The following is a 72,089-nucleotide window of genomic DNA, read 5'->3' as shown; positions in this document are numbered from 1 at the left end:
AAATTGTTTTGAAATTATTTTAAGATTAAAACTTAATTTTACACTTGAGTAAGGATTAAAAATGACATTTGAAAGATTTAGAGTAATATTTTGATATTCAAATAATTATATCGAATATACTTAGAAAACCTTTTTGGAAAATCTTAAAATTCATTTAACTTAATTTGTTATATCAAAATATAAAAATGTTTTCAACAATCTCCCTCTTTTTGATATAACAAAATTTTAGTAATTTTAAGATTTTGAAATCAAAAACGACGTTTTTGAAAAATTACTCCCCCTTTAAAACACTTAACACTTCTCTCCCTTTTTGTTAAATCAAAAAGACTTGTAAAAGATTTTAAACAAGGTTTTTAAATCATATAGCCAATTGAATATATATAGTTTAAGCTGCTAATATCACAATCAAGAGAAATGTTAGCCATTAGTTCCATAATCAATATTCATAATTATTGTGATATGGCAAAATTGGTCATATTGCTAAAATGATGTAAATGATGCAATAATGAATAAATTTAACCACAAAATATATAAGTTCAAACATCCAAACAAATCCAAAGTCTAACAATCCACAAATCAAATAATCCAAATATTCAAAATGTTAAACAATAATCTTTAGTTCAAAGTTCTAAAGCTAAACACAGAATTAAACATCCGGATCGGGAGGGGAAAACGAGCTCGCATAGCGGCCACTCGTGTGAGAGTGCATCAATACGTTCATTCATCGAAGCGTTGTTTGTCCGCATCTCTCGGAGGATTTCTAATTGTTGAGCTCCCATTGTGGATAGATGGGACTCTATAGAAGTAAAGCGCGAATCCATGGTAGCATATCGGAAATCGAATGTCTCCATAAAAGATTGAAAATATGGAGCCATTTGATGCGTTTGTTGTGCTGCTCCTCGGGCTGCTCCTCAGGCTGTTCAGGCTCATCTTCGGCTTCATCGATGTCTCGCATTAATTGTTGAAGCTCGGGATCGTCGTCAGCTTCTGGTTGAGCCCGTGAAGAACTAGCTCCCGGAGTATTTTCAGACGATCGAACCCATTCACCGGTTTCCTTATCCTTTATCCATCCCACTCTCGTTAAAGAAAGAAGATTAATTTGTTTCTTTAGAGGAAAGGAGGCATCTAGACCTACTCTAAGCCCGACTTTAGAAAATAGATTACTCAAAATGAAACCGTAAACTAGAGATGAAAAGAGTTTCTTGTTAGGAACAAGATTTACGGTTTCAATAATTTCAACAAAAATGATCTGAGGTAGGTTTATTTTAATACTGTTTTTGAAACAATGTAACCACCAAAGATCCAAGGCTCTAAGAGTAGAATAACGACCTCCGGATGGTCAAAACCACCAAGAAATCATTAGATGAAGAAAATGTTCATGAAGGTCTAAGATAATTGCACTATCCCTTCTTTTATAACGAGATCCTAAGATTTGTTTTTCATTTGAAATACCATCATTATCTAATCCGAATGCATTGGCTATGTAAGCCGAGTCAATATATAAGAATGTCCTAGGAGGAACGAACTCCTATGGTTTTGGTTTCTGTTCGGTTTTTAACACAAACTGCATTAGAATAGAAGATACGAACAAGTTGATGGTAGACAATGGGTTCAAGCTCAAAGAGTTTATCAAATTTCCACTCTTGTAAAAGAGGAAGATATTTAAAATTAATATCTAACATAGCTTGACGAGAAGGGATACGTTCTTCTCTAATTTTGTAAGAGTCGAAATATTGATAATACCAAAACGATGATTTTCTAGGACCAGGATGATTGAAGCACGAGTTTTGGATCGTTTATATTGGGATCAACTGATTAGGAATTGGAATTCAAGAATAGGAGGAGGATTTGGAGGTGGATTTGGTTGACGGTGGTGAGCGACTAGATGATGTCCTAGCACGTTTAGGATTGGAATGGTTTAGGAAATCGGAATAGAATGGATAACCTGCAATTTAGAAAACACATGTATGCAATTCAATCAATCCCAAAACTCAATTGAGTCCTCAATATTTCAAGGTTCTCTAATTCAATCCTAATGGGCAAAGTTTTTGAAAACTATTGAAAAGTAAGATTTTGAAAAACAATATATGTATAGTTTTCATAACAACAACATAATTCAATCAAAACACAATAATTTGAAAAACATTTTTTTTATTATTTCAAAAATTTCAAATATTTTGGAAAATTCTTGTGTTTTTGATGAAATTAGTTGTAATATCTAGTTTCTAATTACTAAACAATCAATGCCCGATCACTATTTCTACCTAGAACTAATTAAAACTAGTCCTATGTTCAAAATCAATGAAATAGAGAGTTTAGAAAATTTTACCTTGAAAGATGAGATTGAGTGGATTTTGGTGTTGTTTGCACGATTTTAATGATGCTAGCAGGTTTAGAAGATGATGTTTGAAGTGAATTCCGATTAAAATCGTTGATTTGAGGCAAAATAGAGATAAGAAGAGAGTAGAAGAGGAGAAATGACGTGAATGAGAGAAGAAGAGGGTTTGAGGTTTTAAGGGTTCTGCCCGTGTTAAAATCCAGAACCCCAGGGGGGTATCAATTCCCCTGTGGGGGGAATCGGTTCCCCTTCAAAGGGGGAATCGGTTCCCTCATGGGGGTATCGATTCCCTCTACACCCAAAATGATAAAACCCGATTTTAAACACACAAAATGCTAAACTAATTTTCTCTAGTGGTATTGGCAACTCATATATTGAAAATTAATCATGTTCAAACAATCAAATTATTCTTTAAATGATATTTGAACATAAAATTAATTTTTCATCAAGAATCATAAACTCCCCCTAACTAATAGCAATGAATGCAATAAAAAATTAACATTTTTCATTTAGTCTTAAAAGTTCTAAAATTATTTTAAACACTAAGTGAAGATAGGTTGGTCAAACCTAATTTTCTCCTAAGTGTCCAAAATCTTTCCTTGTCTAAAGGTTTTATAAAGATATCCACTAGTTGGTGCAAAGTATCAACAAATTCTAGAACTACATATTCCTTAGTGACATGGTCTCTAATGAAGTGATGTCTTATTTCAATGTGCTTAGTTCTAGAGTGTTGGATGAGATTTTTAGTGAGACAAATAACACTAGTATTGTCACACTTGATAGGAATGGTACCAACTTCAATTCCATAATAAAAAAGTTGTTGTTTCATCCATAAAACTTGTGCACAACAACTACCAGCTGAAATGTATTTGGCTTCAGTGGTAGATAATGCAACATAATTTTGTTTCTTTAAAAACCAAGAAATCATCATATTTGGCTTCAAAGGGGGAATCGGTTCCCTCATGGGGGTATCGATTCCCTCTACACCCAAAATGATAAAACCCGATTTTAAACACACAAAATGCTAAACTAATTTTCTCTAGTGGTATTGGCAACTCATATATTGAAAATTAATCATGTTCAAACAATCAAATTATTCTTTAAATGACATTTGAACATAAAATTAATTTTTCATCAAGAATCATAAACTCCCCCTAACTAATAGCAATGAATGCAATAAAAAATTAACATTTTTCATTTAGTCTTAAAAGTTCTAAAATTATTTTAAACACTAAGTGAAGATAGGTTGGTCAAACCTAATTTTCTCCTAAGTGTCCAAAATCTTTCCTTGTCTAAAGGTTTTATAAAGATATCAACTAGTTGGTGCAAAGTATCAACAAATTCTAGAACTACATATTCCTTAGTGACATGGTCTCTAATGAAGTGATGTCTTATTTCAATGTGCTTAGTTCTAGAGTGTTGGATGAGATTTTTAGTGAGACAAATAACACTAGTATTGTCACACTTGATAGGAATGGTACCAACTTCAATTCCATAATAAAAAAGTTGTTGTTTCATCCATAAAACTTGTGCACAACAACTACCAGCTGAAATGTATTTGGCTTCAGTGGTAGATAATGCAACATAATTTTGTTTCTTTAAAAACCAAGAAATCATCATATTTCCAAGGAATTGGCAAGTAACGGAGGTGCTTTTCCTATCTAATTTGCATCCACCATAATCCGCATCAGAAAAAGCATGCAAGCTAAAGCTAGAGTCTCTAGGATACCAAAGTCCTAAACTAGGAGTGTCCTTAAGGTATCTAAAGATTCTCTTAATAGCTAGTAAATATGATTCCTTAGGGCATGATTGAAATCTAGCACATAAGCAAACACTAAACATAATTTCCGGTTTACTTGCAGTTAGATAAAGTAGAGATCCAATCATTGACCTATATAATTTAACATCTACACATTTACCTCCTTCATCTAAGTTAAGCTTTGTTGAAGAGCTCATTGGAGTGTCATGAGGTTTTCCATTTTCCAGTCCAAACTTCTTAAGCATGTCTTTGACGTATTTAGCTTGATTGATGAAGATGCCATCTTTTCTTTGCTTGATTTGGAGTCCCAATTGGAGTGTCATGAGGTTTTCCATTTTCCAGTCCAAACTTCTTAAGCATGTTTGACGTATTTAGCTTGATTGATGAAGATGCCATCTTTTCTTTGCTTGATTTGGAGTCCCAAGAAAAATGAGAGCTCCCCCATCATGCTCATTTCGAATTCACTTTGCATTAGCTTAGAAAATTCTTGGCAAAGAACATCATTAGTAGAACCAAATATTATATCATCAACATAAATTTGAACTACTAATAAATCTTTACTTTGTACTTTAAAAACAATGTAGGTCAACCTTCCCTTTTGAAAAAACCTTTTTCAATTAAAAAATTTGACAATCTTTCATACCAAGCTCTAGGAGCTTGTTTAAACGATAAAGCGCTTTTGTCATTAAGAACATGATCTGAAATTTTGAATCTTCAAAACCTGGAGGTTGTTCCACATACACTTCTTCCTTTATAAAACCATTTTAAAAATGCACTTTTAACATCCATTTGATATAATTTAAATTCATGAAAACATGCAAATGCTAATAACATTCTAATTGCTTCCATCCTAGCTACGGGAGCGTATGTTTCATCATAGTCTATGCCCTCTTCTTGAGTATACCGTTGAGCAACAAGTCTAGCCTTGTTTTCTCACTATTACCACTCTCATCAAGCTTATTCCTAAATACCCATCTAGTACCTACAGTAGATTTATTACTAGCCTTTCAACTAATGTCCATACTTTACTTCTCTCAAATTGATTTAATTCTTCTTGCATAGCCATAATCCAATGTTCATCATTTAATGCTTCTTTATATTTTTAGGCTCATGCATGAAATAAATGCAACATAATACAAATTTCTAAGAGAAGATCGAGTTGTTACCCCTTTGGATGGATCACCTATAATCTCACCATCCTTGACATAGTTGTACTCTCTTGGATAAGATACTTCCCTTTCTTAAATGGTTGGATTCTAGAGGGGATCATGAGTTTCCTCATCTTTCGTTTCTTCTTTTGATGATGATTCTCCAACGACATGTCTAACGTCATTTGTATTTATAATACCTACATCATCATTAACACAAGAATCCTTCCTCAGAAGGGGATTATCATCGAAAACAACATGTATAGAATCTTCTACAACTAAAGTTATTTTATTAAATACTCGATAATTTAGAATTTAAGTAATAGCCCAGAAAAATTCCTTCATCACTTTTAGCATCAAATTTGCCAAGGTTTTCTTTACCGTTGTTCAAAACAAAACATTTACATCTAAAAGGATGAAAATAGCTACTGTTAGGCTTTTTATTTTTGAAAATTTCATATGGAGTTTTCTTTAAAATTGGCCTAATCATTACTCGATTTACAACATAACAAGCAGTTTTTGTGGCTTCCGCCCAAAAATATTTTGGCAAATTATTTTCACAAAGCATGGTTCTAGCCATTTCTTCTAAAGTTCGATTTTTCCTCTCAACAATTCCATTTTGTTGAGGGGTTCTAGGTGCTGAAAAATTGTGACTAATACCATTAGAATTACAAAACTTTGAAAATCCAAGATTTTCAAATTCAGTGCCATGATCACTCATAACACTAGTTATAGAGTAACCTTTATCGTTTTGGATTACTTTTGAAAACGTGATGAATTTTTCTAATGCTTCATCTTTAGTACTTAAGAATAGAACCCAAGTATATCTTGAATAATCATCTACCAAGACAAATGCATATTGTTTTCCACCCAAGCTAGTAGTCCTAGTTGGCCCAAAAAGATCTATATGGATCAATTGTAATACTCTACTAGTTGATACGTCATTAATGGATTTAAAAGAAACTCGCTTTTGTTTTCCTTTAGCACAAGCATCACAGATTTTATCATTATCAAATTTAAGCTTAGGCAACCCTCGAACTAAATCACCTTGAGTTAGCCATTTCAAAACACTCATACTAGCATGTCCTAGTCTCCTATGCCATAACCAACTATCACGTTCATCCTTAGCAACTAGGCACAAATTAGTCATATCAATAGAATCTAAATGTACCATGTATATGTTTCCTATTCTATGACCAACAAGCATAATCCAATTAGATGCAATGTCAATGACTTTACAACCATTAATATCAAACATGACATTGAATCCCTTATCAAAAAATTGACTAATACTCAATAGATTATGCTTTAATCCATTCACATATAAAACATTCTTAATTTGTATGGAAGAGGTATTACCAATAGTACCAATACCTTTAATGTGACCTTTTGAATCATCACCAAAAGTCACTTCTCCTCCATTTTTGGCATTAAGCTCAATGAACCGGTTTTTGTCTTCGGTCATGTATCTTGAGCATCCACTATCAAGGTACCATGAATTTGGATTTGTTTCTTGTGCCTTGTAGCAATGCTCCTTTTCCTACAAACATAGATTAATTTCTAATTTTTGGTACCCAAATTCTTTTGGGTCCATATTCTTTAGTTTCCAAAATCCTAGTCCCCTTAGGTATCCATTTGTGTAGGATATCCTTATCTTTAGTAGTAATGAGCTCTTTAGGAACCCATATACTTCTAACGATTTTTCCATCAGAGGTTCTTTGGGGACCTCTATGATTGTAGTTTTTAAAACTTTTTCTAACAAAGTTGGATTTTGAATTTTCTCCATTTTCAAAACGTTTTGTTCCAACTTTATCAAAAGAAGTTTTAAGATCATCAATTTTCTTTTGATGATCATCATTGACCTTTGAAAGTAAATTTTGCAAATCCAAATTTTTCTTTTCAAACTCTTCTAGTTTGATTTGCAAATCTTTGATTTTACTTTCAAGATCGTTGTTGGTTTTGTATATGAGTTTATTTTCATTTTTTAATTTTGAAACATAATTTTTTATATTTTAAAAACAATTTCTCATAATCCTGTAGCCAACCCATTATATTCCTCTAATAACTCATCATAGGATAAATCATCAAAATCAGATGAGTTAGAGGTTACCTTAGAATCTTCCCCGAATGCCATCAAGCAGAAGTTTACAACTTCTTGTTCCTCTTCATCGAAAGCTCCTTCATCGCTCCATATAGCCATACGAGCCTTGTGCTTATTTTTTGATTGACCCTTTCTCTTCAGTTGTGGGCAATCATATTTGACATGCCCCGGCTTTTTGCATTCATAGCAAATGATCGGGTCCTTCTCTTTTGGTTCATTTTTGAGGCCTTCATTTCGTTTGAATTTTCTTCCTCGGTAAGGTCTCATCATTTTTCTGAACCGTTTGGCAAACAATGCCATTTCCTCATCATCGTCATCGTCATCTTCATCCGAATCACTCTCATTTTTTATGGATTTGAGAGCAACTCCAATATTTTTCTTCTTCTCATTCTCCTTTGGTGTCTCTTCAATCTTATCAAGGTCCACCTCATCTTCAAGCATCATTTCATGAGTGAGGAGTGAACCGATTAGATCTTCAAGAGTTAAGGATGTTAGATCCTTAGACTCGATGATTGCCGTTCTTTGATTGCCACGATTTTGGGAGGAGTAGACTAACTTCCTCACAAGCTTTTCATTTGAAATGATCTCTCCATATGATTTGAGACCATTGACAATCGTTGAGAATCTATCCGTCATAGCTTTGATATCTTCATTTGGTTTCATCCTGAAATTTTCATAGCTATGCGTTAGAATACTAATTTTAGATTTCTTTACCTCATCGGTACCTTCATGAGTGACTTGAAGTTTTTCCCATATTTCTTTGGTGGTTGTACAAGATGAAACTCTTCCGTATTCATCTGGTCCAAGAGCACAAAATATGATATGGATGGCTTTGGAGTTGAGCTGGAACATTTTTGTCTCTCCTTCACTCCATAATCTTGGATGAGTGAGAGGCTTGAAGTATCCTTCTTCTACGACATTCCATGCTCCCATGTCACTTGCTTGAATGAAGTACATCATCCTATTTTTCCAATAGGCATAATTAGCCCCATTGAAGAAAGGAGGCTTGTTGACGGGCATCGAATCGAGACCGGAGTCAAAGTTTGAAGTAAAGGCCATTGATGACTTTGATTATCGATGTAACTCTTCTCGAATCGACTCAAGAGGCGATTAAACCTTCAAATGAGTTAGGCTCTGATGCCAATTGTTGAGTTAATCGATTGACGAAATCAGCCAAGAGGGGGGTGAATTGGCAATAAAATTTTGGTGGAAGCTTTTGCAGAAAATTGAAAGAAATTGCATAGCGATTTAGAATGGTTCGACTTTCTCAACCAAAGTCTACGTCCACTACCTTAGCTATCCACACTAAGGATTTTCCACAAATTCATAATTTGTTTCTTGTGAGGACAAGAGTAACCTTACAAACCCTCAAGAATTAAACCCCAAATTCTTAAGAACACTCTCTCCCAAAGAGAACAATACAAATTTGCAAACTTTCAAGGAAATCCTCACAATGTAGATTGTTTGCACAATTCTAGAACAAAGAAAAGAACACTCAAGAATGAATACAATTGAGCACAATAAGTGTTTTGAAAGCAAAATGAATATTGAATGAAAAATAGGCTTGAAATGCTCAAACTTGAGGTTTCATGATTTCTCTTTGATTGTCTCTTAATTCTAGTTGCTTGATGTTTCTTGTTATTGATCAATGGCTTATAAGCTTGCTTAAATACACCTTGAATCACTTCTGAATGTTGGGGATCATTAATGAAGATAATATAGCCGTTTTAGTGTGAAATCAATTAATAAAACAATTTGAAGCGTGGGGGGAATCAGTACCCCTTAAGGGGAATCGGTGCCCTAAGTGTAAAATTCAAATATTTAGACCGTTACATAGGGAGGGGGAATTGGTACCCCCTGGGGGGGAATCGGTTCCCTCTGAGCATACTGGAATTCTCGAGCCAAACCATTCAGGGGGAATCGGTACCTCCTTGGGGGGAATCGGTTCCCTCTGAGCAATCTGGAATTTTTGGCTTTGAGATGATTCGAAATATTTTGTAAAATCGTTTTGAAATTATTTTAAGATTAAAACTTAATTTTACACTTGAGTAAGGATTAAAAATGACATTGAAAGATTTGGAGTAATATTTTGATATTCGAATAATTATATCGAATATACTTAGAAAACCTTTTTGGAAAATCTTAAAATTCATTTAACTTAATTTGTTATATCGAAATATCAAAATGTTTTCAACAGTTCACCCCTACCTAACAGGACAAAGCACAATTATAAGGCTCTAAATATCAAACGATTATGACGTGTGTGAGGGGAAACTCACAATCCTTTGCCTCGATCCAAGAACAATCAAACCAAAAACGTTAGAAATCTGAAAAACGTAAATCAATCACATTAGTACGACTAAAAAATGCAATGTGATGCAAACAAAATTTAAGGATCAAAATTTAAATATCATTCATAGTTACCATTTTCAACTAACAATATGACGTATAATCGATTACGGCTTGACTTTCTAATCTCTCCCCAGCGGAGTCGCCAAGATATCAAAACGATCCTTAAACTTTTTAGGGCTATGGCAGGGATCAATCCAACTTAATCTTGGGAAAAGGTTGGGTTTTTAAATGAATGCCTAAATAAACAAATTTGGAGTCACCATCGACCTTTTGGTTAGGTAGGTCGAATACCTAAGAAACCTTTAAAATAATTTTAATAAAAAAATTTAAAAGATAAAAAATTGATATGCATTTAACCAAAAATTCATTTTGAAAAGGGTTCGGGAGTCGATTACGTGTGGGGAAGGATTATCACCCCCACAAAGCCCGAAATCGGTACCTATGCGATTATACGTCATCTAAATATTGAAATTGGCAAATTTGAATATACATTTAAATTGTGATCCATTTATAAAAATTAAAAGGGATATGATTTTGTACGAACAATCCTCGAAAATACCTTCCTAGTTAGTTAAGGGGTATTTTTATGGATACATCATACAAAATAATATTACCCTAAATTTTTAAATACAACAAATATATAAAATAGAGCAAGAAAAAAATTCATTTAAAAAAAATAAAAGGTATTATTTTATTCGAAAATTCTTAGAAAGCACACTCCTTGTCAGTTAAGGGGCATCTCCATAAATTCCTCGTATAAAATAACATTCGAAAACATTTCAATTAGCAAGAATTTTACTAACTTGTAAACGAAGGATTAAAATAATTAATATGATAACTTTAGGGATTAAACAATAAAACTAACAAGAGATTAAGGCACTATTGCAAATTAACTAAATAACAAAGCAAAAATATAAGAATCAAACACTAAAAGGCCTGACAGTGTAATAAACCCCTACGTTTGGGACCAGAATGAAATAATTCAATATTACATGCCAAAAATTAAAACAATCAAAAGTATAACATATGGTGACCAAAACGTGATATGTACTGAACATAGGGGCACAATCAGAAACTTTCATAACATAAAACCATGGATTAAAATTACAATTTTATAGATTCGAAGGCTCATTTGAATAATTTTCCTGAATAATATCAATTATACATTCAGTGACTAAAACATAAAGCAAGTAAAATAAAGAGCTTAAAACACAAAATTTAAAACTCTTAATTAGTGACCAAATCAAATTTTCTAAAACCTGAAATGACCCCCTTGTGGTTTACCTATGCGCTAAACTGATGCAACCCTAACATCCCAAAACGTCAGCATTTCATGCAGGGTATAAATACCCCAAAAACTGCCTAAATGGCCCCCAAACTATTTCTCTCTTTTCTTTTCTCTCTCTAGAATGAGAGAAAGCCTTTTCTCTGGCTTCTCTCTACTTCTCTCCTAGGGGAGAGGCCGGCAGCCCCCCGACCACCGTCCGCTATAGCTTTCCACCGCCATTTACAGCGGCTAGAGCTCGAAAAACAACACCAAATGAACCCCCTTTTCAACCTAAACCCGAATCTAAACACCCCTAGCCCTAAAAATCCCCCAATCTTCGTAGATCTAAGGTTTTACCTTCGAAAAAACAACCCTTCCCCAACGTTTGGAAGCATTGGTAGTGAGGTTAGGTTCCAAGGGTAAGCTTTCCTTCATCTTCTCATTTCTTTCTCTTTTTTTCTCTTTCTTTTTTCGAAAATAACTCTCTATTTTTTTTCTTTGTTCGGTTTTCTTTTTAGGTTTTTTATTGTTTGAAAAGCCCTCTTTTTTTGATGCTCTCTGATTATCCCCCTTTGTTGTGTTGATGTGGTGATGTATAAGCCCCAGGATTTTTGAGGGGATTGGATGTGATTGCCTAGGGATTTGGTTTTGGATTTTGTTTTAGATTTTTTCTCCTTTTTTTTATTAGGGCTTTTAACTTGATAAGTTGATTAATTTGGTTTAGGCGGCCGGCTGAAAAGGCTCTGACAGGAGCAATAGTGGCGGGAGCAGCAGGAGGTGGCGGTAATATTGACTTCTTAGGGTTAGGGTTTCAGAAACCCTAGGGTATTATTGGGTCGGGTCGGGTTGTAATCGGATCTAACGTTGGGCTTGAACCGGGTCTGACGTTGGGCTTCGGGTTATTGGGCTAGAACTCGGTGGGCCGACTTGTTTGGCTTTGTAACTGGGCCCAGTGGCGGGCTTGTTGTAATTGAACTTGTAAATAAGATTTAATTATTTAATAATAATAATAATAGCGGGACGAAAATCACTATCTACAGTTATGATTAACAAAATTTAATGATTGTTATAACAGTTAACCGATCGTTTAGACTTAACAATACAACTAACCGACCATGAACACCCCTATTATTTATCATGATAAGTCAATATGAATAACTTTTTTAAGTGTGTGTTTGTCTTTATATATGTAATTGTTGAAAGATAAAATGAGGAAAATTGATGTGTCTAATTGAAAAAGTATTAGGTAAAAGCTAAAAGAATTTTTTTGTTTTGTTTTATTATTATAGAAAAATGACATCGAGGTTGGATCCTTTTCCATAATGCTTCACCTATCAATTTGATTTGTGTGTTGATGCATGAGGGTAACGTGTGGCTTATGCGCGATATGAAATTGGAAGTCGTTGTGTTTGCATTTAAAATCTAAAAGAACTATCTTTATAAAAAAAGTGGTATATCTATATAAATTATAAGAGCCTCAAGTATATCTTCTTACAAAAGGAGTTAAACTTGGGACAACAAAGATAGTTTGCATATTATGACTATATGATTGAGTATCATCCAAGGAGAATCAACGTAATTTTTAATACATTGAGTAGGAGGAAGATGACTGAACTTAGGGCAATATTTTCTCATATGAGCTTATATGATGATGGTAGCCTTCTGGTTGAGTTATAAGTAAAACCAACTTGGTCAATAAGATCAATGCGAAACACCATCTAGATGTATCATTATTTCCTCAAGAGAAACACTTGAAGTAGAGAGTATCATCTGATTTTGCCTTTGATTAGAAGGGTATATTGTGTTTTAATGGAAGCATTTGTATACATGATGATAAGAACTTGAGGTATGTCATCATTTAAGAGATGATAATTTTTCTTATGTTATACATCTTTAACGTGACAAGATGTATAAGGATTAAAATAGTGATATTGGTGGTTTTGTCAGAAACGAGATATATTTGATTTTATGGCGAGATGTCTGATATGAAAACATGTTAAAGTTGAACATCAATTTCCTTATGGTTTATTAAAACCTATTCAATTCATACAATCGAAGTAGGAAGAGTTACGATGGACTTTATGAGTGGGTTCTCATGACGCTCATGGAAAAAGATTAGATCTAAGTGATAGTAGATAAATTTACTAATTCAACCCATTTTTTCATATAGTGGATAAATTGACTAAGTCAATTCATATAGTCGAAGTGGAAAGAGTTACAATGGACTGTATGAGTGGGTTCTCATGACGTTTATGGGGAAAATTAGATCTAAGTGATAGTGGATAAATTGACTAAATCAACCCATTTTTTTCCATTTCATATTGATTATTTTCTTTAGAGGTTGGTTAAATTGTATATTTCAAAGATAGTGAGACTAGATAGGGTTCTAGTATCTATCCTTTCTAATTGTGATCATCGATTCATATCCCTATTTGGAAGAAATTGCATGAGACCATGGTTACTAAGCTTAACTTCATTACAACTTTTCATTCTCAAATTAATGACCAGTAGGAGTGAGCAATTAAGACTTTGAAGGACATGTTGAGGAGTTAATATTCTACAATTTAGAAGTAGTTGGGAGGAGCATTTGTTGTTGGTAGAGTTTGCATATAATAACAATTAACAATCAAGTATTGAGATGGTACCTTACGAGGCTCTATTTTGCCATAAATGACAAACATTATTATTTGGAATGAGTAGATGACATTAACATTCTCAATCTTTAATTGGTATTGGAGATCGAGGATACAGTTAGGTTGATCCAAGACTAACTGAAAGCAACTTATAATAGGTGTAAATCCTATTCTAGTATAAGGAAGAAATATATCTAGTTTGATATTGCAACACCCCAAAATTCTATTAGTGACTAAATGATAAAAATGAAAAGTTGAAGTTGAAGTTTAAAGTACATTGACCAAAAAGATGAAAGTGAAAGTTTGGTGTGGTAAAGTATAAACTTGAAAACGTTTAGGTACTAAAATGAAAATGTCCCAAAATTTTTTATCTCGTAAAGGAATATTTTATATTAAATACTTGGGTTTTAGTGTTACATGGATTTTTGATACGGAATTTATGTTAAAAGATATAAAGTGTTACAGTTCGAAAAACATTTGAGTAATCGAATCGAAAATTTATGAAATTTTGCTAGATAGTAGTGCAAGGGAAAATAAGTATTTTCCTAATTTTAAGAATAAAATTAACCATTGGATATAAGATATTTCCATGTTGAATTGTGAACATTGGATTAAAATGACTTGATGGTAATTAAATTGAACTTCCAATGGCATTTTGATAATTTCACCAATAGGATATATTGATAATTAATTTTTCTTACAAGGATAAAGTTTTAATTTCTCAAGCCCAAGATATATATGGACCATGCATTGGTGATAAGGTTGAGGTATGCTGATAAGAATTCAAATAGCTAAAAGTTATAATGGTAATTACACTATTCAAGTATATTATTTTATTTGAGTATATCATACGATTAAATCATGAAAATGAAGAAAAAATTATTCATATTTTCAGCAAGGTTGGTCTGACAGGGAGAAAGAAAAGAAAAGAAAAAAAGAGAAAAAAAAAATCCTGTAAGGTAATTTCGAGCTCTGATTTTTGTTTTTTTAATGATTTTATGAACTACAAAGTTATTCATCATGAAATTGTCCATTTGGTACTATTAATTTAAGGATTTAAGTTTACATGCTCTTTGATTTTGAGGTTAAATATTTTAGGGTTTATGGATCCAAATGAAACAAAGTTGGATTTTGAAGGATTAAAGATTGTTTTATCATTTTTATACTTGAATCAAGTTGTTGTAACACATTTTTCAGGTATTCAATTCTAGAATACGAGTCAGAATGTCACAAACTGAATTACAAACATTCACAAATAACCATTTATTCAAATATCACTTATTACCGCATATTTTAATCTATATTTATTCACCGTTAAACAAGTTATCGATTTATCGTATAAAATCAATTTCTAATTATTAGACAGCCAAATTGAATCCAATTTCTTGATATCGTTGCAATACAGAATAAAATAAACACCTTTGGAATATCTGTTTGTATCCCTAAGATACATTCAACAATGATTCTGAAGATGATTAGTTCGATAAGAGTTGTCAGTATTAAAATGTGAATACCTTTGAAGTGCATCGATTTGACTGGTTTACAGGTATCACAGTGCTGGGATTTGTTCAGTTCGAGTTAACTTGATATCCTAATAAATTGACATGAATCTTAAATATCATGAATCATCATTTCACCCTTATTAGATCAAATTACTAATAATTCTCCAAGAACCAAATGTCCAAAATGCCCCTGATTTTCTGAATAATGGAATCACTCCCGTCATATTTGAAATCTTAAGTAACTCTGATGCAAAAGATTCTGAGTACCTTCCTGATTGCTTAGTGCTTCCGAAAAATATATGAATACTATATGATCTTGATAAATCACTTCTTGAATGAGTGATGACTCTGTTAGCTATCAAACCCCTTTTATTGGGATATTGATTATGAAATCCTATTAAATTACAAAAGTTTCATGGTCCCCACTTGATAATTGCTAAGTACCTCTAGAAAATATTTGGATCTTCTAGTGTGATCCCTATGCACTACATGATTGTTTTATATGTTTTGAAATGCGTTTCTCCAAAATTTATGATTTATTGATTTACTGGCTTATTAACCATGGTTACATGGTATATGTTCTCTAATTACCTTTTTCACTAGAAAATATATAATCATTCCTGATTCATGGATCATGGGATCTATTGGTTACTACTTGAAGTATTTTATTGGGACATTATCTGGTAGGCTAGAGTATGGAGCTTCATCTCTAATCAAGTTGGTAATTCCTTACGGACCTAAGGTGACCCTTGGGTAGGCTATGAGGCCCCGAGAAACTTTCTTGGGAAGGCTCTCAGGCCCCAAGGCACTCCATTGGGTAAATCATGGGACTGCAAATGGTGTACGGGTGGATGATAGTTATGTGGTTTATTTCATTGTCCCTCTTACGAGATTTTACTAGATTCACGATCCTGATATTACAGTTTACTATTAAATTTGATTTCTACTGGATACTGTATGGGTAAGATTTTGGAGTATGAAGGTTCAGCTGATCAAGCTGGTATTTTCCTTACAGGGCCTAAGGAGACCTTGGGTAGGCCCATAGGCCCCAAGGCACTCCCTTAGGGTGGTTCCTTTGCTGTGTGCTTAGGGTAAGTCCTTATGGATGCATTTTTAAGGAACTGCAAACGGTGTTTGGTTGGAGGGTATTATTGTGCTTTTAAAATATGTTTTAAACTACAAACATTTTTAAAGGATTTATATACGCTACTCTGTTTAGTTGGAACACACTAGGCATCATATTCTGATCTACTGAACTTGGTCCTCTGAACTGAAATCTTCATGTTTTTACTCGAAGAAATATCAGTGGAACCACAACTCATCCCAAAAATCCCTTAGACATATTAATCGATAAGGAAATTTTTTATGCTTGCCTATTATCTGCATGTCCTTCAGTATCACTTGGTAGTTCTGTATTACTAAGCTTCCCAAAGCTCACTCTTTTACTCATCATTTCAGGTTAAAAGAATCGAACCAGTACAGCTCTCGACATCAGTAAAGGAGTTCCACCGTCGTTGCTTGAAGAGTACAGTGCATGTGGATAGGGGGCATGTAGGTTATATTATATTTTTATATCTGAGTCTGAAACCTGTTTTATTTCTGGATTTTTTTAAATTACTTTTAATATATAAATTGTTTTACGATTTTATGCGCTTTAACATAAATTTTATTTTTTTTGGAATTTTATGGTGGGTTGCTCCCGTGGCTCTAATGTGACACCTCGGATCAGGTCACCCGCATCGGTCTGTGGGTGTTACACCTTTACCATGAGGCGACATGGTTTGTACTCTTTTGGTACTTTTGAATATGTTAAATGGGGTTGATGTTTAAATGTTAAGTACATGATGGAAATGAATGGGTAAATGTTTAAATGTCAAGTACATGATGGGTAAACGTTAAAAATATAACAAAATTATTGCACATGACATTTTTATGGGTAAATTATATCATTCATCACTTAACTATCTTCTCACTCCTATTTTGATCACTAAAGTTTAAAAGTTTCAATTTAACTACTCAACTTTTAAATTGCTCATGTTTTAATCACTCTAATTTATTTTATTAATAATTTTTGTGACATGACATTTTTATTATTATTTTATTAATATATAATTAAATTAAAAAATAAATTTGAAAGCTAGTGTGATTAGATTTGGAGTAATTTGAAAGTTTAGCAATTAAATTAAAAAAAATCAGTGACCAAATTAGGAGTGAGAAAATAGTTGAGTGATGAATGATGTAATTTACCCATAAAAAGTTCCATGTTATAATAGTTCCACTAAGTTTTTAACGACGAGGTATCAAAACAAAACAAAAAATAAATGTTAGGTATGATTTTAAAACAAATGGAAGTTTAGGTACTAAAACGAAACAAAACTAATAGCTTAGGTACTAAACATGTAGTTTACCCTTCAAAAATTAGGAATTTAGAAAGATGAAATAATTTAGGAATCAAGAATAAAAAATCTAATAAAAAAACATAAAAAATATGGTATTGGATAATCAAGTACCCAATTAATTGAAAATTTGTGACCCAGATCCGACCTAAAATCTCATAAAAAATAACGAGTTGGGTACGAGAGTCATAAATTCAAGTAATTTTATTATAAATATTGTATAATTTTAACCTGACCATTTAGTCGATATGTTAGATATTTTTAAGGCTTAATACAAAAATAAGTGCCTAAACAATATCTCGAAAAACATTTTTGTGCCTACAAAATTTTGCTAAAAATAGGTGCCTCACATTTTGTCAGTTACACTTTTAGGTGCCTACCGTTATATTTTTATTTTTTTAAAATTTTTTAATAATAAAAATATTATTTTAAAAAAATTAATTGTTTATAAAAAACCCAAACTTTTAATAAAATTATAAAAAAACTCTAAAAAATAAAATATTTCATTTCAGCCCCCATTACCAATTGTCGCTAGCCATTTCCGGTCACCATCGTCATCGAACACTTGGGTTTTGATCGGAATTGCACGGTGATTCAAATGGTGGTGGCGGTGTAGCTTATGGACGTCGGAATCGATTGAAATTGATGAAAAACAGTGACGACAACTTAAAAATTGACGAACCTTAAAATGCTTCTCTACGACAAACAGTGACACTTTACGACGAAAGACCAACAGAGGTCGATACCGGTGCCGATGAAGGTGCCGATGAAGGTGGCGGTGATGGTCACGGATGGTCGGCCGACGACCAAGGAAATGGGAAAGGGGAAGGGAAGGAAGAAAAAAGAAGGGGGAGAGGGGGAACCCGGGCTACTTGGTTTTTTTATTTATAAAAAAGTATTTTTTTTAATTTTTAACTAAATTCTTAAAATTACTAGAACACGACACATTTCACCTAATGGCCAAATTTAACGGCCGTTACAGTCCAGACACCTAAAACTCTCCGATGAAAACGTTAGACACATATTTTTAGTGAAAATTTCATTAGGCACTAAAAGGATTTTCGAGGCAAAGTTTAAGCACTTATTTGTATTAAGCCTATTTTTAAATACCCCTAACGAGCATTATGGTAGAAAATAACCAAAAAAAAATGAATGAATGGGATTAAAATCAATGCCGCAACAATGAATTAGAGGAAAAGGTAATGATAGTACTAAGGTGGAAACTAAATACTAATGTCAAGATAAAACTATCGCTACAACGAAATGATAGAACTAATGCATCTAATAAGCATTTAGGGAATCCCCTCTTCAATACGGAACTAACTAAGATAACTGGAAGCACAATATCTTTATACTAGGTCTACAAGGCTCTCGATCTATCGATGATGCGCTTAAAACTCTCGTTACAATCTTATGACTAGCCCTTACCAATGCACCCTCTTAGTATTATGGTTGCTACTTCTAATATTACTCAATACGTAGAAGCCAATTAAGATCAAGGTAATAGAGTGAAAGCTTTATAACAGAATACAAATAGAAACGGCATTAATAAAAAGATCCAATTCACAAATAATCCAAAAAACCATTCAAGAACTTAATAGAAAACATTCAACTGAGTTCATCAAACAAGGAATTAAAATGGAAACAACTCTCTCGATAGTAATTCGATCAACCCATTGTTTGGATCCTAAATCACGTCGGTCGGCCATCTCTCATCATAAGCTGTCAATTGGTTGACTCCAGCAAAGTAGATCCTAGCAAATGCAGAAGAGAAGAGAACTTATGAAGGTGGTTTAGCTCCCAAATAGTTCATCCTCTTGCAAAGTGCACGAGTTTCCTTTATACAACTTTAGCGGTTCAATCCTCTAACCAATCATGTAATTTTCTTATTTCATAGGTTTAATAAAAAAAATGTCTAAACTATGCATCGAAAAACGTTTTAGTGTATAAAGAATTTTTCGCTACAAATAGGTGTCTAGCGTTTTCATCGGAGCACTTTTAGGTCCCTGGACCGTAACGGTCATTAAATTTAACCATTATCTGACACGTGTTACATTCTGATAATTTTGAAAATTTATTTAAAAATTTAAAAATAAAAATATTTTTTATTATTAAAAAAAACAAAACAGCCTGTGCCCCTGTGCCCCCTTCTTCCTTCCTCTTTCCCTCTTCCACCTTCCATAGTCGCCTACTGGCCAACCGTGACTGTCACCACCACCTTCATCAGCACCGACATTGACCCCTGATAAAACACCCGTTGACCTTTCATCGTAAACAACCATCGTTTTCTGTGAAGAAACGTTCAAATGTTCGTCGGATTTTAAGCCATTGTAAAATCCATTGTTGTTGTTTTTCGTCGATTCTGGCCAATCTCGACGTCCATAAGCCACACCGCCACCACCATTCGAATCAATGTGCAATTCCGATCAAAATTCAAGTGTTTGACGGTGATGGTGGTTCAAGATGGCCGACAACATATGGTAATGGGGTTGAAATGAGATATTTTAGTTTTTTTAAAGTTTTTTATAATTTCATTAAAAATTTGGGTTTTTTTAATAAATAACTTAAGCTTTTTTTATTTTTTTAAATAATATTTTTATTATTAAAAAATTAAAAATTATAAGGATAGGCACCTAGAAGTTTAACTGAGAAAATATTAGACAACAATTTTTAGCAAAAATTTCTTTAGACACCAAATTATGTTTAAAGTAAATTTAAGCACTTATTTTTGTATTAAGCCTAATTTATAATTCTTTTTTAATATCTTTTTTAATCTCTAACAAACTTGTCCAGCTCAACTTATTGAAGTTGCTTTCTGTAACTAACTCTAGCTGGCCTCTGAGTCGAGATCCGGGAAGCAATTCTGAGAAGCACACTATAGCAACAATGTCGTTGTATCTTGTAATCGTGAACACGTAGGTCAGATAGCATTATCGTGACAAAAGTAAGCAAAATCGAACAAAAACACTAACGAGATGTAATGTAACACCTCCTTTCCATATTCGATAACGGACATGAGTAAGGAATGTCACATAAACTTAAAAAAAAACCAAATTCATTAAAAAAATTGTTTTTTTAAAACAAATTTAATCAATATTATACAATAAGACAATTTATCGCATAAAACACATTTCTAATTATTCGACAGTTAAATTATGTCCATTTTTAGGTGGTAATCAAGTAGTTCACACTTGCAAAGTATAACCAATATAACTGCCTGTAGACTACCTAATTGTTGGAAAATAACTGAATGAATTGATGTTTTTTATAATTAATTAATAATAAATCATGTCAGTTGGTGAATAAACTTAATTTTTAGTTTAAAATTGCATCCATTCAATCATACATATTCAACAGTTCTCTTCATGAAAGATATCATTTCATGAAAAGGTTAAACCATTTTCATCAAAAGGATAAGTCCTTAACCCTTCAATATGTTTCCTCTCACTATATATAAGCTAGCTGAGGCACACTTCTTATACACAAGTTAAAAGCTACAACACAACAAGTTACAAGACACACAATTCACAATGTTAAATTAGGAAAACACTTAGAAATTTCTTTCAAATTCGTTCTTTCCGGTGATAGAGAAAGGCAAGATTGTGTTTGACTGGTCACTACGGTTGTGTTTACTGTTGTGATCATTTGTTGTTGTATCCTGGGAGACCGACATCCAACGTTACTCAAAGCACCTAGGAGAGGATGAATCAGTCTTAAGTAAACTGTTCATACAAGCCTCAACAAAATCTCCTCTTATGTTTATCTGACTTTGTTTTCTGACTCGGTTCATCTAATTCCAAGTCTACAAATGCGTAACCAATTTTGTTTCTCTACTTTAATTCTTTATTAATTTTGCTTCGTTCGATCAATAATAATATATGTTTATTTTATTATTATTTTATCTCAAATTAACATTTTATCTAACAATCTTAAGACATATTCCTTTATTTCTTTCAATCCGAGACTAACTTGATTTTAAGTTTAATCTTAATTGTACGAACGAATCAAGAAGGATTAAAAATGGTATTCGAATGTTGTCCCTTCATGGAGATTATGTTTATGCGATGAAGTCAATATTCATCAAGAATGGATTGTGGTTTTGGAAACATATTCAAGTGAAATGGACAAGATAAAACATTGTTTATCTGTAAGGTATTTGCGGCTGTGGAAACTTTGAATTGCAATCCGTTCAGAATTGTTTGGAAACTCGATTCATTCAATGGAAAATATTACTCTAATATGCCTCCTAAATGCTGGAAATATTGTTGGATAAGTGGCAGTGGAAAAAACGACGAGCAAAAAGCCTTGTTGGATTACAAGGCTCCTTGTTGGATTAAATTTCTTCAATTCAAGTTGAGCACTAGCTTTGTCCTTTGTGGTTGTGTTTCTCTTTAACCCGAAGGTTAATTGTTAAATTTCAGTTGGCAGCATTGAAATTATTGATAAAAAATTTATGGGGTAAGAGTAAACTTTTAATATTTTAAATTTATGTACATATATTAAACTTCTGTTTCGGGATTTAATATATTAAATTTCTTTCGTTAACAAAAATTAGTTTTGTTTTGAGAATCCAATTTTTTAAATTCTCTTCGTTCAACGGAAATTGTTATGTTTCAGTTTTTAATCTCGTTCTCCGACATAAGTTAGTTTTGTTTCGAATTTTGGTTTAACCAAATCCTGACGTTTAATGGATTCAAAAAAATAGTGTTGATTGTGAATTTTTGGTTTGGGTTTTAGTTTTACTAAATTCCATGTTTAACAAAAGTTATTCATTTTTTGAATTTTAGTTTTGACAAAAATTTGTTGCGATAAATAAGGTGTCGAAATGAAATTCTGATATGTTTGTGAACAAAAATCGGGTCGATAATTCTATTTTAGGATTTTAATCCTGTTATTCAACATAATGTATTTGATTTACTATTTAATAAAATTTGGAATAGTTATTTCTATTTAGACTTTGAATAAAATTCAACGATGTCGGTGGTCGAGAGCCACAAAGAGAAGTCTGTGAAATTCTATTCATAAAATTTCTAGACATAGCAACATAAGATGTTGTTATATTTGATCATGTTGAAAATGGAAAAAATACAATCACTACAACAAAAGTGTTATGTAGCGGTGTTTCTAGGAGCGTTTTAAGGGAAAACACCACAAAATTTAAGCATGTCGCGGAGTTTACAATACAAACGCCACAAAATGATACTTTAGTGGCATTTTAAAAAAAGACCGCAATAGAGTGGTAATTTAGCGGCGTTTATAGCTAAAACGCCGCAATAAATTTGTTTATAGTGGCAATTTTCAACAAACACCACAACATATTAGAAATTTCACGGCGTTTTTATACAAACGCCGCTATTGTGTTGTTTATAGTGGCGTTTTTCAACAAACGATGCTATAGAGAAGTAATTTAGCGGCGTTTATCAAACAAACACCATAATAGAGTAGTTATTTAGCGGTGTTTTCCCACAAATACCGCAATAGAGTAGTTATTTAGCGTCGTTTGTCTCACAAATGCCGGAATATGTTGTTTACCGTGGCGTTTTTATAAAAATGTCGTAAAAACATGTACTATAGTGGCATTTGTTTAAAAAATGCCGTAAAAGGCTCAATATATGCTCTACACATTTCTCCTGCCGAATCCCTAAAATCATTTCAACACTACTTCCCTAAAAGGGATTTCTCTGGTACAACAACAGCCCTCACACGATTCCAGCCGACGTCGTCTTCTGTATGTCCCGGCGACCAAATTTGCCCTCTCAGTAGCGAACAATTGTCTCACAATTGCACGGTTTGATCCCTTCTCTCACTACTGAACTTTTTCATTTATTTTTTGTTTGTATTCTGAAAATGGGGAAAATCCATAAAGCTAACGTAATGGAGAAAAATAATAGCTTTCGAATAGGAAAAGAATATCTATACATATTGTTTTACTGGTTTACTGCTTGGGAGAAGCGTTTTTTTTGCTGTCGAATAGAAAAAAAATACTTTCTAATAGGAAAATAATAGCTTCTGAAAACGTTAATATCTATACGAAGAGTAGGTGTTGCATTCAGTAAGAGAAAATATAGTCGAAATGTCCACGTGGTGTCTTTGCTCTGACGATGGATCAAATTATCGTTGGGAGGCTATCAGTCTGAACTTGTCGTCGATAGTCGATGATGACCCGAAAGGCCCTCATATTGCAAAATACCCTTCCATGGCTGATCTCCTAAGTGAAGGTAATAATTAATCGCTGAAATTTTATGCCACTATATTTTTATTTTCTACTCTAAAATTTCATAGATCGCATGTATGTAGGATGTTCAAAGCTTATTGAGAACGATGATAGAGGAGTGGATAAATGCCCGAGGTTTAGAACCAAAATTGGTAACTCAGTGGCGTTGAAAGAATCTTCAATTGCAAAAGTAATATCTATCCTCAATGAAGACGACGTTGGCTCTACTAATACTCCAAGTAAACGTTTCTATCTTGTATTTAAATTTTTTAATGATTGATTCAGTTCCAAAGCCACCTCCAATCAAGTTTCATACTGTAGGTGGAAGGTCATTATCTATTTCAAGTGAAGGACTGAAGCGCGCAAGCAATCTTCTTGGTGAACCGGAGGTAGCTAATTTATTTGGTGAAATGGATGAAGAGTTTCTCCATATAGAGTTTTCATGGGGAAAAACTTAATGATGCGTCGTGAAACAAAGAAAACAGCTTTCTTACGTCATTTCCCCATGAAGGAGCAATGAAGACTAAATTGTAGTGAACAATATGGTGAAGACTGTTGTTGCATAACTTTGATGTTTATAAATTTTAATGTATTTTGTTGTTAAGTATTTTTATGCAAAACTTCTGTCTTAAATTAAATGTATGATTGTTGTTAATTGCATAAAACTACTACATTATAGTAAATTTAGTTTATGTAGATTAGGATTATTATGTTTTAAGGAGACTTTTTTTTATTAAACATTTGCTCTCTATTTTTATTTTATTTTAATTTTTGGATTGTATTTAAATGTTCATTTTTGTATTGTTTTTGAATATGTGGTTCTGATTAGTTTATGGATATTAGGATTATTATGTTTTTAGGATACTCTTTTTATTAAAGGAAAAAAGTAGGAAAAAAAGGCTACAAATTTTAAACATATTGCGGCATTTGCAACCCAAACTTCACAAAATGAAACTAAAAAAATGCCGCAATAGGGTTAGTTTATAGCAACATTTTTAGTAAAAACGCAGTAATAGGGTTAGTTTATAGCGACGATTTTGATTAAACGCCGCAAAAATACTCTTAATTTAGTAGCGTTTGTGAGAAAAAGCCACAATATCATTGTACTGTAGTGGCGTTTGTGACCAAACACCACAATATCCATGTATATTAGCGGCGTTTGTAAAAAAATGTCGTAATATCCATGTTTGTTAGCGGCGTTTATAGAAAAACACCATAATAGTTTTGTCATTTATTGGCATTTCATTAATAAACGCCGCAGTAGTTTTGTCCTTTAGTGGTGTTTTTGTAAAAAAACGCCGCAGAGTTTTGGTCTCTTAGTGGCGTTTTAATATAAACGCCACCATTGTCCATCATTATATCAGATATCCCCAATTCTGGCCGACCCCTAATTTATTTTATCCCTAATTTTCTATTGATGGGCAGTGCGTCTTCATCAAATCGGCACCACTCATCACCGTCGAGCCTCTATTGACCAACGTTGCGCCAACACTCATCATCGTCGCGCCGCCGGTCACCTCTCATGGCTAAAAAACCAGTAAGCTTAGACTGGTTATTGAATTTTGTTTCCAAAGAAATTGTAGCTAGTTTTTTTTATCATTCCACTACTGTGCGATCTGAAGATAGATTTCAACAGTTGAATGGACTTTGTATTTTCCATCTCAAGAAGAAACTTAATGAGTTAGCCCAAGGTTTGATGTTTGTTCGCACTTATTACACTCAATTAAAATCATATAGGATGAATTGGTTTCAGTCAAACAAGTTTTTTTTTCTTGTTTGCAATAGACATGTGGAGGTTTTCGCAAGATATTAGATGAACCAAAAAGAGCAAACGAAGTTTTTTTTGTTTGTATTTTACCAGAAAAAAACAAATGTTGATTTCATTAACTGCTTCTGTTTCTGAAGCTGTTTTTGTTCTAAAAAATTTGCCTTGTATAGAAGAGTTTATGGATTTAAAAGGAAGATAAAAAATTGAAGCAACCTGCAATTGTGTAGTGAGCATATCAACTTTCAGCTCTTTCACTGGATTTTTTGTTTTGGGATTTGCGTGCATTGAAAGACTTGAGAGTTAGAGCTTAAACAAAATTTATCTGTGAAAGAATTCTTTCATAACAGAGAAGAAGTACTTAATATTTATTACTCATGTTTGTTGCTGCATTTTGACAAGTGAAAATGGAATGATTTGTTTAATCATTTTATTAGGATTCTCATGTATAGTTTATGTTCTGGGTGAGGCATTATCACCTCATAATGGAATTCATCAAAAACTTGTAGCCTAATTAATATATGAAACTATCAATTCAATGGTATGGCTTAATGCAGCTATAGATGACGAATTGCAATGGGTTGAGTGGGTTGATGACAATTTTGCTATTTGTTTATATGGTAATTCAACTCTGGGAAGTAAGTTTCTCCTGTATATTTTATGATGACTCAATGAGCCTGCAGGATGAGACTTCTAGTGAGCCTTCTTTTTCCATCATTTATATATATTCATGTTTAGCTATGAACCATCAAGATTTGGGTCTTGGATATGACAAAATTCATAGTTGTCCGAATGATTGTATGTTGTATGGGGGATCGAAAAAAATCAGGACTCTTGTTATGTATGCAGAAAATCTCAATGGATGATTAGGGAGGCAGAAAATGTTACTGAGGATGAAGCTCAAGCACGATCAAGAAAGAAACTGGCCAAGATTCTGCGATATTTTCCTCTCATACCTAGGCTACAAAGATTGTTTATGTCCTCCAAGACTGCTGAGTCTATGAGGTGGCATCATGATGGCAGAACCGATGATGGATTATTACGGCATCCTGTAGATTCTTTAGCTTGGAAGTCATTTGACAACAAGTATCCAAGTTTTGCGAGAGATCCTCGAAATGTCAGGCTCGGTCTTGCAACTGATGGGTTTAATCCATTCAAAATCATGAGTACTTCGAATAGTACAATTTGCCTCCCTGGATTTGCATGAAACAATCATCTTTCATCTTATCCATGATAATCCCCGGCGAAAAAGGCCTCGGAAATGATATTGATATTTACATGCAGCCGTTAATTGCAGAGTTGAAACAGTTATGGGAAGGGGTCGAAACGTACGATGTTTTGACGAAGGAGAACTTTAATTTACACGCGACTTTATTATGGACAATTAATGATTTTCCTGCGTATGCAAATTTATATGGTTGGAGTACCAAAGATCGTTATGCTTGTCCTTGTTGTGCTGTACAAACATGTTCGAAGTGGTTGGTTAATGGAAAGAAGTTCTCTTATATGGGACATCGTCGGTGGTTACCTGATAATCATAGATTTAGAAGTCAAAAAAATATGTTTGATGGTGATGAAGAGTTTCGAAATGCTCCTGACCAAACAACCGGCTCTGAAATATTCAGAATGTTAAAAAAATATCAATTTTACTCATGGAAAAATGAATCAACCAAGTAGAACATGATCAAAGAAAAAGGCAAAGCAGGTGAATGAAGAGGTTGAAGTTGACGAACCAACTGATGATGAGTCTGATGAAAAGGATGATCCAAATGAGGTAGACTTGTGGAAAAAAGGAGTATGTTCTTCGAGTTGCCTTATTGGAAAAAGAAGATTTTGAGACATAATCTTGATGTAATGCATATTGAGAAGAATGTTTGTGAGAATATTATCGGGACCATTCTGAATGATGGCAGAAGATCTAAAGATAATCTTAAGAGTCGACTTGACTTAGTGGACATGGGAATTCAGCATGATCTTCATCCGTAATTACGTCTGAATGGAATAAATTTCTTGCTTCCTTCTATTTTTTCTCTTTCGAAGAAAGAAAAAGAAGTGTTTTGCACCGTGTGGAAGGATATAAAGGTCCCAGATGGGTATGCATCAAACATTTCTCGATGTGTCAGTGTTAAATATCGAAGACTTTATGGTTTAAAGTCACATGATTATCACATATTAATGCAAGATTTACTGCCAGTAGCTGTTCGCGGTTGCATGTCGAGTAAGGTGACGTCTTGTATCATTGAATTTTCTAATATAATGAAAGCCATATGTAGGAAAGTTCTAATGGTTGAAGAACTTGATAAACTACAAGATTGAGTCGCCTTGACTTTATGCAACTTGGAGAAGATATTTCCGCCTTCATTCTTCACAATTATGGTGCATCTGCTAATTCATCTTCCTCACGAAGCAAGAATTGGTGGTCCAATTTTCTATCGATGGATGTACCCTATAGAGAGGTGTTAATTGAATTACATGTTTCAAATTACTACTGATTATACCTTTTAATAAAATTTATTTACGTAGTATGTTGTTTTGTGTATAGGTTCTTGGGCAAGTTGAAGTCTTATTGTCGTAATAAGCGTTATCCGGAAGAATCAATTGCTGAAGGGTATTTGGGGTAATCAAGCTTAATTTTTAGAATCGTTACATTCTGTGTTATTTAGCGGTGTTTGTAACAAAAAATGCCGCAATATACCATACATTTAGCGGCGTTTGTATCCTAAAAACGCCGCTATTTATCAGACCTTTAGTGACGTTTAAATGAAAAATGCCGCAATAACCATACATTTAGTGGCGTTTGTATCCTAAAAACGCCGCTATATACCGGACCTCTAGCGGCGTTTGTATGAAAATGCCGAGAAATCTCAACGCTTATTGCGGCGTTTGAGATAAAAATACCGCTAAACATCAACACCTATTACGGCATTTGTGGGAAAAACACCGCTAAACATCAACACCTATTACGACTTTTATGGGAAAAAAGCCGCTAAACATCAACACCTATTGCGACATTTTCCAGACAAACACCGCTAAATATCAATACCTATTACGGCATTTTTCTGACAAACGCTATATATCGTTACCTATTACGGCTTTTTTCGTTAAAAAAATGTCGCAAACTTTAGCGGCGCTTTTTGCGGTGTTTGTCATAATGCCGTATGTGTTTTTATCGGCGCTTAAAAATGCCGCTATAGGTAAAAAAAATGCCGCAAAAAGTCAATTTTGTTGTAGTGAACGATCCTCCTATTATTAGAGAGGATGGGGTAAATATTGTTACTACATTCACTGTTGTTGAACTCTAGAGTATTCTGACTTTCTATGTTAGAACTACATCCTGAATGAATTGTTAGATACATTATATGAAGTGTATAGTTTTATAAGACAACTAAAGAATTATGAATGAATTTTAGCTATGTTCTGAGTTGTCACATACATGCGGGGGAAGCTGTTTGATTAGTAAATTACTTTTAAATAAGGTGTCCCACAAGAAAAGGACAAGACACTATATGAATTATGGAATAGTAGAAAATCTTCTTACAACTACATAAAAGTGTAGGGGTGTCTTGTATAATGTATAATGGGAAGTCAAGATTCATGCTCGTAGACTTAATACCACTAGAAAATGGATCTCAATTGGAGTTAACTTTATTTATTTTGTACGATCAAAAGATAATATTACAGATCCACTAACCAAAGGGTTGAATTGAGATCAAGTTGATAAAACATCAAAAGAAATCTGACTAAAGCCCATGAATATTTAAGGCTCTATGTGAAGGAAAACCCTACCTAGTTGACTGGAGATCCCAAGATATAGGTTCAATGGGACAACCTATTTTCATAGACCTTATGAGGTCATTGTGGGGGTTCTTATCCTAAGTCCATTCCTATGATGAACAGTGACTAAATGTGAAAAACTTTAAGCAATGATTTTAATAACCACTATGTGTTTCGGAGAACCAAACAACATAAGTCACCTATGTGAGAGTAAAGTGGAGTCACTTCAAAGAGACTATTGGGGCATAGTTCTCTAAACTATTGTAGAACCAGGAGATGTCCATGGCTATATGGACATAACCATGAGAACCAAATTCTTGTCAGTAAGATATTTGTGTGAGATATGTCGTCGCTTACACCAACGACATGATAGTTCAAGGACATCACGTCTACTAGATAGTTAGTAAGGTAAACATATTTTCACAAGGGAAGGTTCATAAGGGGAAGCCTACCAATCCTATGCAAATATCGTACGTAGAATCTACACCATATCGAGTCAGTGTTTGAACGATTAATTTCATTCATGTAGGGAATTGTTGGAAAATAATTGAATGAATTGATGCTCTTTATAACTAATTAATAATAAGTCATGACAGTTGGTGAATGAACTTAATTTTTTGGTTTAAAGTTGCATCTATTCAATCATACCTATTCAACAATTCTCTTTGTGAAAAGATTAAATCCTTTTATAGAAATGTTAAACCCTTTTCATCAAAATGATAAGTCCTTTAATTGAAAGGTTAAGTCCTTTCATTGATAGGTCTTAACCCTTCATTCTATTTTCTCTCCCTATATATAGGCTAGTTGAGGCACACTTATTAGACACAAGTTACAAGTTACAACACAACAAGTTACAAGACACAATTCATAATGTTGAATTGGGAAAACACTTAGAAATTTCCTTCCAAATTCGTTCTTTCTAGTGATAGAGAAAGGCAAGATTGTGGTCGATTGATCACTACGGTTGTGCTTACTATTGTGATCATTTGTTGTTGTATCATGGGAGACTGACGTCCAACGTTACTCAAAAGCACCTAGGAGAGTACAAATCAGTCTTAAGGAAAATGTTCATACAAGCCTCAACAAAAACTCATCTTCTGTTTATATGACTTTGTTTTCTGACTCGGTTCATCCAATTCCATGTCTAAAAATGCGTAACCAATTTCTCTACTTTAATTCTTTATTTATTTTTCTTCGTTCGATCAATAATAATATATGCTTATTTATTATTATTTCATCTCAGGTTAACATTTTATCTAACACTAATTTCAAATTTAATCAAAATACCATTAAATCTAGTTTTATCAAATTATTAACCTATAATCCATTTTAATATAAGCAAACTTATAAGTTATTACAAACTCTGTCTAAACAAAGTTCATACCAAAATATTATTAATACGTATACATGTACCAAAAAATCAAAATGCATAAGAAAGATGTCATTACTGATACTGGAGGTGTATTGCTCGATAGATAGATGCCAAAATACTCCTTACTTCGAACGATGTCATTTACCTACGTGTGAAAATCATCACACGCTAAGTATACTCTTAGTAAGACATACTCAATAATTCAAAGTAATATATAGTGATAATATAAAGCATATAATAAATATTATAAAATAAAACTAGTTTATATCAAATTCATTTTCATATCAATATAACCTAAAAGACATCAATTCAAATATCAAGCATTTCATGCCAAATCAAATATAGTCGATGAAAGATTTACTTTCAAACTGATTAATCAAACCTGCACTTTTCAATTCCTTTTCAATCATAGCCCAAAGTAAATAAATGAGAATGTAAGGTATGCGAGTCACATAATTGCACATTTAGTATTGAATCACATGTACAAATGCCATTAACACTATATCAATGAACCAAAAGTCAGGAATACTAAGCACCATCATCATTGTACCATGTAATGTATTATGAGAGTACAATAGTACCATCAACACTTTACTTAGTACTCAATGCAGCTACTAGTACTATATGGTATGCCAACCATACCAAGAACTCTCAATGTACATGCAATGGTTATTTCCATTAAAATCACATATCATTCATTTATCAAAGATATCTATCTATCTATATCTAAATATCTATATATCTATCTATATATATATACACTAAAAATATCATATAATAGTGAAGTGGGCAGTTCATACCCGAAATATTCCATTTCCATCTTATCAAAATATATTATGGAAACATCATAATATAAATCAAAATAATTGTAAATCAAAATAATCAAGGTAAACAATACAAACAATGAACATGCAATTCTAAGAACCAAAACGTAATCAATACAAAAGTCACATATGAATAGCGAACATGTAATTGACACTTCCATTATGTAATGCAATATATTAAAAGGTGACAAAACAAGTTTCATCAAATTCCAATTTAAGACCAAGTAATATTTAACAATACATTTATGGGACCATTCTGAACTCACATAAACATTATGAGGTCAAACTAAGACTTAGGAACACTTAAAACCTTTAATAAATTAAATTTTACCATTTTTCATTGAACATAAAACGAAGGGATCAATCCTCAACATTCTGTGGATTGATCCTTTATGTGAAGGAATCGATCCTTTCCTCAAGGAATCGATCATTTTTTTTAGAAAATACAAAAAAAATACTTATAAACATGAAAGAACAAGCCACCAAATCATCATACAATCAATCCAAAGTTCAATGGACAAGATTGAACACAATTGAACCAGTTAGAACATGTCATAGTACATATGTAGCATGCCTCATAACATCATTTAACGTCTCAATCAAGAATCTAGCATCCAAAGTCAATATTGCATAGAAAAGTAAACTTTCAACTATGTCACCTATCCAAATTAAGCATTTTGGGTCATTTCATGCAACATGTGAGCCTAACATATTATGTACATATAGTGTCACTTGTCTAAGAAAACCAAACACTTCCTTAAGGCACATAACAACATTTGAGCTTTCTAGGCAACCTATGCATAATCATCACTTGTACACAACATCATTAAATATTCACATCATGCATTTATTTCAAGATCAATGTATCCAAAAGTCACATTATGAGCTCAAAACATATCCATCATCTCAATACTCAATCTATTCCCAAAATAAGTTCCCACATTTCCTTATATTACAAAGTAAGACCATATACACTTTATTAAAATCAAGCTTTTTTTATAACCACCGAATGATCACTCCTTGCTCCAAGATAAACAACTAATCCTCTGCAAATTGTTAACAACTAGTGTGAACTAAAAGCCAAGTGAATGACTAAGCATTCCTAAGTGATGCACATATCAAGGCTAAAGGAGAACACTCCTAAATTTCATGCAAACCTCTATTGTTTTCACCTCAATGATCAAACCAATATGTCATGCAATGATGTTCACATAATTTACCATAAATTCACACAAATACCAAATTATAACATGCTTTAATTCATCACATACACTACTACAAATCACACATAATCATGCACAATTACCTTTATGGCAAGTCACACACATTCCACATACAAATATTTCCATTTCAAGATCAATGGTCTTTCTTTAAAATAAAAATCACTCATTGGATATATAGATTCCATACATCTCCCTTTTATTTGTAGACTCACTTAGGCCCAAAACAACATTGTTCGGAGCTAGGCTAAATGCACCAACCTTACCACGTAATCTTCTCGGGGACAGACTCAAAGCACCAACCTTACCACGTAAATTCCCTATCTCACACATATAGAAAACATAGAGCACTCTTTCGTAGGCATGCATTTCACATCCAAAGGTCTCATTAAGAATAATTTCCAATTAATCCAAGTTCACCAATAGTAGTTGACACGAGATGCATAGTTTAAATTTTCGTTTTCGATTCACAATTTAAAACAAAAATCAAGTTGCTTTTCATGATCAACTTGAATTAGACAGTGAATTTGCACAGTCATCCATGGACATCGAATTTTCTCACTCATACCATATCATGAATTTATATACATACCAAAATAGATTTCTAAAACAGATATGCATCAAGTGTAACATAGGCAATCACAATCATATAAAAAAGATCATGTACATATTCAATTCATTACCAAGAATTTACTTTCCATAGGGTATTAATCTAAGGCATTACCCTCACTTAAGACCTTATTTAACATTGATGACATTCTTCATCCAAGAATGGAAAGCCACTCACTTGTACGGTGATAAAAACATAAAATCGACTCCAAACTAATGTCTACTCGCTATCGGAAGTTGATACACCAATTTCACTCCATCAATGACTTAAAGAAAACCTTATAAAATATACTAATATGTTAATAAAACGTCCAAAATAGAGCAGAAAAATTTGTTACCAAAATAGAGAGAAAATCAAACGAAGAACCGAAAACCTTACCATACGAACGATTTACTCATCTAACATCTTGTCACTTGCTTTCTTAACATAAATTTGATCAACAACAATCATAATCAACATAAAAAACTAATAAAAATAGTAATTGAATCAATCCCCAAATTTCTGAAAAATAGCAAAATCAAGTTTGTTTCCATGAAACGATATCCAAATCATTTGCAAATTAAAATATCTTTTATTGTGATAATAATCACAACATAAACATAAAAATCAAATCAAGAAAACCTTGAAAACTTTTCAAGAAAATAGGTTAATTAATTAACTCTAAAAATCAATTTTATTAACAAAACTCACAATTGAAAACCATGATCTATAAAGACCATATCCTTTATAGATATTTTAATCATTGAAGCATAAAAACAAACAAGGCTTAGGAATTATATTTCTAGAAATGAAAGAAAATATGAAGAAAGAATGATGAATAAGAAGCAACTCCACCAATGGTGACAAAGAGGAGTGACAACAAAGAATGGTTAAAGAAAGAAGGAAAGTGAGGTGAATAAATTGTTAACCTTGTAAAAATATCATATTTAGGCTATTTTTTACATATGTTATTGTTCGTTTTCAAGACCATTTAATTGTATATAGTTGCATTTAGTTCATTTCATTGCATGTGGTGGTGTTTAAGTACATAATTTTATTTATTTATGATTTCAGTACTGTTTTTAGAGAAAGGTTTGTTTTGTGTGGTGATGTGCAGGGTAACTAAGGAGGACTACTGGGAGAAGGAATTTTGATATAGTATTTTGGACAATAATAAGGCGTGCAAGAAGACAAACAAGGGAGATATTTTTCAGCCTATGCGTGAACCCACCTACCATCTGTTTCCCACATGTAGAAAATCTTTTCCCTATAGCACCCAAAGAATAAAGGGCACAAAACCCTAAGTGCCTCATCTATATAAAAATAGGACACCCACATTAAAGGGGATTCTTATGAGTAAATAAAGAGAGAAAAAGTGAGAGGTAGCCACTATTCTTCTTCTCCGTTTTGTGGTGTCGTCCATTGTGTGTCATAAATCTATGACGTGCATTTATGACACGCATTTATTTCTCACATTTATGACGAGCATTGAGTGTCATTGAAGTCCCCGTCATAAATGAAGATGACATATGTGTGTCATAAATTTATGATACACATGTATGACTTAGATTGCGTGTCATTGAAGCCCCCTTCATAAATGAAGATGACACATATCTGTGTGTCGTGATTATATTTCGTAAATTATATATATATATTGTATATTGACAAATAATCAAACTAAATCACATTTGATGCCTCATAATAGTAAATATATATATCATATTATATATAAGAAATACCTTTAATTCTTCAGGTTCCTCCACTTCATTTTGAACTTCGTATATAGCTTTTTGAGCTCCTTGAACATAATTTCTTTGACAGAATTTTTTTCAATCTCAGGTTCAAAATGAGATAATGGTTCCTTGGGACTTTTACAAGTTATGCAACCACTCTACACCCGAAAAGGGTAAAAAAAATAGTGAATAAATCCATAAAAATAAAAATACAATAATAAAGAAACAAGAGAGTGCTATAACAAAACTTTTAAAGACACCAATTGCTAATTCCCGACTACGGCGGCAAAAACTTGATCGCTTGTAAATGCATATGCTAAGGTAAGCAATTATATGCAAGTGTACACAATCGACGCAAGTAATATAGTAGTGAGTGAGTATCGTCTCCACAGGGATTAGATGGCTTTTAAAAGATTGCTACAGCTAGGAATAGGTGTAACTAACTAATCCTAAGTATATAAGTCTAATAATATAAACAAGGAAAATATGCGATAGTAAATGGTATGAACAGATCTAGAAAAGTATGGTCGAGGCAAGAAAAATATGCAAAGGTAAACAAATAAAAGTTGTCAAGGCTAAAGTTATTCATTAAGTACAAGCCCTTGGAAAAATAAAACATGAAGAACAAGAGGAAGAAAAACTCCATAACAGAGCTCTGTCGTGACATCAGACCAGCACCATACTGCTCCAGCGCACCAGCCTCTCTCGAGGGTCTGGCCGCCACCCTGGAGAAACCTGGTTATAGAGGGCACCAAGGACGGATGAGTTGGGGCGGTGGAAAAAGGACGCCGCGACCGCCTTTTTCCAAACCCGGGGAATTTTCTCTGTATGATTCTCCCCTTCTCTCCCTTTTTTTGGCGGCTGCGACTGGGTATTTATAATGGGAATATTCCTAGGGTTTCACATCATTAAATGCCCCCTAAATAACCATTTTTTCTTGTCTAGCTATAATGAAAAGTGGCTGGTTGTTGTTATACTTTTAGGGGATTTCTTGCACGTGAGGTCAATCAGGCAGCTGGCAGGTGACGACAGCAGTTCGTTAGATTTACGTCAGACTTGTAAGATTTTCCTTGCCTTGGTAAGGAAAATATGTTCTTCACTGTCTTCGTCTTCTGTGTTCCATTGGCCCTATCAAATTAATTTGTTTCGGCAAATAAATTTTTCCTCAGACATTTCCTGCATCATCACAATCAACAAACAACCTTTCTCATCAGCAGCATCAGTTTAATCAATTAAACTTTGCCTCGGCAAAATTTATCCACCACATGAAAATATTTCCTAAATGCTACTATATGAAGCTAAAATGTTATGTCATTGGCTTTTAGACAATCAATAACTTAAGTAAAAACACCTAAAATATAGTCTTTTTACGGAGTTATCACACCCCCAAACTTAAACTATTGCTTGTCCTCAAGCAATGGATAATAAGCAATTGATAAATAAGTTGCCATGGCAAAGCAAAAAATTAAGACAATCATGTGGTTTAAAATTTCAGCCCTTAGAAAAATTTTAGCCTCAATATGCTAGACTGTACGAAAATTCAAGTACCTTTCCTAGGTCAGGATTCTTTGTCGGTGTGTGTGTGTGATTGTATAGCAGTCTATGCTTTAACGTAGTTAGAAAACTCATAAGTAAGCACTTCTATTTTGCCAAGACATCAAATTGTTCATCAAGCATAGTTTCACTCCTATTTATTTTTCAACATGTAACTTCAATTTTTTTTACTTCAAGGAGAGTTAGCTCATCACACTACCATCCCATACTCTAAGTGAAAGGGAGCATACCTTTCACCCCTGAGCTAGTCAGGTAGAGTTTTTTTTACCACTGCTTCGAGAAGAGTCAGCCCATCACACCTACCATCCCACACTCTAGGTGAAAGGGAGCATACCTTCCACCCCCGAGCTAGTCGGGTAGAGTCATCCCGTGACTGCTTTCATTCACTCATATGCCTAGGCAACCAATTATTTAAGGGATTTTTTTAGGTCATGCCATCGCACAGAGGAGTGTCCCTTTACAATTATCCCGAGACATTAATTTGTAATTCACACAATTCAAAACATTAAGGAGTTCAATTTAGCCATTAAAACATTTAATGCCACGACGCGTAAAAAGTTCTTTCCCAAAAATTTTCTAAGCACCTTAAGCAGAGAAAACATACAATCATATTCAAAGAGTCATAAAGAATCAAGTCCTAAGGTCGGTTCTATCCTTCAACAGTCATGTAAAATAATTCTGGCCTAGGCAATAAAATTTGCTTTCATCATTGGGCGTCATCAACTTTTTCCAGCAACTATCCTAATGAAACTCATGCTTTGACAACAAATATTTCAACCAATTATTATAAAAAAATGAAAAACTAAGTATGGAGTACAACACCTCCCCCAAACTTGAGAGATGCATTATCCTTAATGCACGAAGACTAAACTAAAGATGAAATGTAATGCAAGTTACCTTGACTAGCATCTAGTTTGATGGTGGTGGTGTTGTTTTGCGAAATCCTGAAATGATATGATAGTTTTGTCACGTTCTATCGGAGCACCAGTATAGACCAAAGTGCCCCTCATATATAATAGTTCCACCTTCAAAATATTTTGTCCTGGCAGTTCGTATTTTTTACATCTGAATTGTAGGACCTTTGCACTATTCCTCTCTCCTTTAAAGTGCTCTCCACATGAAGCTGAATCGTAGTGGAGTAGGATCTCTTCGTTATGCTCCTTCAATCGTTGAGGGAAGGGTTGAGGGGGCCTGACTTTTTCTGCTGCAGGTGGGGGTGAAACTTTTGCCGTGGCAATAAATTTTCCAACATCAACAGAATGACTTGTTAAACCCTCGTCCTTTTTCTTCTCCTTGGGAAATTCTTGTACAACAAGTTCAGCTTGAACTTCAGATTCTTCTGGTGCAGTGTCGCGGCAAATATTTTCTTGATTCTTTTCCCCCAAACTTGTGTTCTTGATTGAGCTGGGTACCACTCCTCATTGTAAGCGCACTGCATTGCTCATTTTCGTGAGGCTTAGTGACCTCAATATCACTAGGGAGGCTTCCTTGTAGGCGAGCATATAATGCCTTGGCAATTTGGCTCACTTGGTTCTCCAATACTCTCAGAGATGAGCTATGACTTCATAATAAAGTTGTCGGACTTTGCAAAAATATGCCTTGTCTTTTAATTGTTGAAGAGTATTCGTGCAGCAAGGCCTTAGTTGAAGTCATGAAATCTTTTGATGAGGCCCTAAAATCTTACAGTGAAGCTTCGAGGGAATTAGAATTTGGGAAAGCTGCTAAACCCTTGTTAATATGTTACCTAGGCATCTGTTGATGTTGAAAATTTGTAGGTTCATAAATACTTTGTTATGGAGTGAGGTTGCATGCATGGTTGTTGTTGGTCCCTTGATTACCCATGAAAAATTTGGATGTTGTCCCCATCCGGGACTATATGTATTAGAGTAGGGGTTGTTGTTGCTTCTATTAAAACTGACCACGAAATTAATAGACTCCTAGTTTTCTGGGCATGCACTTTCATGATGGTTGCTGTGGTAAAAATTGCATGCTGAGATAGTTACCTTGACTTCTTTCACCTCGCTGGAACACTGCAAATTTTTCAACATATTTGTTATGGTAGAAAGTTGGGCAGACACTGAATCCTTGGCATCAAGTTCAAATACCCCAAAAACTTTTCTTCCGGTTCCAAACCTTGTAGACGGGAATTGATAATCATTATTGGCTATCTTATCAAGGATATCAAAGGCTTCCTTGGGTGATTTGTCAAGCAGAGTACCATTCGCCAAGGCATCCAATATCATGCGAGTAGGTGCATTGACTCCATTGTAGAACATCACAACTTGAGCCCATTCGTGGAATCCATGATTGGTGTACTTACGAAGTAAACTTTTATATCAGTCCCATCACTCATACATAGATTCTTCATGGCCTTGGCAAAAAGATGCTATGTCATTCCTAAGATGGTTGTTCATATTGGGTTGATTATGCTATAGCAAAAATTGTTTGCACAAATCTACCCAAGACCTTATCGAGCCGGAAGGTCTTCATTAAGCCATGCCCTGGCATGATCTTTCAAGGAATATGGAAATAACTTCAATTTCAGCACATATTCATCCACACCTTGTTGTCGAAAAGAGTCACAGACCTCCAAAAATGCTCAAACATATTGCCTTGCATCCTCATGGGGAGCTCCACTAAACTGTCCAATCAAGTCCAACATGTCAAACATAACCGGTTTGAGCTCAAAGTGGTCTACTTGAATCTTGGGAGCTATAATAGCAAGCTTAAGGCCATCCAAGGTGGGAGCTAAGTGATCTCTAATAGTTCGTGGTCTTGCAACATTCTTTGCATTTTTATTTGCTGTGACCTTTAATTCTTCAGGTTCCTCCACTTCATTTTGAACTTCGTATATAGCTTTTTTAGCTCCTTGAACATAATTTCTTTGACAGAAATTTTTTTCAATCTCAGGTTCAAAATGAGATAATGGTTCCTTGGGACTTTTACAGGTTATGGAACCACTCAACACCTGAAAAGGGTAAACAAAAATAGTGAATAAATCTATAAAAATAAAATAAAAATACAATAATAAAGAAACAAGATAGTGCTATAACAAAACTTTTAAAAACACCAATTGCCAATCTCTGACAACTGCGCTAAAAACTTGATCGCTTGTAAATGCATATGTTAAGGCAAGCAATTATGTGCAAGTGTACACAATCGATGCAAGTAATATAGTAGTGAGTGAGTATCATCTCCACAGGGATTGGAGGGCTTTTAAAAGATTGCTACAGCTAGGAATAGGTGTCACTAACTAATCCTAAGTATATAAGTTTAATAATATAAACAAGGAAAATATACAATGGTAAATGGTATGAACAGATCTAGAAAAGTATGGTCGAGGCAAGAAAAAGATGCAAATGTAAACAAATAAAAGTTGTCAAGGCTAAAGTTATCAAAACTCTATAAATAAACTGGAAACCTAACACAATCCAACTTCTAACGGGGCACTTAGGTTGGTTTTGCTATAGAGAGAAGTTATTTTATGTTAAGAATGATTTGGTATGCTATGCTTAGGCTGCCCGATAGTATTACTGAGTATTCTTAGATGGTGTTTAGTGCAATACTACTCGACGTGAGCTACAACCCTTGGTTTGTCAGACTGTTGTTGTGGCAATACCCCTCAGCGTGAACTATAGTCATTTTCTATCCTACTCCAGCATTTATCTCTTTTAGTCGATTGAAACCCTCTCCTTATCTCTAAGCTAGACAAGTTAGAATATCACTATCCCGGATCCATTCCATTGTTCACGTAGATCTATCTTAATTCTCTCGAATCTAAGAATCAATATCTAGACAAACGATAATCTCTCGAAAGCTATTACAAGGTCTAGAAATATTTTTCCTAGCCACCAGGCAATCTCTCGAAGCTCTTACAGTGTCAAGGAAAAAGGTTAAAACAGTGAACAAAACAACATTTAACAAAAACATACTTAATCATTCATTAACGATAAAATAAAATATCATCCAAGCATTCCCAACACCAAATAAAACAGTTTATGGTATGGTTAGCATCTTCCCAAAAATATTCATTAAGTACAAGCCCTTAGAAAAATAAAACATGAAGAACAAGAGGAAGAAAAACTCCCAAAACAGAGCTCTGTCGTGACATCAGACCACCACCATGACTGCTCCAGTGCAACAGCGTCTCTCGAGGGTCTGGTCGCCACCCCGTCGAAGCCTGGCTATGGAGAGCACAAAGGAAGAACGAGTGGGGGTGGTGGAAAAAGGACGCAGTGACCGCCTTTTTCCAAACCTGGGGAATTTTATCTATATGATTCTCCCCTCTCTCCCTTTTTTTGTCGGTTATGACTGGGTATTTATAATGGGAATTTTCGTAGGGTTTCACATCATTAAATTCCCCCTAAATAACCATTTTTTCTTGTCTAGGTATAAATAGAAAGACGACTGACTGTTGTCATACTTTTGGGGGATTTCTTGCACGTGAGATTAATCAGGCAGCTGCAGGTGACGTCAGCAGTTCATCAGATTCGCGTTAGACTTGTAAGATTTTCCTTGCCTTGGCAAGGAAAATATGTTATTCACTATCTTCGTCTTCTGTGTTCCATTGGCCGTATCAAATTAATTTGTTTCAGCAAATAAATTCTTCCTCAGACATTTCCTGCCTCATCACAATCAACAAGAAACTTTCTCATCAGCAGCATCAGTTTAATCAAATAAACTTTGCCTCGGCAAAACTTATCTACCACATGAAAATATTTCCTAAATGGAACTATATGAAGCTAAAATGCTATGTCAATGGCTTTTAGACAATCAATAACTTAAGTAAAAAGACCTAAAATATAGTCTTTTTATGGAGTTATCACCTCATAACATCATTTAACGTCTCAGTCAAGAATCTAGCATCCAAAGTCAATATTGCATAGAAAAGTAAACTTTCAACCATGCCACCTATCCAAATTAAGCATTTTGGGTCATTTCATGCAACCTGTGAGCCTAACATATTATGCACACATAGTGTCACTTGTCTAAGCACACCAAACACTTCCTTAAGGCATATAGCAACATTTGAGCTTTCTAGGCAACCTATGCATAATCATCACTTGTACACAACATCATTAAAGATTCACATCATGTATTTATTTCAAGATCAATGTATCCAAAAGGCACATTATGAACTCAAAACATATCTATCATCTCAAAACTCAATCTATTCCCAAAATAGGTTACCACATTTCCTCATATTACAAAGTAAGACCATATACAGTTTATTAAAATCAATCTTTTTTTTTATAACCACCGAATGCTCACTCCTTGCTCCATGATCAACAACTAATCCTCTGCAAATTGTTAATAACGAGTGTGAACTAAAAGCCAAGTGAATGACTAAACATTCCTAAGTGATGCACATATCAAGGCTAAAGGAGAACACTCCTAAATTTCATGCAAACCTCTATTGTTTTCACCTCAATGATCAAACCAATATGTCATGCAATGATGCACACATAATTTACCATAAATTCACACAAATACCAAATTATAACATGCTTTAATTCATCACATACACTACTACAAATCACACATACTCATGCACAATTACCTTTGTGGCAAGTCACACACATTACACATACAAATATTTCCATTTCAAGATCAATGGCCTTTCTTCAAAATAAAAATCACTCATTGGATATATAGATTCCATACATCTCCCTTTTATTTGTGGAATCACTTAGGCCCAAAACCACATTGTTCGGAGCTAGGCTAAATGCAACAACCTTACCACGTAATCTTCTCGGAGATAGACTCAATGCACCAACCTTACCACGTAAATTCCCTATCTCGCACATATAGAAAAGATAGAGCACTCTTTTGTAGGCATGTATTTCACATCCAAAGGTCTCATTAAGAACAATTTCCAATTAATCCAAGTTCACCAATAGTAGTTGACACGAGATGCATAGTTTAAATTTTCATTTTCGATTCACAATTTAAAACAAAAATCAAGTTGGTTTTTATGATCAACTTGAATTACACAGTGAATTTGCACAGTCATCCATGGAAATTGAATTTTCTCACTCATACCATATCATGAATTTATATACATACCAAAATAGATTTCTAAAATAGCTATGCATCAAGTGTAACATAGGCAATCACAATCATATAAAAAAGATCATATGCATATTCAATTCATTACCAAAAATTTACTTGCCATAGGGTCTTAGTCTAAGGAATTACCCTCACTTAAGACCTTATTTAACATTGATGACATTATTCATCCAAGAATGGAAAACCACTCACTTGTATGGTGATAAAAGCATAAAATCGACTCCAAACTAATGTTTACTCACTATCAGAAATTGATACACCAATTTCACTACATCAATGACTTAAAGAAAACCTTATAAAGTATACTAATATGTTAATAAAACGTCCAAAATAGAGCAGAAAAACTTGTTACCAAAATAGAGCGAAAATCAAACGAAGAACCGAAAACCTTACTATACGAACGATTTACTCATCTAACGTCTTGTCACTTGCTTTCTCAACGTAAATTTGATCAATAACAATCATAATCAACATAAAAAACTATTAACAATAGTAATTGAATCAATCCCCAAATTTCTGAAAAATATCAAAATCAAGTTTGTTTCTATGGAAACGATATCCAAATCATTTGCAAAATTAAAATATCTTTTATTGTGATAATAATCACAACATAAACATAATAATCAAATCAAGAAAACCTTGAAAAATTTACAAGAAAATAGGTTAATTAATTAACTCTAAAAATCAATTTTATTAACAAAACTCACAATTAAAAACCATGATCTATAAAGACCATATTCTTTATAGATCTTTTAATCATTGAAGCGTAAAAACAAACAAGGCTTAGGAATTATATTTCTAGAAATGAAAGAAAATATGAAAAAAGAATGATGAATAAGAAGCAACTCCACCAATGGTGGCAAAGAGGAGTGACAACAAAGAATGGTTAAAGAAGGAAGGAAAGTGAGGTGAAGAAATTGTTAACCTAGTAAAAATATCATATTTTAGGCTCTTTTTTACATATGTTATTGTTCGTTTTCAATCCCATTTAATTGTATATAGTTGCATTTAGTTCATTTCATTGCATGTGGTGGTGTTTAAGTACATAATTTTATTTATTTATGATTTCAGTATTGTTTTGAGAGAAAGGTTTGTTTTTATGTGGTGATATGCAAGGTAACTAAGGAGGACTACTAGGAGAACGAATTTTGATATAGTATTTTGGACAATAATAAGGCGCACAAGAAGACAAACATGGGAGATATTTTTCAGCTCACGCGTGAACCCACCTACCATCTGTTTCCCACATATAGAAAATCTTTTCCCTATATCACCCAAAGAATAAAGGGGAACAAAACCCTAAGTACCTCATCTATATAAAAATAGGACACCCACATTAAAGGGGGATTCTTATGAGTTAATAAAGAGAGAAAAAGTGAGAGCTGGCCACTCTTCTTCTTCTCTGTTTCGTGGTGTCCTCCATTGTGTGTCATAAATCTATAACGCGCATTTATGACACACATTTATGAATCACATTTATGACGTGCATTGAGCGTCATTGAAGGCCCTGTCATAAATGAAGATGACACACATTTGTGTGTCATAAATTTATGACACACACATGTATGGCTTACATTGCATGTCATTGAAGCCCCCGTCATATATGAAGATAACACACATTCGTCTGTCATGATTGTATTTCGTAAATTATATATATTATAGATTGACAAATAATCAAACTAAATCACATTTAAAGCCTCATAATACTAAATATATATATATATATATATATATATATCATATTATATATAAGAAATCCATTTGCATACAATATATTCACATTAAGTTATCAAAAATATTGTAATCATATGTCGATACAAAATATCACGGCATAATAAAGTTTGCCACATAAGATACCCATTCTTTTCGAATATCATCAATGTCATCATCCGTGCATTCTTCCTTCCCATCGCCAACCTAAGTAAAAAATATGAAATAAGTATATAATTTATACTTATTTAAAGTGAAGTATATAACTATCAAAGAGTACTAAAATGACCAATTTTACATATGCATTCTTTGAAGTATATGTAAAAATAATTTTTACACATTTAATTAGTAAAACTTCTATATATATAAATTATATACATTATCACGGAACGAATTCACAGTTTTCAGTCTTGCTAACAAGTACTTGTATTAATTTGTTTAGAATAACATCCTACTTCAAGTCCATATGATAGTTGCATGACTAATGTGTATGTATGATATGACAGATGTGTATCAGAAAAGTTTACTTACATTCTTATTGACCTTCACTTCAAGTTCGTTCTCGACTATCTCTTTCATGAACTTGCAAACATAATATCCACGCTCGGTACCTCCCGACTGACGGGGACACTACAGACAGTTTACAATAAACGATTAGTCAAAGAAAACAAAGAAAATACAACATTGAGAAAGAACATATAAACATTATTATAAGTTAATAAACAAACACTGAAAGTTACAAATCTCCTTAAATGAATTGAAAAATAGTCCTAGTTCTCATAAAATTAGTTACTGCTCCATGCTCGGATTAGCCATGAACTGTACTCTCTATGCTGCACAAAGAAGAATTGAAACCAAAGCCTATGTCTCTCCACCAAATGCATATAATGTCTAGGTAAGTAACATTGAATTTACCTTGCAGCAGATGCTAGTTTAAACCCATAGTACTGTAGCTTTATTTTCCTGCAATCCTCAGTTACAACTGTCCACATGGTGACTACAGTAAAAACACCTAATACAGCAAGCATGTACGGCCACCAACTCATGGCACTACCTGTGGATGCAAGAAACCAATAATGATGCACACTGAAAAAAATTTAGAAGACACGTATAGTTGATGTCCACATCTACAGAAAACCAAGGTCGTTGCAGTTGAGAAAAATAATCACTAGAGGACTAGTGTATAGATACAATTTTCACACCACTTTCCTTACCTTCCTTGACCCACATACTGAATTAATTTCATTGAAATAGCTACAGAATATGCACTTTACAATGAAATCAAATTTTGGTACCACAGCTTCAGGCTGCCTACCTAGTCAAACTTAATTTGTTAATAACCGCTTAGGATATTTTTACTTATTACTAATAAGAATTTTTTCATGGAAAACAGAAATCATGAAATCATTTTTTTACTAAAACGTGACAGTTTTTGAATTAAAAAGTTATAATTCTAACAAAAGCTCCACCCAACTTAAGAAGACGACCTTAGTCAGCACATGTGGCATACCTGAGAGTTGAGTCAACATCTCATACATCGTATATGTGTATCCAGTTAATATTCCAACACATATAGTTAGAGACGAATCTTGACCTAAAACACAAAAGCAGTGAATTAAGAAGGCCACAATACTCAAAACATCACAGTAATATGCAACTTCATCACTTTCAAAATGTAATAAATCAGGATCTTTAAAAAGCACACCAATTTTATATGAACTTTCCTTGACTTTGGACAAGGTGAAAGGCTGAAACTTTTAATGGATTTCTATAACTTCTATATTCTTGGATAAAAGCATATTTCTCGTCTCAAGGTGAACATATGAGAATAATATCACTATTTCTTATTATTTCCTCTAATCCAACATAAGGTTCCTCATTATAGATTCTAGAGAAAATAACCACTAGCTTTACATTTATTCGGTCAGTTACTCAGTTGTTCTTATTAAATTAAAAACTTGTATGTAACAATTGAAATAAATAAGGAGTAAATGTAATAAGAATGATACCAAATCCGGATTCTGATATCGTATCACAGATCCATGTCATAGTCATTACACCACAAACCAAAAGTAAAGCATTCACCATCACATGCTTAACCCTGCAAAAACCATAAGAATTTAGTTTACAAATAAAAGCTCAAATATAAGGCATAGATGGAAAAAATGAATAGATTACATGTGAAAATTATGCTTAAGTTTTATTCCAGGAAAAGCCTTAATATGCGTCATATCCTGCCAATTTCTTATGAGAAACAAAAGCATCAGAGTTTTGTGCAACCATTCCTTATTAAAAGAACATAGCAACCATCCTCAACATCTATCTATCTATCTATCTATCTATCTCCACTTAAAAATATAACATGAGGGTGGCAAATAGATTTCATAGCATGAAGTGTAGAAAAAAATATGGAATTTAAAAGTTTACACAATCATGTAAAACAAATCTTATATGACCAAAGAAAAATTACAAACATGCATAATTATGGTGCAATGATCTGAGGGCTGATACCAAGCTGAAAAAAATGACAGTTTAAGCTCCGCAGAAAAATCACCCAGATCATCTACCAAAAGAAAAATGGAAGGCCAACACTTATTTGTCCACGTAAACATGTCTATTTCTAACAAAATCAAACAAACTGTTATCACATCATTCACTTTTCTTTTTAAAATTAATTGACATGTCTTGCCCAATATTACAAAACTATTTGAGGATTAAGGTTCCGCCACATTTAATGAAACTACGCTGATTATACTAGTGTGAAACATAAATTAAATTGCAGTTCCTCAGTGTTTATTTCTAAAGAATGCAATTTCAAAAATGTGAAAAGTCAATTCAAAGAAATACTTAAAAGATTAATCATTAAATGGATGAGAAAGTATTTCAAATGCAAGTAGTCTAATAATAACTGATTGCAGAGCTAGAAAATTAGAAAGTACATAAATTTCAAATCCAAAAGTAGCAAGTGTAACAATACCTGGTATTTCCCAGCCTTGATCAATTTGATACGATCACCCCTGAAAAGCAATTACTGAAATGTTAAAACCCCATGAAACTGACATGAAAATGATAAAGTTTCCCAAATAATTGCACTGAGTAAGCACGAGAATCATTACTAGAAACCAAGTAAGCTTTATCCAGCCAATTACCCATTCTCCATGAAGGAAATAATGGCTTGGAATGTAGCTGAGAAACCAGCTAGTTTGTGTTCATCTCCATATCTGGAAGTGAAATGTACAAAAGAATTAAAGTAGGATCCATTAGCAAGCCGTTCATTTTATTTGTGCAGATTTTGCACCTTCAAGTGTTAGCATTTTTAGGAACTAATAACACACCTGGAATATATCGATTTACCAGAATTACTCAAAATAAAGAAGTGATTCTTCCTCTTTCTCTCTCCATTCTATCGAACCATCATCCTGCACTTCATTCCTAAATTAAACATAATGCAATATAGTAAAGATTGTTTGAAGTTGCTTCTTTCTTTTTGATACCAAATCAAACCATGAAAGGCTAAAAATTCTTACACTCAGACAATAAAATCGTTATCGACTAATCCAAGTTCAAAAACCTCATAAACATTCCCAACTTTAAATTTGCTGAATTCGGTGAAAAACAAGCTAAACCATTTTTTTTTGTTCAACAAGGAAAAAGAACTGGAATGGCTAACCTCATCAACATGGCGTTTACCCGAAACCCAAGGGGAGGCCTGATTAACAGAGAATCCTTCGAGGAAACCATGGTTCCTTACTTCATGAATCTCATTACCGTCAATTTCACTCGCTTCAGCGATCCTAGACTCGCTCGTGGCATTACTACTTCCTCTCTCACCGGTATATCCGCTACTGGTAGAATTAGAGGCCCTTTCGTCTCCTAATATATCTTGATTCTCCACGATTAATTGGTCATCTTTTTCATCACTGTTGTCTCTCTCCCGATTCAAGGATGCATTGGCAAAGTCATCCCCATTTCCATGACTAGGTTCAATGAGTGTCAACAAACTAAAACGTTGGCCAACCGATCTGAGATCAGAATTTTGGTTTAAGCTGGTAGAGTAATCAAGAGAAGACGAAGACGAGGTAGAATCCCACGACGTTTAGTTTTACCCTCTGGGAAAATCAAAATCCAAGATTCAAAATCCAAAAGCAAAATCGAAACGATGCTCAACACTTCTTTGTTAATGTTCACTCCTTTAACTTCTAGATTTTTCTAAAGAACCAAACAGAGGAAGACTAACCTGAAATTTTAAGGTATGGCGTTTATAAGAATTTAGCTCACACAAACACAATATTTACAAGAGAAATGAAAATTTTAATAAAAACTATTCTCTTGTGTTTGATTGCTTGGATAGGTGTTTCTAACTATTCTTCAAGTGTCCTTAACTTGTATTTATATGTTGGAATGTTTTTGTGTCGTTTCTAGCCTTTGGGACTGTTTTGGAGCCGTTGGGATCAATTTTCGTGCAAAATAAAGCTACCCAGAATAGAGAGTATCGGTACTCCTAAAGGTAGTATCGGTAATACCTTTGTTATATTTAAATTAACTAGCCGTTAGGGCCTGATGCTATCGATATTATGCTTATGGTATCGATACTACTCTGTAGAGTAGTATTAGTACCCATTTGGGTATCGGTACCATTTTTGCATTCTGGAATTTGAGCAATGCTGGTAGTATCGATACTACCTAGAGAGTATCAATACTTCCCTTACATTTGGTATCGGTACCATATGAACAGTGTCGGTAATGTTCATGAGGTATCAATACTGCAAGAACAATATCGATACTACTTGTCTAGAAAAACGTTTTGTGCTCAATTCCACTTTTAAATGGACTTTGAATTATTAATTTTTTGAAAACTTTGAAAAACTTTGATTAAATTCAATTCAAGTCCAAAAGCATTTTTCCTTAATTGTTATATCAAAATATAGTTCAACAATCTCCCCTTTTTGATATAAAAAAACATTTGAAAAATTATTTTTTGGCAAAACTCCCCCTTAATAAAATGTTTAATGAAAAAGATACCAATTGTTGGAAAATATGTGAAAATGTTCAACTCCCCCTTTTTCATTAAGAAATTCAATTTTTTAAACTCATACTTCTCCCCCTTTTTGTTATATAAAAAATAATTCAACTTTAAAGTTCTAAAATAACTTTGGAGAGAAAGTGTTAAATTTTATCATAAAATCATTTGAAAAATCAAAAGCTCCCCCTCAAAAAGTGTATTCCAAACAAAAATTAGCTTTAAAACCTTGACAATTAAACAAAATTGAATTTCAACAAAGAGTAACAAACATGTTAGTAGCACATGAAATTCAATATATTCAGGTCTAAAATACTTATGCAATATCAATAATTGAAATTAATTACATGTGTATAAAGCTTTCAAAAATGTTATGCATTTGAAGAATTTGATATCAATTGTTAGAGATATATCTTTAACGTTTAAAACACATGCATAAACATTTAATTTTAGGTCAAAAATATAAAATTTGTAAAAAACATTTGAAAAGTTGATAACAATTGTTAGCGAGATATCATTTGCATTGAAAATCAATTTGACCAAAATTCATTATGATGAACAAAAATTATGAAAAATCATTAAACTTTAAAATGTTCATCATAACATCCTTTTAATATACATGAGATGAAAAACAAAACATAATCATTTAAGATTAAAACTCATGCATGCTTAAAATTAAATGAGCAACCAAATAATCAAAAACAAAAGCATTAAGCTTAAAGGTTACCCATTCCTTTTCAAGTGTGGCTAGAGCATTTGAATATTTTTACTTTGATCAGCATTGCTCCCACACACCTACAAGAGACGTTTAAGTAGATTTTGGTATCCAAATTGCTTTGGATCCTTGAACGTTAGTTTCAATTCCCCTTGTTCCCTTAGGAACTCATACTTATCTAATTTTAAAGTGTTTTCCTTTCTTCAAAGGACAAGTATGTTCCAAATGACCATAAAAATGACAATGTGAGCATTTTGTCATTTTTAAACATAATGAGTTATTTTAAGAAATTAATTCTTTTTCTTTTGTTAAGCTCTCAAGCTTATCTTTCAAATCAAAATTTTCTTTTCTAAATCATTGATTTTGACTTTTGAAAACTATAAATCATTTTTCAAATTTTCATTTTGATTTTAAAAATCAATTTTTGTTTTCAAAACTAAATCATTTTCAACTTTGAGTTTTGAAATTAATTTCTTATATTTGGAATTCATGGTCTCAAATTCCAAATACAACTCATTATAAGCATCTTGTAACTCTTCAAAAGAATGTGAATTTAAATCATTTGAGTTAAAAGGTACATTGGGCTCTTCACGAGCCATTAAGGACACCACCTTTGTTGATTCTTCTTTCTTATTTCCATGAAGTTTTTCGAGCTTATTCCAAAGCTCCTTGGAACTTGAATTAGAAGAAACTCCTTCATTTACTTCAGGACCAAATGCACAAAATAACATGTGCATGGCCTTGGCATTAAGTTGAGCTTTCTTCCATTCTTGGGCACTCTACTCCTTCTTCTTCTTTGGAGAAGAGTAGCCATTCTCGATCATCTCCCATGAATCAAGATCATTGTATTGTATGAATAGCTTCATTAATTTCTTCCATTGAAGTAGTTTGCTCCATTGAAGTATGGAGACTTGTTGATCGGTTAGAAGTCTTCCATGTGGAACAAGCCGGAGGTGAAAGCCATCTTCTCGTTTGCTTTGGGAATTGGTATAGCTTCTTTGAGGATTGTCTCAAGGTGGTTAAACCTTCTAATGAGTCAAGCTTTGATAACAATTGTTGGGATATGAAGAGGCTCAATTAAACAACCGAAAATTGCACAAGGGGATTAATTGACAATAAATTGATTAGGGAGTAAGGAGAGCAAAAGATAGAAAAATTTAGCACAAGAATTTATAGTGGTTCGACTTATCAACCAAGTCTACATCCACTACTTTAGCTCCTCACTAAGGATTTTCTAACAAATTCACTAATTTTTTCTTTCTTTTTCAAGGATGAAGAGATAACCTTTACAACTCATATCTTTTGATTTGGCTAAGATAGAACCAAAACCCCTTTACAAAAGGTAACAACAAGTAAACAAATAACCTCTCAAATGTAAGGTGTTTACAAGAATTTAGCTCACACAAACACAAAATTTACAAGAGAAATGAAAATAAGAATAAAATCTATTCTCTTGTGTTTGATTGCTTGGATAGGTGTTTCTAACCCTTCTTCAAGTAAACAAAAAAACTCTTTTGTTTTGTAAAATTCTTTCATACCTTTGAATTCTAAAAAAATAGAAAGAAGAAAAACATTTTCAAATAGGAAAATCTCTTGAGAATGAAAGAGGTCCTCGGAGTTGAAGAGGTTTGTTCTACCTCAAATGAAGAAATTAGTCAACAAATAAAAATCAAAGAAAGAAGAATAATGAACAGTAAATTCTGAAAGATCAAGAAATTCAAGGATAGAACTTCTCACACTTCTTTGTGATATTATCTGTAATAAATCATGAAACGGATGATCACCTTAATAAGAAGGGCTTGTGATTTTTGATAAATGATGCAAGAGTGAGACTAGTCAAGGCTGAAATTTTGGCACTTAATTAGGCAAGATTCATGGAAGTAACCACATTGGGGCATGACCAAAGACCCAGATCACGTCGAGACAACAAGATTTAGACCGAGAATACATTGAGAATGAGCTTCACCACTTGGGGAGTCAGGGGTAAAATATGAAGACGAGGAGAGTTGACTATGAAAGACAAACCTTTTACGCGTCAATTAGCCATAGAATCCTAGAGAATCAACTCTAATAAAGTAAATTGAGCTTGAAGATCAAAGAGGCATCAAGACCATACATCTGACCGCAGTAAGAATTCAAGATATAAAACATTTCATCTAAGACTTTAATGAAGATAAGAGATAGACAAAACACGATGAAACAAGATAAGCATATCATTTTTCAGAAAATGCAAGCTTAAAATGACAAATTGCTATAATAATATCAGAGTAAATTTTGGACAAGAGTGATCAAGTGAAAGAATATTGAGTTCTTCATTTTGGAGTCAAAGGAAAATTTGAATTAACATTTTTACATTCATGGGAACATCATTTGCATAAGAGAGAATAATCACATTGATACATTTAATTGCATTCACGTTTCACACATAAATGCATGATTTTTACAAAATTTTCAATAAAAAAAGAAGATTCATGATGTCAAAAAATCAAGAAGAGGAAGTTAGAATTCAAACCTCAAATACAGAAATCACGTTCAGAGTGGCAGAACCTGAAGAACAAAGAAGCCCACTCCACAGAAGAATCATTTCTTTGAAGTGGGGCATGTTACCCGACCAATAAGTTATTTTTATATAATTTGTAAAAAAACAAGAAAAGTAATTTTCAATTTTTCTCATTTAATATTTTCAGAAAATGAAATTTTTGAAAAGTAAGAAAGCAGTTTCAAACGTTTCTTACCCAGTAGACTATTTCCAAAATTGGTAAGTCCTTCGGGCAATCAATAAGTCTTTCGCATATGATGATTAAATCCTTTAGGTCATCAGTATGTCTTTCGAACAAGACGATGAGTCCTTTGGGCCATCTATAAGACCTTTGGGCAAGATGTTTTCATATGATGTTTGTAAAAAATGATAAAAGCAATTTTCAAAGTTTCTCATTTAATGTTTTTCAGAAAATGAAATTTTTGAAAAGTAAGAAAGCGATTTCCAAAGTTTCTTACCCAGTAGACTATTTCCAAAATTGGTAAGTCCTTTGGGCCATCTGTAAGTCTTTCGAGCATGATGATTAAATCCTTCGGGTCATCTGTCAATCTTTCAAGCAAGAGGATAAGTCATTTGAGTCATCTATAAGACCTTCGGGCTTGATGTTTTCATATAGTATTTGTAAGAGAATGATAAAACGATTTTCAAAGTTTCTCATTTAAAATTTTCAAAAATAAATAAAAAATGATTAAAAGGGGGGAGAAAAATGAAAAATGAAAAAATTAGAGAAGAAAAAAAATGAAAAAATTAGAGAAAAACAAAATGATAGAAATAAACCATCAGATCTTCTAATTAATGGAAATTATGTCTTTGCAAGCTCATCACTTATGAGATCGAGGCAAGCCAAGTGAGAAAATGTTCATATTTAGAGGAAGAAATCATTCAATTGAGAGATGGAGGCAATAGTCAATAAAAGATTAAAGAAGGACATTTGATACCAAAGAAATGAAGGGGCAATCAGATCAAACAAAATTATGTCATTATTTGTTTTTGTTATATTCTTGTTTCACAATAAGTAGTGAGGGGCAGCTGTAATACCCTAATTTTGTCTGAACATTCCAAGTCAAATCGAAAACATACAAGGACCAATATGAAGTTTCAAGTGTGTCAAGAATTAATTTGATTCAAATGACATATATGGGGTGAGTGGAAATTAGTTCATAAATTTGGCGATAAATTCAAGTCTTGGCTTAAATCGTAATCTTTGGAGTTTGGTGATCATATTCGAGGCCCAAATTTAGATTCAAATTAAAGTTCCATTATTGGATATCAAATATAAATCCAAAATTAAAATATCCATTTACAGTCCATTATACAAAATACAATCCAAGTTAAATTCTCATACCCATTAAACAAAACCCATCATCCTAGCCCATTTACATTTACCCAAACCCAATTACAATCAAATCCTAAACCCAACAACAAACTTGATCCCACATCCTAACATTTGAGAAATAACCAAACCCTAGGTTACCTTGTTGCCACCGCCTCCAACTACGACCATCCATATTCCAAGCAGCTCATAGATGGTCCCCATGACAGTAGTGAAATCTCCACATGCAGTGGTCCCAAGCAGTCACATAACTAGCAAGTCTCCATGCAAGGTGGTCTAGAATGATTTGGCAACAACGTTTACTGGTCCCCTTCACCTTAGTTATCCACAGCAGCCTCCAAAGTGCTCCATCAACAAATTCAACATGTAAACAGACAAAAATAAAGAAACAATGGTAAAAATGAGGTATTTTTGTAATCACAGGGGTGATATAAAAATGATAAAAAATGGTGAAAAGAGGCTCTCCACTTTTATCTAAGAAAACAGTGTACAAGGGTTTTTTCCTCCCCCACTCATCGATTGCTATTTTTTATTCAAACCTGTCAACACACATTTTTGTCCGGGTAGAACACACTCAACCACCACGATTCAACAACCTCAATTTAGTGGGATTTATAAAACAAACCAACCTATTTGAGTCCTACTGAAACACTAAAAACTGAGGCATTTGAGTCTAAGTGGGACTCTAAAACGTCTCTAAAAATAGCTAATCCATGGGCTATTTAAACGCAAGCAAGGGGGACTGACACAGTATCTACACACAAGAAATAACCAAAAATCATATGAAATATGAGGGGAAGGAAGTACAGTAGAAAGATACAGGGGAAACAGATTCGAAAAAGGAAGAGAGGGACTTTTACCATTCGGCCGAAGTTCTTCATCGACGAAAGGGACTTCCGTTCGAAGATCCCAACGGTGAAACGGGAGAAATAATGGTGGTGAACAACATATTTTAAAATCGGGATGATCCCACGGCGAGAAGTTGTAGATCAGAGTGAAAGAAGTCGGACAGTTTTCGGTGTTTTCGGGACCAAGGATGCACTTTCTAGTGAAACGAACCTCGAATCCAAACTCCCCTCGCTGAGAAGAAGCGTTCAGTATATTTTGGTCACTGTTGGAGGCTAACGGCGACGGAAAAAGGTCCTTCCTTTCCCGACGAGAAAACAACGAAGGGCTCACCCTCTTTTTTTTAATCTCTGGAAACAAATAAAATTTGTTCCCTTTTTTCGTTTTAAATTGGAATGTGGTTTTAATCTGACATAGCAAGTGGAGCCCATCAATTGTAATATATTGGGAAAATTACTTATTTAGTCACTTAACATTTGATTAATTATGTTAGCTTTATTTTTCCTTTAAGTTTGGCACTATAACATGCATACAATTCATTCTGGTCCTAGAACTTTAATTTTAAATTGAATCCTTAGATTTAGATTTCAATTATTTTAGTCCTAATTTAGATTATTTTATTTAGTATCATTTTCTTTATTATTATTTTTAAAACCTTTTTTTCATTTTTTATTTCTCTTTTTACCTTTCTTATATGTATACATATTTTTATATTTACATATTTTTATATTTTTATTTTCTTTACTTTATTATTTTTTTATTTTTTTCTTAATCCAACATTTTTTCCTTTTTTCTCTTTGGTTTACTAAAATATTAATTAATTTATTTATTTCTATTTTACAATCTAACATATTTTTGACTTGTTAAAGGTAATTTTAGTCGATCAATGGTAAGTATTTCGAATCGAGTTTTTTAATTTTAATTTTAATTTCAATTTTTCGTAATTAAGACAACCAATAAATTAATTGCTACCGAAAGGGAAGTACAAGGGTGCTAATCCTTCCTTGACTGTAACCGACTCTCGAACCCGACACATTTCTGGTAAAACGCATATCAGGTAAGATGGTGTTCGATCAGCCTAAATTTTTTTTAAATGATCGGTGGCGGCTCCAATACATTTCATTCCAGTCGAAGCCCAATTTCAGACCCAACCAAAAGACGGTTGCGACAGCTTGGCGATTCCACTGGGGACAAGTAAGTGAGTCAAGCCGAAATTAATTTTCGGTTGTCTTTTTGAGCAAAAATTTCAAGTTTAAATTTTAATTTATTTATTCGATTCCAATATTTATCTTTATTTATTTTTCAAATAAATAGTTGTATTGACTTTTTTCAATGATTTCAGATCTTTAACTTTTTCCATCTAAGGCTCTATACCTGAACTCCAAACCCTTTTAAGTGGGGGTGAAAGCGACGCCTTCGTGGGAATTTATTCTCCGTATGGGCCTAGCAAGTAACCTTCGAGATTTATATACCTTATGTCTACGTGTGAATTTATTCTCCGTAGGGGCATAAGGGAATGTATCCTCTCGAGTTTAACTTAGTCCACATGAGCTTGTAATGGGATTAGGACTAAGGGTTTGGTAAGCCCAAGGGGGCACCAGTAAGGAGAACTCGAGTTCCTTTTTAGAACCTACACCAGGAGACTATATGGAATTAGAGCCCAACCCAAAACCTCATTTCAAACCCTAGGTTGCTTTGAGATTATTTCTTGCTTTATTTTTCTGTTCAAAGCATGTAAACTAGAAATTTATGCGGTTAGGACTTGTTCAAAATCAACTTTCGGGATAGAGATCATGTCTGGGTAGGAATAATAAGCATGTGGGGTAGATATCATGTGGGGTAGGACTTTTATTTTCATGATTGTTTTTTATCTTTACCTCACTAACTCTTTTCATTTTTATTCTCTTTTATTTTATTTTCATTTTTTGCATCATTCATTCAAAAGAGGTGTTGATCCACCAAAAACATGTTCATTAAACGTAAATAATATGCATTAATGGACAAAGGGGTTATAATACAAGAGATGAAAAACTCAGAAGTTCAACTATGGTCCGAATGAACCGGGATTTACCTTGTGCACACCAAAAGTCAACTTTTTGAGCTAGCAAATATTGCAGGGGCAAGACGAGAAAAAGGTTACTGACCTGGGGAGTCCCTTCAAAGGCAACAAGATGACAAAGCGATAGCTGAGACGGGAGGCCATTGATGACGAATTCAAGAAACAAGCTTCGGATAGTTCCTCCAATGATGTTTTTGTTAGGGAACATACTCAACAGAGAGTCAAAACTGGAGATGCAGTCATTCAAGACTTTTTAGAGAAAGAGAGTGAAAGGCAGAGAAGCTGAAACGGTTCGACAGGGCATTCAACTGGTGACAGAAAAAAGTGGAAAATGAACCAACCTATTTGAAGCTGTTCGGGGGCTATACCTTTAAAATGTTTTTTTTATCTCCTAAGACGTAACATTTTTGTCCCCAATAAGGATTATTTATAATAACAGACGCATTTTTGGATCAATGCCTCGAACATTTCATGCATCATGCATTCTTGCATATTTCGCATTATTTTTTCCTTCTTTTCTTTTTTCATTACATTAACTAACAAGAAATGTCTCATAAAAAATGATGAAAGCAAGGACACCCTTGAAGAAAAAATTTGTGCGTCTGAGGGTACATGATCGATAAATGGGAAACAAGTGCAGATGAAAGCCTTAATCCAACTAATGGGGCATCCTAATGAGGCCTTATTCTATTTTGCAGCATCCTGTTTGATTTTGTTTTTTTTGAAGTTTCTCATATACTTTTTGTAACATGATTTTGAATTCTCATATTTTACTTTTTAAGGATGTTTCAATGAATTTATGTTGAGCATTGAATCAAATTTACAACTTGAAATTCTTTGAATATCAGCTGAATTAAAAAACTATGTAAATGATTCAGAGTTATAGATCTTTTACAAAGTAACACGATTAAAAGCTAATAAAACAAAAGACTTTGACCTTACCCAAAAAGATACGCTCAAACACCATACCCTTCTCTTGCAAATAACCAATATATCTTTCTCCCTTCATAAGGCTTGGTATTTAAATGTGCATAGGTGCAGATAACATGGACATCTTTTGCATATGACAATTACTACACTTTTTGTTTAAGATGTTCAATAATGATGATGATCTTTACAAATGGAATAGTCGAGTAGGTGAATCTAATTCAGACCAGTTGCTTGGAAATTGAACTCTAAAGATGAGATTTCTTGACTTTCAACAACACCTAGACTATAACAAGTTCTTCTTGACAAACTTAAGAAATTGAATCTGTATACCCAAAATTATATTATATACATACAATAAAGCTTGAGTTGTCCCTCTAAAGCAATTGGTTAAACACCCTGACTTTATGGATAAGATTTAGCTAGCCTGATAAAGATGATTTTAATATACAATAAAGCTTGAAGTATCCCTCTAAAGCAATTGCTTAAATGTCCCGAATTTATGCATAAGATTCAGCTAGCCTAATAAAGGTGATTATAATATTGAGTTGTCTCTCTAGAGCAATTGGTTAAACTCCCCGACTTTATGGATTCAGCTAGCATGACAATGGAAAATTAAATCTAAATAAGGAGTTTTGGTAAAAATGGACTAAGGGAGTTAAGGAACACCTGTTATAGTCAACTTCACACAAGCACTCAGGAATTTTATTTGTAGATCGCTATTTTTGCACTGCCTTTGTTAGAGGAGCCTACGAAGCTTGAACAAATGGAAGATTTTAGAGAACCGAAATAGAATGTCTAGTAATTGATCATGCTAGTTGTGTCATTTTTTTCGCATCCTATTTAAATGCCAAGCTAAGAAAAAAAATGCCTGTTGCAATGACCAATAAAAAATGACATATTTTTTGTTGAAATCTTAGAAAATAGGAAGCCAACCTAAAGCCAACTCATCCATTTGAACATTTGTCAAAGAGCTATGACTCTGAAAGCATGAAAGAGCTATTGATTCTTTTAATATCCTTTGAATGCATGTTTATGATTTGATTCAATTACGAGCCTGAATTAAGGAACAATGTTTTATAGGATTATTCCCTCTTAAAATAAGAGAAAAGGAAAAAAAATTCAAACAGGACAGTCTCAAATATGAAAAGCTACAAACCGAGAAGAAAGTGGGGCATGGTCAGTTCCGAGTACAATACCGACAGACAAAAATGAGACTCCATCCATGACTTATTCATATTGCATGCATTTTAGACATACTTAAGAGCATCACATTTATTTTTTACATACAAAATGTTTTGCAGCTTTTAAAGTCAAGTTTTGACTCCAAAGTGGAAGATACTCAATTCACAAGCACCTTCAACAAAAGTCCTTCAAGTTCGATTACACTCAGCTCAAAGGCACAACATTTACTGCATAGCTTAAGGCCAGAAGGGCTATATGCCAACAAAAGACCTTCGAGTTCGATTACACTCAGCTCAAAAGAACATCATTTGCAGCATAGCTCAAGGCAAGAAGGGCTATATGCCAATAAAAGACCTTCTAGTTCGATTACACTTAGCTCAAATGCACATAATTTGTAGCATAACTCAAGGCAAAAAGGGTTATCTTTCAGCAAAATACTTCGAGTTCGATTACACTCAGCTCAAAGGCACATCATTTGTTGCATAGCTAAAGGTGAGAAGGGTTATCTGCCAACAAAAGACCTTCAAGTTCGATTACACTCAGCTCAAAGGCACATAATTTGCAGCATAACTAAAGGTAAGAAGGGCTATCTGCCAACAAAAGACCTTCGAGTTCAATTACACTCAGCTCAAGGGCATGTCAAATTTGCAGCATAACTTAATTCGAGAAGGGCTATCTGCCAGCAAAATACCTTCGATTTCGATTACACTCAGGTCAAAGGCACATCATTTGGAGCATAGCTCAAGGAAAAAAGGGGCTATCTGCCAACAGAAGACCTTCGAGTTTGATTACACTCAGCTCAAAGGCACATCATTTACAGCATAGCTCAAGGAAATAAGGGCTATCTACCAACAGAAGACTTTCGAGTTTGATTACACTCAACTCAAAGGCACATCATTTACAGTATAGCTCAAGGCAAAAAGGGTTATCTACTAATAAAAGATTTTCGAGTTTGATTACACTCAGCTCAAAGGCACATCATTTGCCGCATAGCTCAAGGCAAGAAGGGCTATCTGCTATCAGAAGACCTTCGAGTTCGATTACACTCAGCTCAAAGGCACATTATTTTCAGCATAGCTCAAGGCAAGAAGGGTTATCTTCTAATAAAAGACCTTCGTGTTCGATTAGACTCAGATCAAAGGCACATTATTTGCAGCATAACTCAAGGTAAGAAGGGTTATCTGCCAACAAAAGACCTTTGAGTTCAATTACACTCAGCTCAAGGGCATGTCAAATTTGCAACATAGCTTAATTCAAGAAAAGCTATCTGTCAACAAAAATTTTTGAGTTTGATTCCATTTAGCTCGATGACACATAATGGTAGTAACAAGAAACTACTTTCTGGTTGAAGAAAAGGTCTTTAAGTCAAGAAAATGATTTGGGGAAATCTCTCAGCTTAGTACATCATAACTTAAGGCGAGAAGGGTTATCGTTCAATGAAAACTTTCGAGTTCGATTCCATTCAGCTCGCTGATGTATCGACTACTTTCCGGCTAAAGTTTAAACCAAGGTCTTTAAGTCGAGAAGAAGACCTGGGTTAGCCCTGCCTTAGTGATAAGAAACCATTTTCCATCAGCATAGCTTAAGTCGAGAAAAGCTATATGTCAACGAAGATTTGTGAGTTCGATTTCAAGAGACTATCAACCACATGGTGGGGTCAAGGAACTATTTTCCAGTCGAATTTTTAAACCAAGGTCTTTAAACCGAGAAGAAGACTGAAGTTAACTACAATTGGCAACGAGAAGTCGCATCCCGATTCATATCCCGAACTACAGCTTCAATTTAATATCATTTCAAGATGGACTCGACTTCGCGACGGATGAGCCATCCACAACTCAATTCGACAGGGAGTTATTGAAACATCAAAGTTAATTTTTAACTCCACCGAACGAAAAGTGTATCTTTTAATCTTTGCCCAACCCCCGTTACACAACTATGGGCAAAGAGAGACAGCTGTCAACACACTTTTTTATTCGGGTACAACACACTCAACCACCAGAATTCAATAACCCCGATTTAGTAGGATTCAAAAAACAAACCAACATATTTGAGTCCTATTAAAACACTAAAAACTGAGGCATTTGAGTTCAAGTGGGACTCTAAAACGTCTCTAAAAATAGCCAATCCCTAGGCTATTTAAACGTAAGCAAGGGGACTGACACCGTATCTACACACAAGAAATAACCAAAAATCATATGAAATACAAGGGGAAGGAAGTACAGTAGAAAGATACAGGGGAAACATATTCTAAAAATGAAGAGATAGACTTTTACCATTCGGACAGAGTTCTTCACCGACAAAAGGGACTTTCGTTTGATGATCCCAATGATGAAATGGGAGAAAGAAAGGTGGTGCATAACATATTTTAAAACTGGGATGATCCGACGGCGAGAAGTGACAGATCGAAGTAAAAGAAACCGGACAGTTTTGGGACCAAGGATGCACTTTCTGGTGAAACGAACCCAAGATCCAAACTCCTCTCGCTGAGAAGAAGCGTTCGGTGTAGTTTGGTCACTGTTGGAGGCTAACGTCGACGGACGAAGGTCCTTCCTTTCCCGGCGAGAAAGCAACGAATGGCTCACCATCTTTTTTTTAATCTCTGGTAACAAATGAAATTTGCTCCCTTTTTTCGTTTTAAATTGGAATGTGGTTTTAATCTGACATAAAAAGTGGACCCACCAATTGTAATATATTGAAAAATTACTTATTTGGTCACTTGGCATTTGATGAATTTTGTTAGCTTTATTTTTCCTTTAAGTTTGCCACTATAACATGCATACAATTCATTCAGGTCCTAGAACTTTAATTTTAAATTGAATCCTTAAATTTAGATTTCAATTATTTTAGTCCTAATTTAGATTATTTTATTTAGTATCATTTTCTTATTATTATTTTTAAACCTTTTTTTTCATTTTCATTTCTCTTTTTACCATTCTTATATATACATATTTTTATTTTATATTTTTTTCTTTACTTTATTTTTTTCTTAATCCAACTTTTTTTCTTTTTTTTTCTCTTTGGTTTACTAAAATATTTATTTATTTATTTATTTATTTATTTCTATTTTACGATCTAACATCTTTTTGACTTGTTAAGGGTAATTTTAGTCGCTCAAAGGTAAGTAATTCAAATCGAGTTTTTTAATTTTAATTTTAATTTCTAATTTTCGTAAGTAAGACAACCGACAAATTAATTGATACTGAAAGGGTAGTACAAGGGTGTTAATCCTTCCTTGACTTTAACCGACTCCCGAACATGACACATTTCTGGTAAAACGCAGATGAGGTAAGATAGTGTCCGATAAGCCTAAATATTTTTTTAAATGATTGGTGATGGCTCCAATACATTTCATTCAAGTCGAAGCACAATTTCGGGCCCAACCGAAAGACGGCCGTGACAAAACCCAAGCAATACAAAATACAAAAACATATTTTGAAGGTAGAACCTTTCTTTTTCTGTCCCTTTTTTTTTCTTTCGCAGCAAGCAAATAAGAGAAAGATAGGGGGTCATTTTTTTTACCTTGGCTGGTCAAGGTCTTATCGTCGGGGAGGGGATTGTTGTCCTCCATGAGTTGAGGAGTCGAGGCCTCGTTATCCGTTCGTTTAGAAGTGGGTTGTGTTAGCATATTTTCTTCATGGTTTTGGGTTAGAAGAGGAATGAGAGGGCTTAGGTTTTATTTAGGGCTAGATTCGAGTTCGATCAACCACTGTTGGTGGTGGTCAGAGAGACAAAAGATGTCGAACTACGGCATGACAGCGTCGGTCGAATGAGGTAAAGAGGGAGTGGAGAAATCCAAAAGGTGGCGACTTTGGATTTTGTTTAGGTTTGTTCGACCACTTATGGAGGTGGTCGGAGGGGAGGAAGTGACTATCAAAGTATGGTGGTTGAGCGGTGACCGGCGGCGTTGGCCTTGGTCCTTTGGTGAGAAGCAACGACTACATGTGAGTGGAGAGTAGTTTAGATTTATATTTTTAATCTAAATGACATATATTAGGCTAAACATTAGGAATTTTATGTTTAATCCTTCTTAGGCTACCGAAACTTAATCGTATATTTGCATTTTGATCACTAATTTGGGTTGTTTGATTTTTTTTTTCAATTTGTTGGGCTTATATATGAAACTTTCCCCTTATTATTTTGTCTAGAAATTTTTTAGGTTTAAAAAATAGGATAATTACAATTAGGCCATCCTACTTTAGCCTTGTGTTCACACATTAATCACCCATGTCTTATTTTTTTAATTATTTCATATTTTGGCTCTTTATTTTATTACTTTTCATTTAGATCACCTAATTATGCTTTAGTCTATTTTGAATTAGCTACTACTTTTTATCTTCTTTTATTTTGGCCATTGTTTTAATTTATAAACTGCTCAATGTTTTTTTACTTTATTTTATTTTAGTCATTTCTTATTAAAATGTTAATTTTAAAATTTAATATTACCTTATGGTGACCTACCCTGGGTATGATCTGCATTATTGTGGTCCAGGTAAAATTTAAATTTAACTGCTAACTTTGCTAATTTATTAACTACTAACCGCTAACATTTTATAGTTACGTTCGAATCATTTAATGACTTCGCGATGATCCACCAGGGTATGATTTGCGTTTTTTATTGTATGAGTAACAATTAAAAGTTAACCCCTAACTTCTAATTTTATTGGATTGATTTATTTTCTCTTATTTACATTTTTTCCTGTAAATTTCTTTTATTTTAATTTTAACTTTTAAATTTCATCATTTACATTTTAGTCATTTTATTTTTGTACTTTACTTTCAGTTTTCTTTTATTTTCCTCCTTTATTTAATGAATTATAATTTCAACCTTATATTTTTAATTTATTTCGGTTTACTCCCTTAATATTTGTTAATTGTTTTTCATTTTGTTCATTTTTTAATTCTCTTCAATTTGGTCCTCGAACTTTGATTTTAAATTGAATCCTTAGATTTAGATTTAAAATATTTTAGTCCTAATTTAGATTACTTTATATTTTAGATTTAGTCCTTAAATTTAGATTTCTTTTAATTTAGTCCATAGTTTACTAATATGTTTAGTCTTAGTTAATTGCATTTTGACTTGCCATGTTTTTACATTTTCATTCGAGACCATTATAGTTTATATGTTCATATTGTAGCCACTTTGAATATATATATATAATATATATAGTTTTTGAAAACACTTTGAATATATATATATATATATATATATATATATATAGTTTTTGAAAACATTTTCGAAATATATAATATATGGTTTTTGAAAATATTTTAAATATATATAAATTATATAGTTTTTGAAAACATATAAATAATATATAGTTTTTTTGAAAACATTTTGGAAATATATATATAATATATGGTTTGTTGAAAACATATATATAATATATAGTTTTTGAAAAACATTTTGAAAGTATATATAATATATAATTTTAAAATGTTTTTGAAAATACATCATATGTATAGGCTTCGAAAACATTTTTCGAAATATATACTATAATATAGTTTTTTATTATTATTTATTTACTTATTTATTATTTTTTTATTTACTATTTTTTATTTTTATTTTTAGGTCCAAGTCTAACAAGGGTGTGAAGAAGCCCACCCGGGTAAGCATGCCTGACCCAGCAAGCAACCCCGGAGGCCCAACAGATTAGGGTTTTCACATTTAGCTACATCACCGCACAGATGGGAGCCGTGCGATCAAAGCACAAACGAACGACCAAGATTAAAGCAAATCAAGGGTAACAAAACCCTAAAGAGATGCATAGTCATACCGTCAGATCTGGACCGTTGGATCTGACCCAATTCAATGGTCATGCAACCAAAATCCCAGTAAAAGCAGAACTGGTCGGTTGAGAAAACCGGGACTGCACCATCTTGGGATTCTTGACCACGTAAACAAAGGTAAGCCCGAAACGAGGGGAACGACCCCTTCAAGATCGGTAAGAGACCCCCGAATGAGTGGTATAAATACCTCCGGTGAGGCACACGAAACAAGAACAATCGATTAAGAGGCAACCAAGTAACCAAAAAAAATCCCCGAAAGATCAAAACAAACCAAGCCATAAACACAATACACAACAAAGAAAACGAAGAATTTGAAACAAAAACAACATAAATATCAAGCAAAAACTGAGTGAAATGATTCGTAGGAGTCGCGGAAAATCACAAGGACCCAAGAAAATAGTTTCGGTCGGGGTCCAAAGGAAGAACGGCCACCAGAAACTAAAGAAACCCATCGAAAAAGGTAAAACTCGGATCATTCGAGTTAGATCTACACCGTTTAGGGGATAAATAGGGGATTTGCGGTTCGATTTCAGCATGGGTGTGGCGAGATGAGCGTTCCGAGTAGGGGTTTAGGATTTCGGCCACTGGGGGTGGTGGCCGAATAGCGGTCACCGACGGATGGCTTCATCGGAGGTTGGTCGGTATTCAACCGAATGAGAGAGTGTGGAGAAAGCTTAAAGAAAGGGGAGAGGAATTTGAATTTGGGAAATAAGGAGAATGAATGTTATTTTGGGGTTTTAAGGGTTATTTATAGAGGGACCAGGTTATAATTAGAAGATTTTTAAATTATTTCTACAATCCCTAAACTTTTAAAGTATAATTCATTTTGGTCACCTGTTTCAATTTTACCTCATAATTTTTAGTTAATTCAATTTAATCCTTCATTATATTTATTATATTTCATGATTTAATCCCCTAATTTTTTTGTTTTCTTTGGCAGATCATTTATAATATTAATTTAAACCATAAATATATATTTAATTCAATTTGGTCCCCTATTTTTTCATTTGTTTATTTTTCCCTTTTTAGCATTGTTTTGTTAACATTTTACTTTTTTATAATTTTCTTTTGTTTTTTTAAATTAAATCTTTATTTTCCTAATTTTACTTAAATTTATTCTATTTTATTTCTTTTTATTTTCAATATTGTAACTCTTTTATTTTAACATTTTTGTGTTTTCCTATTATTTCACGACTTAATATGTTTTTGACTCTTTTAGGGGCATTTTTGACCAATCAAAGGTAAGCGATTTGAATCGAGTATTTAAATTTCAAGTTTCATCATTAAGATAACTGACAAGTTAAATGGTACCAAAGGGTAGTTCAAGGGTGTTAATCCTTCCTTAACTGTAGCCGACTCCCAGATCCGACATATTTATGGTAAAATACAAATTAGGTAAGATGGTGTCCGATCAACCTAAATATTTTTAAAATGATCGATGGCGGCTCTAACGTGTTTTATTTAAGTCGAAGCCCAATTCTGTGACCACACGAAAGACGGTTGCGACAGCTTTGTGACTTCGATGGGGACAGGTAAGCGAGTTAGGCCAAAATTAATTTCCGGTTATCTTTTTAAGAGAAAATAATAAGTTTAGATTTTAATTTATTTATTCGATTCTTAATATTTATCTTTAATTATTTTTCAAATAAATAGTTGTACTGGCGTTTTTAAATGATTTCATATTTTAAAATTTTCATCTTTGCTCTATACCCGAGCTCTAAACCCTTTTAAGTGGAGGTGAAAGTGACTCCTTCGTGGGAATTTATTCTCCGTATAGGCCTAGAAAGTAGCCTTCGGGATTCATATACCTTGTGTCTTCGTGTGAATTTATTCTCCGTATAGACATAAGGGAATGTATCCTCTCGAGTTTAACTTGGTCCATATAGGTTTGTAATGGGCTTAGGACTGAGGGGATGGCAAGCCCAAGGGGGCACCAGTAAGGAGAACTAGGGTACCTTCTTTAGAACTTAAATCGTAGACTACAGTAAAATAGAGCCCACCCCAAAACTCTATTTCAAAACATAGGATGCTTGAATTATTTCCTGTTTTACTTTCTATTCAAAGCATGCGAACTAGAAAAATATACGGTTAGAATTTGCTTCAAATTAGCATGTGGGTAGAAAGCATGTATGGGTAAGAATTAAAGCATGTTGGTTAGTTATCATGCGGGTAGGAATATTTTTTTTACTTTCAAGTGCTATTTTGGTTATTACTTTACTGACTTGTTTTCTTTCATATTTTGATCTTTTCACTTATCATTTGCATTATAAAAGAGGTGTTAATCCACCAAGAGTATTTGTTAAACCCAAATAATTTGCATTAATGGACAAAGGGGTTATAATACAAGAGGTGAAAAATGAATAGGTCCGACTATGGTCAGAAAAGACTCAGAAGGAAAAGGGGGATAGTTTGCAATGTAGCTACGTGTCAGAACTGGTTGGTTATGCTTCTGTCAGCCTTAAGCAGAATGATGTCCAAGAACTGCAAGGCATCTGGGACAGCTGGAAAGGCGAGCAGACACAGAAATTCTGTCAGAGATATGGTTATATCGCACTTCTACTCCAGGTCAAGATAGATGAACCCCTAGGTCGAGCCTTGGTACAATTCTGGAATCCAGGGTACATTTGTTTCATGTTCAACCAAGAAGATATGGTACCCACCATTGAAGAATACACTACTTTGTTGCATTGTGAAGGAACTAGGATAGACCGAGTCTACACCAAGTTCATCAAGAGTCAGCCTTTCCAGAACAGGTTGACAAAGACTGCAGGGGTAGATGAAAAATGGGTGATTGACCAGACTCAACACAAGGGTAAAGGAGAAGGAATCGCTTGGACCCACATCAAGCAATTGATGAAAAATCATCCTGATAAATGGAAGGTGGTTGATCTCTTCGCTCTGGGTATCTATGGCTTAGTCATTTTCCCAAAGACTTTGGGATATATTGAGGTGGTCGTGATAGAACTGTTTGAAAAACTTCCGAAGCGGGTGAACCCGACACTGGCAATATTAGCTGAAACTTTTCGTTCACTCAATCATTATAGAAAGACTGGCGGAGAGAGACTTATAGGATGCACGTAACGTCTTCAAGTCTAGATCCATAGTCACTTTTGGAAGACTAAAGGGGTTTTCTACCGCCAATTCAGCACCACTTACTCTCCTTCGGGGGAGTTCCTCACACTGAAATGGCGAGAAGATGTCCCAAAAGAAAAATGGTTGAAGATTTTCACACATCTCCAAGATAAAGACATTGTCTGGAGAGCCCTCTGGTTAAACCATAGTGACCTTCTTTTCCGATGTGGAGACTAAAAAACTATGTCACTACTTGGATTATGGGGAGGAGTCGGATATTCTCCTCTTTTGGCACTTCGGCAATATAGTGCGCGCCAGTTTGTCCCGACTACACATGGGATATTGTTGAAAACATTTTGATGTTTAATTATTATTGAATTTTAAGATTTTATAATCATTTTTAAAGTATATTCGATTAAATTATTCGAATATCAAAATATTACTCCAAGTTTTTCAATGTCAATTTCAAATCCTTACTTAAGTGTAAAATTGTGTTTTAATCTCAAAATATTTTCGAAACAAATTTTAAAAAGTATTTCGAGCCTTAATCGAGCCAAAATATTTTCTTTATAAAAGGGTTTGAGAAAACCAGGTTTCCCAGAGGGTTCCAATACCCCTCATAGGGTACCGATACCCCTATACAAGTTTTTGGCTCTGAGAAAAACAGAATGCTCTATGGGTACCGATACCCCTATCCATATAACGATCGAAATATTTGAATTTTACACTACAGGTACCGATACCCTACGCTCCCAGCAGACTTTTCAAGAGTGTTTTCACACTACAACGGCTCTAAAATCACACAAATGATTCAAAATGGCTAGAATCAATCCAAGGTGTATTTAAACAAGTTATGAAGCCATTGATCAACAAGAATTAATTAAGAAACAAGAGAGAAAGCATTAAACATCAAGTTTGTGCATTTCAAGCCAATTTTCCTTCAATATTCATTTTGCTTTCAAGAACACATATTATGCTCATTTGTAATCATCTTTGAGTTTCTTTTCTTGTTCTAGAATTGTGTAAACACATTGACTTGTGAGGTTTTTCTGTAAGTTTGTGAAATTTGTATTGTTCTCTTTGAGAGAGAGTGTTCTCAAGAATTTGGGGTATAATTCTTGAGGGATTTGTAAGGTTACTCTTTGTCCTCAAAAGAAAGACAAATTAGTGAATTTATGGAAAATCCTTAGTGTGGATAACTAAGGTAGTGGACGTAGACTTTGGTTGAGATAGTCAAACCACTCTAAATCGTTGTACAATTATTTTCCATTTTTGAAAAAACTTCCACCAAAATTTTTATTGCCAATTCACCTCCTCTTGGCTATTTCGTCAATCGATTAACTAAAAAATTGGTATAAGAGCGTCACTCATTTGAAGGTTTAATCACCTCTTGAGTCGATTCGGGAAGAGTTATATCGATATTCAAGTCATCAATGGCCTCCACTTCAAACTCCGACTTCGGTCTTGATTTTATGCCCGTCAACAAGCCTCCTTTCTTCAATGGAGCTAATTATGCTTATTGTAAGAATAAAATGAGATATTTCATTCAAGCAAGTGATATGGGAGCATGAAATATCATAGAAGACGGATACTTCATTCCTTCAACTCATTCAAGATTGTGGAGTGAAGCAGAGACAAGAATTCCCAGCTCAACTCAAAGGCTATCCATATTATTTTTTGTGCTCTTGGACCAGATGAATATAAGAGAGTTTCATATTGTACAATCGCCAAGGAGATATGGGACAAACTACAAGTCACTCATGAAGGCACAAACGAGGTAAAAGAATCTAAAATTAGTCTTCTAACTCATAGCTATGAAAATTTTAGGATGAAACAAGATGAAGACATCAAAGCTATAACAGATAGATTTTCCACGGTTGTCAATGGTCTCAAATCATATGGAGAGATCATTACAAACAAAAAGCTTGTAAGGAAGTTAGTCTACTCTCTTCCAAAATCATGGCAATCAAAGAAGACGGTGATTATCGAGGCTAAAAACTTAAAATCCTTGACCCTCGATGAGCTTATTGGTTCTCTCCTCATGCATGAAATAATCTTCAAGATGAGGTAGGCCTCGAGAAAATAGATGAGCCAAAGAATGAGACGGAAAAGAAGAAAAATTCTGGAATTGCTCTCAAATCCAAGAAAGATGAGAGTTATTCGGATGAAGATGATGATGACGAGGAAATGGCATTATTTGCCAAACGGTTCAGAAAAGGCATAATGCAAACAAATACCCCTAACGTTTGGCACTATATGCATTTATGCCCAAATCTTTTTTTTTGAGGAGTTCTACCCACAACGTTTGATTAGGAGGCATAAGTCCCCCCCATTGGATGGAATCTGTCAGTCAATTGACGGTCAATGGGTCCATCTGACCAGTCATGCACATGTGGTCATTGATGTGGTAGATCCACGTAGACTAAATGCTGACGTGGAATGTACACGTGTGATGCCATATCATCAATTTTTTTAAAATTAATTAATAATAAATAATTATTTTATTAAATTAATATCAACCAATCAGATATTGCCACGTCGCACATGAATTGTTTTTATTAAATTAAGAAAAGAGGGATTAAACCTCCACAAATTTTGCAATCCATGGGATTTAAACCTAGGTCTAAAGGATGAAAGCCTTGATACCTAACCATCAGGCCAAGTCACTTGGTTGCTATTGAATGGCTAATAACAACATTTAAAGTATATTGTTGCCATCAAAACCACCATTAACACAAGCACTTTTTTTAAAAAAAAATGATAGTTAGATTTAAATTTTTATAATTATTTGAGTAAATTTAAATTATTCATAGTTCTTTTAAAATTTAAATTTATAAATCGATTTGGGTCTTAATTAATTTTAAATTTATAAACTTTAAAAAAATCATAGGAAAATTAATCTGGGGATAAACCATAGGTGTTTTTTAAAGTTTATAAATTTAAAATTAATTAAAATTTTATCTTCAATGGTGTATTTCATATGGCATCTTCAATGGAATTCGACGCCAATTCGAACGAGAATATTGGTAAATTCTGCATTTTTTTATATTCAGAGCATTTTCATTCACGTTTCGACAATTCATCAATCTAACAGAGCATTTGATTTTTCCAAGAATCCTATGTTAGATCAAATATCATTTACCCTGCAATCAAAGGCACTTAAAACCTCCTCAAATCTTCTTGAAATCCAACACTGTGAAAAGGGTTGTTTCATATTTTCCATAAGCACTATCACTGCTAAAGACAGAAATGGAGATTGGAGATCTGTTGTTGATGAATCAAAGTAAAATTAAAAAACTGAAATTTAAAATTATAATTAATTTTAAATTTATAAACTTTAAAAAAGACCTATGGTTATTCCCAGATCGATTTACCTACGATTTTTTAAAGTTTATAAATTTAAAATTAATTAAGACCCCATATCGATTTATAAATTTAAATTTAAAAAGACCTATGGATAATTTAAATTTGCTCAAATAATTATAACAATTTAAATCTAACTATAATTTTTTTAAAAAAAAAATGCTTGTGTTAATGGTGGTTTTGATGGCAACAATATACTTTAAATGTTGTTATTAGCCATTCAATAACAACCAAGTGACTTGCCATGATGGTTAAGTATCAAAGCTTTCATCTTTTAGACCTAGGTTCAAATCCCATGGATTACAAAATTTGTGGAGGTTTAATCCCTCTTTTCTTAATTTAATAAAAAATTATGTGCCACATGGAAACATCTGATTGGTTGATATTAATTTAATAAAAAATAATTATTTATTATTAATTAATTTTTAAAAAAATTGATGATGTGGCATCACACGTGTTCATGCCACGTTAGCATTTAGTCTACGTGGATCTGCCACATCATCATCATCTATGATATGAACATGCCACGTTAGCAAAAATAATGACATAGAAATGCCACGTCATCATCGATGACCACGTGCATGCCATATCAAATGGACCCGTTGACCGTCAGTTGACTGACGGATTTCATCCAACGGGGGGACTTATGCCTCGTAATCAAACGTTGTGGGTAGAACTGCTCCAAAAAAACAATTTGGGCACAAATGCATATAGCGCCAAATGTTAGGGGTATTTGTTTGCATTATGCCTTCAGAAAATTGATGAAGCCCAATCGAGGAGAAAAATTCAAATGAAATGAAGGCTTCAAAAATGAACCAAAGGAGAAAGACCCTATTATTTGCTATGAATACAAAAAGTCGAGTCATGTCAAATACGATTGCCCACAATTGAAGAAGAAAGGTAAATTGAAGAAAATGCACAAA

General features: G+C 33.6%; 1 pseudogene; it reads right to left on the bottom strand.

Annotated features, from left to right (window-relative positions):
• Positions 1 to 46,415: 46,415 nt before the first annotated feature.
• LOC120212174 lies at positions 46,416 to 56,976 on the bottom strand (annotated as a pseudogene).
• Between the last annotated feature and the right edge of the window lie 15,113 nt (positions 56,977 to 72,089).

This window comes from Hibiscus syriacus, unplaced genomic scaffold (genome assembly GCF_006381635.1).
Source record: "Hibiscus syriacus cultivar Baekdansim isolate YM2019G1 unplaced genomic scaffold, ASM638163v2 tig00110004_pilon, whole genome shotgun sequence".
NCBI lineage: Eukaryota > Viridiplantae > Streptophyta > Magnoliopsida > Malvales > Malvaceae > Hibiscus > Hibiscus syriacus.
This window is presented reverse-complemented; position numbering and strand designations above follow the sequence as displayed.